Here is a 60,948-nt window from a genome sequence, read left to right as displayed (position 1 = left end):
AATAAAAATAAATTGAAAACTAGACAACGTTCACACGGGTACTCGAAACTTAGCGCCCCCATCCCCCACCCCCACCAAAAAAAGGCCGAACGCAACGTATTTGATTGTGAATTCAAATATTATTATTATTATTATTATTATTATTATTATTATTATTATTATTATATATTTGACTAAAAGCTATTGTAGGAGGCAATAAACTTGAAAACTTGAATCCGCTTATGTGATAAATGACCTCATATATATTGACGCTCATATGCATCTATAATAGGGACAATATGATAAAATTACTATATTAATTATTATTTTCTTAACGAATGTGTCATGTCAAAAAGTGACAAGTAAAAATGAACGGGTGAAGTATATTTTATATAAATATAAATAAAGCATGCTGCCAACTTATGTAGGTTGTCCTCCTGGAATTGTGGTTGCTAATTGTTACACTGCAATTAATTTAAAAAAAATTATTAGCACCAATAATACCATACATGAAGAGCTATTAAAGTGGACTAACATTAAATTAAAGTTGGGATAACATTGCAATCTATAAATTAAGTGTCCATACACCAAAGTAAACATACCAAGTGACATAGTGCAATATTTAGTACAACAAACTTCACATCTCAAAAGGTTCCCAAAATAAATACCATAAATACAATAGACATTTAGAGGCTTCTCTTAATTATTCCCTTCGTTCACTTTTACTTGTCTATTGTTTTAAATACAATAGATTTTTACTTGCTTAATTACAGAAAATTTCAAAATTTTACGTAATTATTAAAAATCTCAATTTTGGGTCTGTCGAGATACATAATTAGCTCTCGTTACATCCAACAAAGATACATTTTTTTCTTTATAAAGATACATAATTAGCTCTCGATACATTTTTTCGATTTTGGGTTTCGACGAAGATACATTTTCCCTTTGTAAAGATACATAATTGGCTTCTGATATATTTTTTTCGATTTCGTATCTGTCGAGATACATAATTAGCTCCCCATACATCTACCGACGATACATAAGTAGTTGGGATTTTTGTAATTACTTTTTTAAGTGTAGAAATTTGTGTAAATATGGTAAGTTAAGGTGTATGTTTATGTTATTTTTTCTATTTTAAATAAGATCCTCACTTACTTGTCACTTTTAACATATCAGGAAAAGATAATTATTATTTTTTATATTTTAACCTTAGAATTAATTACTTATTTTTCTAATCATTCTCGAATATCTGATACTAAACATCAATTAATAAGATAGTGTGAAAAATATCATATCAACTATTATTTTTTTAATGATATGCCAAGTCCAAATATGTGTCAAGTAAACGTGAAGGGAATGAATAACATATTCTCAAAACATAGGTATGAAAACCACTCCCATCAATTTTCTTAGAAAAGAAAATTAGTTAAACTCAACTTAAAAGTCTAAACCAAACTTTACTGAAATAATTCAAATCATCGATAGAAGAACAATCATGTTAATAACGTATTATAAAATGAAGTTAAAAATAATGATATAAAACAACAAGAAGTGCAAATAGACAATAGAGGAGAATTTTTTAATTTTAGTTTCTTATAAATTATCATAAACATGACACTAATCCTTCAGAATGTGAGAACAACTGTGAAGATGTGAGTATTTAACTAGCATCATGATATAGGTTGTGAACTTTCACTCTTAAATATATATATATATATTAGAAAACTATTTTCATGAATATGAAAGATTTTTTTACTTATTTTATATGTTTGGTAAGTAACATAAATTTGGGAGGGGAGGATTTAGGTGGGAGGGAAAGATTGATACAAAATGTCACTTATGAGATTTGTTTTATCAATTCTATCAGAAAAATCACTTTTATCATCTTTAACAATTTTTTTTCTTTAAAAAATTATTTTTTAAAATATTTTGACGAATTAATCATAAAAAAAAAAAAATTGAACAATAAGAAACCCCAAACAACAAACAATTTTACAGCAATTTTTGGAGTGAAGCATTTGTACATTCATTCAAAATCTCAATTTTCAAAAGATAGTGTGAAAAAAGGGAGTTGCTTATTATTATTTTATGAAGTAGGTTGAATAGGTTTTTGATATGTTTATTTAAGTTCTATCGAAAACGATTTTTTTAATCTATTTCACAATGTACGTGTAACGCTATATATACACCACCTCTCATATTCCATTTATGAGATTATAAATCCGAGTGGCGAGTATGTCGTTGTTGTTGTATAAAGTAGGATGAATTGGTTTTTAATATGTTTATTTGAGTTGGGTCTATTGAAACAATCATTCTAATCTATTTCACAAGGTACGTAGATGTAAGGCTGCGTACACATCATCCCACATACGATGAGATTACACAGAGTGGTGAGAATGTAGTCGTTATTGTATAAAGTAGGATGAAAAGTTTTTTGATATGTTTATTGAGTCGAGGGTCTATCGAAACAGTTTTTCTAATCTATTTCGCAAGGTTAGGTGTAAGATTCCGTATACACCACCCCTCAGACCTTATTTATAAGATTATACTGAGTATATTATTGTTGTTGTATAAAGTAGGATGAATTGGCTTTTGATATGAGTTGATTGGTCTATCAAAAACAGTGTCTTTATTTCAAAAGGTTGGAGTCAGATTGTGTATAACATTTATGAGATTACACTGAATATATTATCCTTGTAATGTGTCATGTGAAATTCGCCAGAAAAAGAGACATACCATGAATTTCTCTTCTCGAAATTCGGTACACACACATAAAAGCATACAATCTCATGCGGAAGGTGGCAAATATCTCGTTGATTTAGCTGAAGTGCGATCCAAAGAAAAAATGTTTACAGATTATACATGTTTTCTCTTACAATTTCATGAGTAGATGGCAAACAAACATGTCCCAACAACAACAATAACGAACATATTCCATATATCCCCACAAGTGAGGTTTGGAGATGGTAAAAGTATACACATACGTTATCCCTATCTCGTGGAGATAGAGAGACTGTTTCTGAAAACACTCTCAGCAACAACAACAACGAACATATCCTGTGTATCTCGACAAGTGAGGTTTAGAGAGGGTAGGGTATAGTATACACAGACGTTATCCCTACCTTGTGGAGATAGAGAGACTGTTTCTGAAAACATGTCTGCAGCAACAACAACAACAAAAATATCCTGTGTATCCCCACAGGTGAGGTTTGAAGAGTGTAACACAGACATTATTCCTACCTCGTGGAGATAGAGAGACTGTTTCCGAAAACATGTTTCAGCAACAATAACGACAACAACGTATATATCCTATGTATCTCGACAAGTGAGGGTTGGAGAGGGTAAAGTATACACAAATGTTATCCCTACCTCGATGTAATAAAGAGGTTGTCTCCGAAATGCTAGTAAGACACGGTGGAACTGGCAGTGGCGGAGCCACATACATTTCAAGGGGTTCATCCGAACCCTCTTCATCGGAAAAATATACTATTTTTATATGATCAAAAATATTTTTTATGTATATATAGTAGATGTTGAACCCCCTTCGACTAGTCCGTATATTTACTTCTGAACTCGCTCAGTAAAAATTCTGGCTCCGCCACTGGGAACTGGAGGTAACCATTCTGTGTCTAGGATCAGTGAGAACAGTTTGTAAATTGGGAAAACCAGTTTCCTTCATCACTCTTTCAAAACACAACTCGATTAGTATCTGATGGTGTGATACTTGAATAAGGATGGTTCAAGGTAGTAAAACCTTCGCTTTATGTCCCCAAATTTTTGAGGCCTCAACATTTTTAATAGTAACAACAACAACAACAAACTCAGTGTATTCCCACCTAGTGGGGTCGGGGGTAAGATGTACGCAATCCATACCTCTACTTCTAAAGAAGTAGAAAGACTGTTTCCGATAGACCCCCGGCTCAAGTCACGAGATACTACACAAACTCATAGTAAAGCACAGAACTAGATTACATAACATAAATACGACACCCATAAGTATTAGAAAACAGAGGAAAGCACACAGATTCGTAATAAAACATGGAACACGGAACACAGAATCATAACAAGAATAAAACCCTCACCAAGTAATTCCTTACACTAGCGACCCAAACCGGCCCTAGTCTTCTGCCCTAATTTGCGTCCTCCAGACCTTCCTATCTAGGGTCATGTCCTCGGTGATTAAATTCCTTTTGAAGATTTTATATGAACAATTTAGTTAAATCCTGATTTTTCTTTGTCTGTGTTACTGATATCTGCGTAAAAATGAATTCTGTGAAAAATGACACATCTAACAATGCAGAAGCCTCAATGGTAAACTTGATTAAATTACTTTTGAAGATTTTATCCAATCAATTTAGTTAAATCTTGATTTTTTTTTGTCTACCGATATTTGCAGCTTACTGTTTAGATAAAATTGAATTCTGTGAAAATGACACATCTTGATAAACTTGATTAAATTATTTTATACATAAATTTACTTAAATCTTGATTTTTCTATGTCAGTGTTACTGATACTTGCATCTTACTGATTAGGTAATAATGAATTCTGTGAAAAATGACACATCTAATAGTGCAAAATCCTCAGCAAGGGTAAACTTATTAAATTCTTTTTGAAGATTTAATACATTCAATGAAAATCGAATCAAGAAGAAAAGGAAACGACATACATAATCCTTTTTGTTAATTGATTGAAGAGTTTAGCAGTAGTTTAGACATATTCTAAAGTTTCTAAGTTTCTCGATCAAGAAGAATGTATAGTACTCAAGGTCGATCCACAATGCATCACAACTATGAATTTCAATTATTCTATTTTTTCGAATACGATCTACTACTCTTATTTCCTACTCGACCATTAACTTTCACAACTACGAAAAGAGAATTTCTATATCTTGAATCTACTTAAATTGTGAGAATATTTGAATCTCTTGAATTGAAACAATTTTCTATCAATAAAGTTTGTGGCCTATAACCAAATTTTAATATGAGACCTGCAGTATAACAAAATATTATCAATGATTTAGAGTTAATTTTTTTTTGTTCTTATATACTATCTTTTTAATGTGATATTCTTAGAAAACATTGAGCATTTAACTTCACATACTAATATTATTATTTATAAAAGTAAGGACTAATTTTAGTTAATAAAATGTTAGTCATTTATTTGCAATACATTACCTTGAAAACTTTATTTATTTATATAAAAATTTTGATAAAAACTTCTAAAATATTTTTAATTAAATGTAGATAGTTCTTCTTTCTTTTTTATCTAATTTAATTCTTTTTATCTTTTATATTTTAGAATATTTAGAATGAAAATTAGAGTGGTTGAATTGTTCAAATTTCACAACAGATGTGGTGAGATATGGCTTAACAAATTGTATTAAGTATATATAACAAAAGGAAACATGATCATCTGTTTATTTCTAGGTGGCATCTCAGATTAGCCACCTTTAATGTTTCTTCCTAGGAGTGGTCGGGTTCAAGCCTTAGAAACAGCCTCGCCAAAAATGCAAGGTAAAGCTGCGTATAATACACCCTCGTGGTGGGACCCTCACCCGCACACCGCACAACGGTAGCTTTAATGCACCGGGTTGCCCTTTTTAGTTTTTACTTGCTTCCCTGAGAATCACGGTATGATGTTGAGTTTTCATGAGCACGAAGCATTACATGCTGCATCCGTCAAATTTTCTTACTTTCTTAAACTCTGTGCCAAGTCAAAACCGGACAAACAGATTGAAATCTTTGAATACAGTTCAACTACCTAGTTTAGATAGGCAGTGCTGCATTAGTACAGTGTACACAGACGTTATCCCTACCTCGGTGAGATAGAGAGGTTGTCTCCGAAAATGCTAGTAAGGCACGGTGGCTGTAACGGTTCTATGTCTAGGATCAGTGAGAACAGTTTGTACATTGGCAAAACCAGTATCCTTCATCACTCTTTCAAGATCAGTCAAGTAGTATTCATCCAGAAAAGGTTCAGTACTCTTCATCAATGTAAACAACACTGGTGGTAGTTCCTGTGCATTGAAAGAAACTAGACTCAGTGTCGGAGACACGTTGGCCGAAGGGGGTTCATCTGAATCCTCTTTGACAAAGAATTATATTGATAAGACCCAAAAACACACTTGAAGTATTACGTTTTCCGAGTTTTCTAACTAAATTATAAGGTGTTAGACAACTATCACCAGCTGTTTATCAAAACACAACTCGACTAGTATCTGATGGTGTGATACTTGAAGTGCCACTTTGTTGTAAGTTTCTTACTTGAACGATCACCTTAACAAAACACACCTTAACACTTGGTCTACTCAGCTCGAAGTTGTGTTTTGATAAATAGTTGGTGATAGTTCAGATAGAAAATGCAAATGCCTTATAGGTATGAAACTCACGAAAACATGGAGTTCTTTCAGAGCAGGACAACCAATTCGAAACTTTTATATTGAATCGTTTGTGTTTGAAGATGTGTAACTGAAAGAATGGACGTACCTGAAGAATCTTCGACTTTGGCTGCAGAAGAAATCAAGAAGATGAAATAAGACTCATGTAAAACAGTACTAATAGCTATAGTTATCAGTTAATTAGATCGCGTGATCTGGTAAATTTACCGAGTTATCAGTTATAGCAATAGTTCCTCCAGGCCGAAGCAGCCGGAATGACTCTTTCACTATATTTCGTATTGCTCTTTCAGGACATTCATGAAACTGCACAAACAGTAACAACCATTAGTAGGCGCCTCGACATGAACTGAATGTTCCTCCTGCAATCTATCTTCCTTGGTAGTGCAGAACTTATACCGATGGAGACAAAATTTCAGTTTCAGAACCCATGAGTTATGTCATAACTTCGTTATAGAACTTATGCCGAGCAAGGGTAAAGTTCTCTAAACTTATGCTAGGCAAAACTTGGTCATAGATAAGGGTAACTGAATCTTCCAATTTTCATATTTCATGTTCTAACTTATCGAAAAAATAATGAACCAATGTTGCATTGTGCAGTCACAAAGATCATATATGCTGAAACAAAGTATGTTGCCGTGAATTTTGGTATAGTGTTCATAACGATGTGAGCTAATTTTCTTGTAAAGTATGAGATATATATTTGTAGTTTGCAAGAGGACATACCACATAAGCAATTGAAACGAGGTCAAATGATTCGGAAGGCAAGCCAGTGTCTTCACCGTTTGCGTGTATCCAGCTGATAGGATTCTTTCTCTGGTTTCTCTTCTTTTCTTTATATTGAGCAACCGAAAGAAAATAAGGTGAGAGATCCAAACCCTGCAGAAACCGGAAACTTTAGTTTGGATGCGTTTCAGTTGTTATTACTGCATTTGGTATTATCTTGACTTCTCTTTCTACTAACGACAGCAACATACTCAGTGAAATCCCACGAGTGGGGTCTGGGGAGTGTAGAGTGTACGCAGACTTTACACTTACCTCGTGGAGGTAGAGAGGCTGTTTCTGAAGGACCCTCGGCTAAAGTGCAGCAAATCAAAGTAGGTATAAAAAGGAAAAAAGACAGTGAAGAGAACACAGCAGCTAATAAGGAAAGGCATTCAGAAAAGGAACAGTAACAACGACAATACAGTGTGATAACGGAAACACAATAAACAATGGGTCTTCTCTATCTAGTAAGAAAAAAGATAGGTAAATGTTTGTCTATACTCACGGTAACTTTAGCAGAAGGATATTTGTCTGCAATGTATCCTGTGCTCACACCAGCAGAGCATCCAATGTCAAGAATGTCTCTGATTGAGAAGTCTGCTGAATATTGCTGATGATGTTTTTCGATTGCATCAAGCCAATTTCCGCGTACTATCTGGTTTGCTTCATCAAGTGAGGACGCATAAGGTATTGCTCTTCTCACCATCGACATAGTTGCGGCCTCTACTTCAGCTGCAGCCTAGAGTAGTTGAATTAAGGACTAGTCCTCAAATGTTTTCATCACAGATAGTGAGAACGAGATCTTCCCATGCATCAATGTATTGTAACTTATACTCCTTTCGCCTCAATTTACGTGGAGTGGTTTGAATGGCATGAAATTTAAGAAAGACTTTTGGAACGTGTAATCTTAAACATGACATGAAACTTCTGTCGCAATATAAGTATGTCATTAACTGTAATATGAGAAGTTTAAAGTTAAATCGCTAACACAAATATAGAAAGATGTCATTCTTTTCGGGAGAGACTAATAAAAAAAGTGTCACATAAAATAGAATAGAGAGAGTATATAGTATATATGAAAACCATAGGAAAAACACGTATAGAAAGGATTGGGCGGAAAAGAATGAGGTAAGTCAAACCATGCTATGTTGCTCGAACTCTTCAAAATGCATTATTTTTGGAGGATCTGGCACAGGTGCGGCAACATTTTTGAAGAGTCCGAGCAACATAGGAACCAGGTGATGCTTGAATCAAACAGTTTTTTGTTGGCATATTAGTTCCGTCAATTAAAATGCAAACCAAACGCAGTTGGACAAACTTGAAACGAAATCAACACTAGATCACCAGAAACCAAACAACAAGCCAAGGCACAGATATCCAACGAAATATGAACGAAACCAAAAGCCATTCAACCTATATCACTTGACTTACCAATAGAAACTCAACGTAAAGAAGTTATGGCCTACACTCAAAACAAGTGTTGGATGTTAACTCTTACCAGCCAGGAGAGATTGCCCTCATCATATGCGTGGAAGGGATTGAGATAATCTGGAAAAAGAAATCATTTGTCAGCTGGTTTGTTTTTTTCAGAAGGATGACCGATAATAACAGAAGCTCAAATGAAAAGGTTGTTTCCAGTTCTTAAACACAGATTCTAAGTGTCTATCGGAAACAATCTCTCTACTTCAACCAAGGTAGTAGTATGGCATGCGTACACATTACCCTCCTCAAACCCCACTATGTGGGAATACACGGGGTATGTTGTTGTTGTTGTTGTAAATACAGATTCTAAGAGGAGTTTGTGTTACAAAGGACAATCGTTAGGCCTAAGGTGTTGTTAGAACAATAATGATGAAGTAGAAAAATACTCCACGCATATTGCTATGTTCCGGTGAAAATCAAAATCCTTTGACACCTTACAGCCATGTGTCCCGAATCATTTTAGCTAAGTGCTTTAAGATTTCCCTATTAAAATCTTATTGAAGCGCCCTCCACTTCGCACTTAGTGCGGTGAATTCATCAAGAGTAACTTTGCATACTCCGACTAAGTAGTCTATGAATTTCATTAAGAGAAATTAACCTCATCCTCCTTTACAACAAAGTATCAGTAAATCTATCAAGAGTATTCCTACACACTCCAACCGAAATCGGTGTATAGACTTAATAAGAGAATATAATCTCATTCTTTTCTTTTGTAGGAATACTGTCAAATCTATCAAGAGTGTTATTATTTACTCCAACCGATATCGGTCTTATAGATTTATCAAGAGAAAACATCTCAACTTATGCACATCTACTCACTCTTTAGGGAAAAAGAAAATTTTATTGATGTGCTTCACAATTGTAACTTTACTTGTTTTTTCCTTTGAACTTAAGATTACATCATTAGGTAGGGTTACCATAAAGTACACTCAACCTACAACAGGCTTTATTCCCATCCCATTACAAGTTTGTACCACCAATTTCTTGTCTAATCCTTTAGACAAAGGATCTGCTAAATTGAGTTGAGACTTCACATATTGAAGCGATATTATGCCATCCTCCAATAATATTCTCACATGATTATGTTTGAGACGAACTTGTCTTGACTTGTCATTGTAACAATCACTTGAAGCCCGAAATATAGTAGCTTTATTATCACAATATATAGTCAAAGGTGGTATTGGCTTACCCCATAATGGAATATCTATCAGCATACTCCGCAGCCAATCGGCTTCTTCTTCAGCAGAAGACATAGCTATAAATTCTGACTCCATTGTTGAGTGAGTAATACATGTCTGCTTCTTTGATCTCCAAGATATTGCTGCTCCAGCCAAAGTGAAAATCCAAGCAGTAATAGATTTAGAGTCATTCAGATCAGAATTCCAAGTAGCATCACTATAGCCTTCAAGAACTGCTGGAAAGGTAGCATAATGCAGGCCAACATTAATTGTACCCTTCAGATACCTTAAAACACGAATTAAGGCATTCCAATGCTCAACTCCAGGGCTCCCAGTAAACTTGCTCAAAGTTCCTACTGCATAACCAATATCTGGCCTGGTACAATGCATGGCATACATAGGACTCCCAACAATCTGAGAATATGTCAATTGATCAAGAATATCACCAGAGTTTCGTACTAGTTTGATGCTAGGATCAAATGGTGTAGGAGCAGGCTTGTCGTCAAAATGACCAAACCTCTTTAGAACCTTCTCAATATAACTTGATTGAGTAAGAGTCAAACCACTTGCCGATCTTACAATTTTGATGCCTAAAGTTATATCAGCTTCTCCAAGATCTTTCATTTCAAACTGAGAAGCAAGAAAATATTTTGTTTCTTTGACTCTTTCGATATCAGTTCCAAAGATTAACATGTCATCTACATAAAGACATATTATAACACCAGAATTTTCTTGAAATTTACTAAATATGCATGTACCATTGATTAAGTAGCCATTAGAAATCATAACTTTTCTAAATTTATCATGCCGTTGTTGTGGAGCTTGTTTTAATCCATAAAGAGATTTAAGAAGTTTACAAACTTTACGTTCTTGACCAGGATTGACAAATCCTTCTGGTTGTTTCATGTAGACTTCTTCGTCTAGATCTCCATTCAGGAATGCAGTTTTCACATCCATCTGATGAACCACAAGACCATGAATTGCTGCTAGAGCAATCAAGAGACGAATAGAGGTCATCCGAGCTACAGGTGCAAAAGTATCAAAATAATCAATATCTTGCAATTGAGTAAAGTCTTTAGCTACCAAACGGGCTTTGTACTTATCTAAAGTACCATCGGATTTCATTTTCTTCCTAAAAATCCATCGGCAACCAATTGGTTTACATCCAGGAGGAAGATCTGACAATATCTGTATTATTAGATAATATAGAATGCATTTCATCATCAATGGCTTCACGCCAAAATGGAGCATCATGTGAAGACATAGCTTCAGCATAACTTTCAGGATCTTTTTCAACCAAATAAGCTTGAAAATCAGGTCCAAAGTCTTTTGATTTGGCTGATCTCGAACTACGTCTTGGTTGACTTTTTTCCAATGGCTCAACTATTTTCCTTTTAAGAGGAGAAATAGAAGAACTTGAATCTTGTTCAAAAGAATCTTTTTTCTTGGGATACATATGCTCAAAAAAGTTAGCATGTAAAGATTCAATAATTGTGCGAGGACTTGGGGTCTCAAGATTTAAAAATCTATAAGCCTTACTGGTTTGTGAATAACCAATAAACACACAATCTACTCCTCTATAGCCAATCTTGGTTAAATGTTGATTTGGTAATCGAACATAAGTCAAGCAACCCCATACTTTAAAATAATTTGTATTTGGTTTTCGATTATTCCAAAGTTCATATGGAGATGCATCATAATTTCTGGAAGTAATTCTATTCAAAATGACATGCTGAAAGCAAGGCTTCAGTCCACAAATTTTCAGATATACCTGATCCATAAAGCATAGAATTAACCATTTTTATGAAAGTCCTATTTTTCCTTTCTGCTACACCATTTTGTTGTGGTGTATAGGACATGGTCAATTATTTTTTAATGCCTTCTCTCTTACAAAAATCAATAAAATCTGACTTTAAGTACTCTCATCTCTATCAGACCTAATTAACTTAATTTTCACACTCAATTTATTTTCAACTTCTGCTTTATATGTTTTGAAAGTCTCAAATATTTCATCTTTTGTTTTCAATGGAAAGACATAAGTATATCTTGAGTAGTCATCAATAAAAGTGATAAAATACCTCTTTCCATGACGTGACAAAAAATCCATCTCACAAATACCAGTGTGGATTAATTACAAAAGTGTGGAAGTCCTTTCAACTATCTTAAAGGGCTTCTTCGTAATCTTGCATTTACTACAAGTAAGACACTTAGTAGTATGATTCTTTCCACAATCTTTGATTAATCCATTATTCACCATAAGTTGAATGGATCTAAAATTCACATGTCCCAGACGTTCATGCCATAAGTCCAGAGATTCCGCAAGATAAGCAGAAATATTTTCATTTTCAAAATTGAGTTTAAACATTCCATTTGCAACATAACCTTTTCCAACAAACATGTCATTTTTAGATAAAATAAACTTATCTTCCTCAAAAACCATTTTAAAACCATGCTTCGAAAGAAGCGTACCTGACACCAAGTTCTTTCGAATATCAGGAACATGCAATACATTCATCAATGTAACTATCTTTCCGGAAGTAAATTCAGTTCAACAGTTCCTTTTCCCACAATTTTAGTAGAGGAGGAGTTTCCCATATATACAATTTTACCGTCCCCCACTAATTCATAAGTCTTGAAAGAATTTCGGTTACCTGATATGTGACGAGTTGCGCCGGTATCTATCCACCATTCCACTTGATCTTCCGCTACAAATGCTTCTATGACCATTGCCACAAGATCATCTTTTTTATTTTTATTTGTTTTTTCTTTCTTCTTTTCGGTTTTGAGAATTCTACAATCACGCGCATAGTTACCAACTTTGTGACAATGATAGCATTCACCAGATTTAAAATTGGCACCATTACACTTGAAATTTGTAGTCTTCTTTGCCTTTAAAAAATTCTTATTTTCTGGTTCCTTCTTGTTTGATTTTTCTTCAACCATATGAGCTTTCATGACAGGTTCCTTCAAACTATTATTATCGCGCCATCGTGTCTTTTGTTCAATTTGCAAGTGTTCCAACAATTATTCAAGAGTCAAATCTTCCTTTTTGTGTGAGAGTTTGCTTCGGTGCTCTTTCCAAGATGGAGGAAGTTTTGATACAATAGCACCAACATAAAAGTTTTCATCAAGAGCAATTTCAGATATAGCAATTTTATTAGCTATAAGTTGGAATTCTTGTACTTGTTCAGTGATTGACTTGTCATCAACTATTTTGAGCTCCATATATTTTGAAACGAGAAATTTCTTAGAACTCGCCTCTTCTGCTAAATAAATAGCTTGAAGAGTGTCCCATATCTCTTTAGCATATTTGCATTTAACATAATATTGATCATAATATTTGTTGAACATTCCTCCAAGAATATAATTCTTGCACAAATAATCATCATATTGTCATTTGGCAATTTGTTATTTAATCAAAGTAGCCTCGTCAGATGTTGCTACCTCAGAACCAGGAGCATTAGGACAAGGCTCTTCAAGAACATATGCCAACTTTAATTGTCTTAAAAAGAATTCCATCTTTCCACGCCATCTAGGAAAGTCTTTGCCATCAAATATTTCAAAATTAGGATTAGGCAAAGATGGAATACTATTTGATATTGATGTAGAAGCCATAGAGACAACTATCTTCAAATTGTTAGAACAATAATGATAATTGTACAAGAAATTCAAAATAAAACTTGCTTGGCTTAGAGGCACGATAATACGCTTCTTGAAGATAGTTGGAGTCTCTCCCACGAGCAAACAGAAGAACTAGTGACAACTCTATCTTCAGGATTCGACTAAGCCAAAAAATAAGTAGCATTCAAGAATGTTGCTCTTCTATTCTTGAATTGGTGATTTCATCATTTGATCAATGTCTCTCAAGTGTTTTTCAAGGGGAAAGTAGTTTTGAGAGCTTGTTTTTTCTAAACAAAAGAAACACTATTTATAGGGTAAAATTTTCATGCAAGTGAAAAGTATTAATTAAGCAATAGTTAATAAGTTCATGAACAAAAATTATCTTTCTTTCAAGTTTCAAGAACCTAAAATGTAAATGAATTTACAATTGTTAATGCATTTGTAACTCAAGATGCATTTGTTTCAATTGTAATTTCACATTCATTTTCTTTGTAACTCAAAATGCATTAATTGAAACATAAAAAGCTTTTAACCGATGCACTTGTTCCAAAAAATTGATTGAAACATAAACTTCTAATAACAGGTGTTACGGAGGTCTAATGGCTAGAGCTCACAGTTCGGAATAAGGTGATTCCTACAGGAAAAAGTGAACCTGCAATTGCTAAAAGTGTCATTCCTTGATCAATTGATAGGGCACATCCACCTCGAATCATCGGTTAGGCTTTTGACTAACAACGCTAAGTCAAACCACTTGGAACAACTCAACGAATTTAGTACATCGTTTTAGGAAGACCTAATAAGTAATAACTATAGATTGAAGTCATCCAACTTTAACAATATGATGATTGATTTTTCAAAGCGTATACTGAATAGACATACATGTCTTTCATGTTCGAATGGTTATGACCGTTATCAGCAAGAGTGAAAAAGGAAAGAGATGTTAAAAGTTTACATGAGAAACTCACAATCAGGGTATACAATAGCAGGATTCTCAATGCTCTCCAGCTCTTTGTAAACATCCGAATCGAGTATCTCCTTTGTCATCTCTCTCCATGGAATGCTTGTTTTCTCAGCTGTACTGTTCAAACAACACTAAATAAGATCAATTCACTTTCATTTCAACTACTCCTCAAAGAAAATAGAAATAACATCAGAATACCAAAATTGTCGCGTTTTTAAGTTGTCTGAGCTAACGCGAACATTTCAATATTGAATAGTAGACAAAGTTCTAAGTTCAGTATGTCCCTACATATCAACAAACAAAGCGGATTCATTCAAGAAAAATAATCCAACCGCACATGAGTACCAAACTACAAACTTAAATATTAAAGGAAAAAAAAGGCAAAACGAAGAGAAAATTGCAGGTCAATACCTTTGGGTCATCTATCTTACAAAATATGTACGCACTGTATAGAGCAGCCCGGTGCATTAAAGCTACCGCTATGCGTGGTGTCCGGGGAAGGGCCCCACCACAAGGATATATTGTACGCAACCTTACCTTGCATTTCTGCAAGAGGCTGTTTCTAAGGCTAGGTAACATGGCAGCAACTTTTCCAGTTACTCCAAGTGTATAGCTAGTGTATAGTTTAAACTAATATACATATACTATACATACTTATACATATAATCCACATATCTATATATACGTATACACAACATATACATACCATATACACCAGATAGTGGGAAGGCTAGCCAAGAGACCATGATTATAAAAAGGCATAATACATAAAATATATTATTTAACATGGCGCATCTATTCCCTCAAACTTTAGGTGTGCACAAGTAGACACTTAAAATTAGTATAAAGTTGAACCAGTTGGCACACTCATCCTACATGGCAATTCGCGTGACACACACTTGAACTGTTTGTTTGTACTATGCCATGTATGACGTGTGTGTCTATGTGCTCAATTTTATACAAGTTTAAGTTCCTATTGATGCACACCTGAAGTTGAAGGGTGTATAGATGCCAACTGAGGGCAAGTTAAACGGCACGTTTATGTAGAAGTTTTGATCAAAATAAGCCATTTTTTAAATCAATTCACCAAAGTAATATGTTTTTTTGAAAACTTTACAAAACTGAAATAGTAACTAGTTCATTTTGTAACTGAGATAAGTCTATTAATAGTTGATACAATTCATGAAAAATAGTAACTAGGTAGAGATGACCTTATAAAAACCTGTCTAGCACCAAGTTTAAGCACAGAAAACAATGGCTTAATGGAAATGAGAGCTCCAACGAGACGCGAAAGCGGTGTTTCTCCTGCCCATTTTGGCCTTTCAAGTTCTCCTTCTTCAAATGCCTCTGCAGCAGTACTTCCACTACTCGTCGTTGAAGCAGAAAATCTGAAACTCAAAAATCCACTTCTTCTTGCATTCTTCAGTAATGGGTCGTAGCTTGAAGTGTTGGTTATGGTGAAGAAAATTGGATTACATGTGTTGAGCTTGAAGGTGAAGGCCATTTTTGTTGATGTTCTTGAAAGAGAGCAGTTATTTTTTACTATACTAACTGATTATGTTTTCTTGTGGTTTGAATTGAAGGACCAACAAAATCTCTGAAATCATAATGGACCAATGAGAAGGGAACACGTGTACTTTCTATACTTACTAAATGATAAAAGAGTTTTTATTTTGTGTTTTTTAAGGTTATGTCATTCTGAAAATAGTGACCAACATAATTATGTATAAATTAAATAAAAAAATAAAAAAAACTCTACAAAATCTTGTATGGGTAACAACCCTATGCCTATGTTTATGCTACAAAAAAACATTGAAGAGTTCACGGGTTCAAGTTTTGAAAACAGCCTCTGACAGAAAAGCAGCGTACAATACCACCCTGTGGTGAGACATATTCGCGGACCCTACGCATAACGAAAGCTTTAGTACACCGAGTTGTCATTTTTATGGTACAAGTGTTTCGAAACTTCGTATAAATCAATAATATTCCGCATTCGAGGTCTATCGGAAACAACCTTTTTACTTCACTTGAGATAGCGGTATGAATTGCGTACGCTTTACCCTTCCCGAACCTTACTTTGTGTGAATACACTTGATATGTGGTATAAATCAATAATATCATTACAAGCCTTGTTGATGTGGTTTGAATTGTGATCTGAAAAGCTTGAGTGAATCTAACACTGTTGCACCAAAGTTGTAGCTGGAGAATTAGTTGATGCTCCAGTGGGTCACAGGGTACAGTCTTTTTTAAAATGAAGAAAAATTAACATAAACATACACTTACCTTATTTATACAAAATCCCACGGATACAAAATAATTACAAAAATCCCAACTAATTGAGCTAAAAAAATTTTAAAAAAAAATATATCAAGAGTTAATTATGTATCTTTATAAAGAAAAAAAATATATCGAGAACTAATTATGTTATCTTAACAGACCCGATATCAAAATTTCAATAATTATGATAAATGTCGAGATTTTCTTTAATTAAATTCTAAACTGTCGGAATTTACGATGTTTTTCCAAAAAGAAAATGTGCACCTGTTCAAGCTTTGTATACTAGCAATATGCACTACAGTTTACAAAATTTAACCCGGAGTGAGACGGTGACTCACCATTTACTACTCTCTGCAGATACAAGTTGAGGTTGATGTTGTATTTTGCAAAATGCTCAAAACCATATAAAGAGGCAAACAACCCCTAAGAGGTCGTTTGGTAGGAGAGATAAGGATAAATAATTCGGAGATTAATTTAATAGAGAAACTTATCCCATGTTTTGTTGGGACAAAATACATGAGATAACTAATTCTGGGATCAGTTATTCCGAGATTGTAGTGTTTTTCTTATGTGGGATAACTCATAACGAGATTAGTTACCCGGAATAACTTGTTTTCCAACCAAATGACCCCTAGTATTAATTGTAAGCAGCACAAAGAAGGCAAGAAATATATTAAAATTTGGTAAAATTTAGATCATAAAGGTTGAGAGGACGAACAAACTGATATCCTCCCATTTGGCTGCAGCAGTCATGTGAAAACTAAAAGCTACCTCTGTAGAACAGACCAATCAACTAAAACAGGACTGAACAACAACTCACTGTGTTAGGGAGGGAAATAGCACTGGGATGCAAAATCGAACAATACACGCACATCCAACTGATAATCGAACAAACTATGACACAACAGGACTATAAAATAAGCATATATTATAGGACCCTAAAGAACAAGCACCCTCAGTGTTTCATCCTCCTCCCTTGTACAAATACAGATGATAGATTCTAATTGTTTGGCCCCTCACTGCAAAAATAGAATAAAAGATATGGTTCAGAATAGGTTGGAAGGTAAAGGAATCGAGTGTTGGTGAAAAATTAATAATTGTTTGAATAAAGGACCAGAAAGATGTACAAAGATCTCACCTCGGCGCCCTCAGGTCCAGTTTTGCTTGTGGTAGCATCTCCCTTTTGGGCATCTTCTGTTGAGAAGGCCAAAGAGTTAATGTAATGGCTTTACAATGTTGGCGAAGGCATCATGTTTTTTCTAGACCTACAACTCTTGTTTTTTCTATACTTATTTTTCCAGCAATACACTACACTCCAAAGTTCACAAATGCCATGTAGAATGTTGTAAAAAAGATATAATTTTCCTGAAGATATCTGATATCTTGATTGACAAGTTACAATTCATAATACTCAAAAACTACGGTCAACTATACTAGAGAAGGACAGTCAGAAAGTTCAAATAAAGCCCAAACGAAAGTGGTCTCAGCCTTCCAACAGAAAAATAAAAATAAAAGAGAGAAAAGTGCACTATCCTAGCAACCATAACAAGCTAACTGAATCCGTAATCGCTAATCATAGATTATACACACATCAAGGCAATTGAGAATATGACTCGAAGTATACCTGGATCCTCTGGAATATCAGAAGTCCACAAGGTGAGATTGTCCCTCAGAAGCTGCATAATCAAGGTGCTATCTTTGTAGGACTCCTCATTCAGGGTATCCAACTCTGATATTGCTTCATCAAAAGCCTGCTTTGCAAGGTGGCATGCCCTGGAGAAGATAGATTATAATCAATTTGAGATTATATACTGGTCACGAGCAGACTTCAAGAAAATGATAATCCAAAAAATAACAGACCTTTCAGGAGAGTTCAGGATCTCATAGTAGAAAACAGAGAAATTCAAAGCCAAACCCAACCTAATGGGGTGGGTAGGTGGTAATTCAGCCTCAGCGGTAGTTGTAGCTGACTGCACATGAGGTTTAGAAGGAAAAATAAGCAGAACGAGATAAATATAGATTCACATGTTGTATAATCAAACACAACTACATTCAAACATGACAATAGAGTTTATGCATAACGTTTCTTATACTGAAAAGTTGAAATAAGATTAGATGAACTCCCATAAGGACATCATATTTTTATGGAAAAGGTCATTGCTTTCCAATGGCCAAGTACCAAAACTTGGACTAAAAAAATGTAATGGTTTGCAAAAGTTCAAAAGATAATAAAACATTAAAAGAAAAATGACAAAGCACTTGAGTATCACCTTTTGTTGTGCGGTGCATCATGAAATTGAAAGAACCGAGAATATATAAAGGAGTCTAGTTAACATGGCAAAAACTGAACCCCACACTTGTAGGCTGCAACCAATATATCAGAGTCTAGATTCTCATAGATTGTATAGAATTGTTATCTGTTAACTTCCCAGCTAGCATTTATACATTACCAAAGGGAAAAAACAGATTTTTAACCTAAGGGAAAAAAGTAACCTTCTCATCCGGGATCCTTTCGAACCTTCACGAATCAGAAATGAAAGGGATTTTCATGTGTAGTGCAGTCTAACTGAAGAAGAATTCTATTCAAAAAGACTGTCCATCCTAAAATTGACATCCACGACGTTAGCACTCAAAAAGAGTCTCTCTGGCATTAAGGAGTTTAATCTTCAATCAGATACAGACATATATGTGTGCACACAGACACAGACACAGGCACACACAAACGTACATGTGCATGTGCACCCGCAATGTATAGCAAAGCTGCTTTAAGAGATCAAAATCTTGAATTGAAGTCTTTCAACACGGAGTAATCAAATGGTAGACCTTTCAGTTCTTGCATAAAAAGTCTGAACCAAGTAAAAGGGGGTGACCACTTATAAATGTACCTCTATTTTTTGCTAGAAGAAGCTAGGTACAAGCAACCATTACCTGATATGCCTTCAATGAAAGATCAGAAACTTCTTTCTTATCATCACTGCTTTTGAACTCTGCAAGATAGCGATAATAATCCCCTTTCCTGTACACAAAGATAAACCCAACATAAATGAACAACCACTGAAGTTTAGAACTTCCTAAACCACCAAATACAATATTTCCTACTCAAGCTGATTTAATGTAAAAGCCCTCACATCTTATAGTAAAATACAGACGATTCGCCAGCAGGACACGAGGGAATAAGATGCTCATCAATCACAGTCATGATATCATTGCAAATGTTGGTAAGCTCTGTTTCAACCTTATGACGGTACTCCTTGATCCGTTTTGCATTATGCTCATTTCCTCTCGACTCCTCCTTCTGCTCAATAGAGGATAAGATCCTCCATGATGCTCTCCTCGCACCTACGACATTCTTATACCCAACAGAAAGCAAATTCCTCTCCTCCACAGTCAATTCAACGTCCATATTTGCGACCTTCTTCATTGCATCAACCATCTCTGTAAAATAGTGTCCAAATATAAATTCTAACTACTGACAACAAAAACACCTAAATCAGTTTTAACCAAAGGGGGAGAAGAAACACATCAAACAAAATCAATCCACGGCGAAGTACTCAAATTTTACTGGAGTAATCTTATTGGTTTAATCTATAGTTTCACCTTATATACACTATAAAGTAATACACATTTTAGGAAGAACCAAAACGTCAAAAACCATGTTACAATTTAATATATTTTTTTTATCCATTTCCATCCAATCAAAGAAGTCTCTTTGAATTCTTTTTATTGCTCTCCCAACGATGATGCATAGTGAGACAAGAATGCACCACTCTTGATTTTTATGTATTATTAATAGTATTTGGACCATTGCACGTATGATCTTACTACTGTCTTCAACCATAGCCTTTTTGTCTGGCTTCAATGAAGTTTCAACTTTTATCATAAAGTTTGTTGAATATCAAATAAGGATATTACCCCAATGAAGCAGACAGATCAAAGAACAAAAACATTAATCAAGTAGATACTAATAAATTCGAAGAAATGAAGTTCGATATTCAATTTTGAAGGCTTGCTAAGTAATCAGCTATAAAATCAGTCCAACTTAACATATAAATCAAACCAAAAATAATAATAATAATAGTAATTTCCGATCAAAAAGTCTATGCAAACAAACATTTATCTCTATCTGTTGTGGGAATACACTGGGTATGGGTATGTTGTTGTACAGAGAGGAAAAAAAACTAACCATCGTAGCAATAGCATTCAGCTAGCTTTGTGAGCTTAGCAACGTAACCATAAGCTACCACTACAGTATGATTTTACTATATCATCTTAATAAATGAAGTTTGATAGCCAATTTTGAAAAGTAATCGGAGCAATCAGATTTCAAAATCAGTAAAATAACATATAAATCAAAAAAAAATCAATTTGAGCTCAATACGAACAAAATATTATATCTATAGACAGAACCAAAAACCTAAACCTAACTATTGTAGCATTCAGCTTAATTAAATCATATGAAGTTTGATATTCGCTTTTAATTAAGCAATCAGTTATCAAAATCAGTCAAATTAAGCACACAAATAACAAAGAATCATTAATTTAAACTCACAAAAATCAATACAAAAAAAATGACAATCGAATTTGAAGGTTTTCCGAGTAATCAGATGTCAAAATTAGTCAAATAAAACATATATATCAAATCAATCATCAATTTGAGCTCATGAAAAATTGATAGAAACAAAAAATTATATGTATACAGAGAGAAAAGAGATCCCTAACCATAATAGCTTTCAGCTTGCTCGGCCACCTTAGAGACCAGTACAAGTTTGATATTCAATTGTGAAGGTTTTTTCGACTAAGCATCGATCAAATTAAACATATAAATCACAAAATCATCAATTTGAGTTCAAAACATCATCAATTTGAGCTCAAAAAATAATCAATTTCAGTTTTTAAAATATCATGAATTTGAGCTCACAAAATCATCAATTTGAGCTCCAAAATATCGATAAAAACAAAATTATACGTGTGGAGAGAGGGAAAAAAAAGCGCTAACCATCATAGCGTTCAGCTTGTTCAGCGAGGTATACAAAATTTCCGCGTTCTTTGAGTGATTAATAATATTAATAAATGAGGTTTGATAGTCGATTTGGAAGGTAATCGGAGTTATCAAAACATATAAATCACAAAATCATAAATTTTAGTGCCGAAAATAATTAATTTCAGCTCAAAAAATCATCAATTTGAGCTCAAACAATTACCGATTTGAGGTCCGAAAATCACCAATTTGAGTTCAAAAAAATCATCAATTCGAGCTCAAAAATCACCCATAAAAATCACCAATTTGAGCTCGAAAACCACCAATTTGAGCTCAAAAAATCGATAAAAACAAAAAAATACATCAATCTATAGAGAAAAAGAAGCGCTAACCATCACATCGTTCAGCGAGTTTAGCGAGGTAGACGAAGTTTTCACGTTCTTTGAGTGATCAATAATATTAATAAATGAAGTTTGATAAATATAACCGGAGTAATTAGATAGCAAAATCAGTCAAATTAAACATACAAACCACAAAATCATCAATTTGTGTCCCCGAAAAAAATCAATTTCAGCTCAAAAAATCATCAATTTGAGTTCAAAATTAACAAATTGAGGTAAAAAAATCATCAATTTGAGCTACAAAGATCACCAATTTGAGTTCAAAAAAATCATCAAGTTGAGATCAAAAGATAACCAATTTGAGCTCAAACAAATCATCAACTTGAGGTCCAGATATCACCAATTTGAGCTCAAAAAATCACCAACTTGAGCTCCAAAAAAAAAAATCACCAATTTGAGTTAAAAAAAATCCTCAATTTGAGCTCCAAAAATCACCAATTTGAGGTCCAAAAATCATCAATTTGAGTTTTAAAAAAAAAATCAACTTGAGGTCCAAAAATCATCAATGTGAGTTTTAAAAAAAAAAACAAATCATCAATCTGAGTTCAAAAAAATAAACTTTGGGTCAAAATCATCAATTTGAGCTCAAAAAAATGATAAAAACAAAAATATACGTCAATCTATAGAGAAAAAGAAGCGCTAACCATCATATCGTTCAGCTTGTTTCGAGAGGTAGACGAAGTTTTCCCGTTCTTTGAGTGATTAATCATATTAATAAATGAAGTTTGATAATCAATTGCGAGGTAATCGGAGTGACCAGTCAAATTAAACATATAAATCATAAACTTATCAAATTGAGCTCAAAAAATACCAATTTGATCTCAAAAAATAATCAATTTGAGCTCAGAAAATCATCAATTTGAGTTCAACAAATTATCAATTCGAGTTCAAAAATCACCAATTTGAGTTTTTAAAAATCACCAATTTGAGGTCAAATAATCATCGACTTGAGTTCAAAAAACAAATCATCAATTCGAGCTCAAAAAATCACCAATTTGAGCTCAAAAAAATCATCGATTTAAGCTCAAAAATCACCAATTTGAGCACAAAAAATTACCAATTTGAACTACATCGTTTGAGCTCAAAGAAAAAATCACCAATTTGAGCTCAAAAAATCACCAATTTAAGTTCAAAAAACCACCAATTTGAGCTCAAAAAATCGATAAAAACAAAAAAAATACATCAATAGATAGAGAAAAAAGAAGCGCTAACCATCATATCGTTCAGCTTGTTCAGCAAGTTTAGCGAGGTAGACGAAGTTCTCACGTTCTTTAGATGCAGCCGCCGCCATTTTCCGATTTTTTTGGTTCCGACGAACGAAGGGTTTTTCAGTGACGGGATTTTTGATTCCTCTTTCACTTTCCTCTTTTTTCGTTTTTCTTTGCCTCTGACCATTTTGTTCTGTGTATGAAAAATTACAAACAAAGGGCTTTGATAAATGGGTAATTCCACTCTTAGTCCTTTAGAGTTTTTGATTTGTACGAAATGACCCCTAATGAAGCTTGTTCCTTTCAAGTTTCATGTAAGTTATAAATAATTTCCCTATAAAATGCAAGATTAGTTTATTCCGTATTTGATTAGAGGTATAAGTTAGTTTCGTGATTACTTATCTCGTTATAGTGATTGGATAAGTTACTCCATATATATGATGGGATAAATAATCCTAAAATTAATTATTCCGAGATGATTCTTTCCCAACCAAATGACCCTCTTCGTTCTATTTTATGTGTCGGCATTTTCTTTTTTATCTGTCCCAAAAAGAATGTCTTAATGGCACCATTTCCATTTTATTTTTAATGGGTCCCACTTATTAAGAAAAGACAATAAAAATTAAACATTAAAATAACTTTAAATGAAACAATTTTGTAAACTTTACAAAATCATCACTTATTTCTTAAATTTCGTGTCTGATCAAATAACGACACATAAAATAGAATGGAGATAATAATAATAATGACATATTTAGTATTTAGTTCATTTAAAAAGGAATGATCATTTCCTTTTTTGTCAATATTTTAATTTCAATTTTTCACATAATATATTTAAGATGACAATAAGATTAAAAAGTATTTTGATACATGAACTTTAATTTAAGATCGTAAAATTAAAAGTTACTTAAATTATTTGTCCCGGAATAAATAATTCTGTATCAACTAATATATACAGCAAACATGAGATAAAAATCAAAGAATGCTCATGCTCTCGTTGAGAGTCGAACTCAAGACCTCCCGCTTACTAAACGGGTGCTCTAACCAACTGAGCTACGAGAGCTACTTGTTGCTGGGTTCTTATTATTTTATATTTTAATCGTTTACTTTTTTATGTTTATGTTCATCCACTTAACAACCAAGTGATGTAAAGGACATATCCATTACCAATTTAAAATACTGATAGAAGACACTTGTGAAGTCATACACACGTACAAGCTCTTGTAATGCACGAGGTTCGAAAAAAGACTAAACCACAACAATCATTTGTATTTGGTCTTACCTTGTAGGGTCCAGAAACTGGAAGAGCACCACATGTCACGTTGTGTTCGGTGTACTCCCAACGACCTTTAAAAATCTGGAGAACCAAATGTCATCAACGCTCAATAGTACTCATAACCGCATCAAATCTCCAAAATGAACCATCTATCTCTAATAGATGGAACAATGCACACACTAGAAAAACTCTTTTCGCTCCAAAGAGAGGAAGTTTATATTCAAACCTCTGCCTCTCAAATAACTTTCTTTTCCAAACAGGGAATTTATTATATTGACATAGTGATGTTAATTGTTGTAGTTCCCCTTCTAACCTACTTTGACATATTATACTTGAACGAAATCTATTAAAAATCACCTCTCTACCTTCACAATTAGACTTCACAATAAGTTCAAGTCCCATCTCAAGTATCAAGGCATTTCAATTTTCCTGTCTCCTTTTGCAGTCTATTTCAAACACAGAAAAGGGGTTCAAACAATATAAATTCCAATAATTTGAAACTTAATTATAAAAAATTCTAATATTTTACAAAATTACTGAAAATCTCAATTTTTAGATCTATCGAAACACATGATTAACTCCCAATACATTCAACGAATACACATTTTTTCCTTTATAAAGATTCATAATTAGTTCCAATACATTTTTTCTGATTCTAGATTTGTCAAAATACAGAATACATCCATCGAAAATACATGTTTTCCTTTGTAAAGATACATAATTACCTTCCGATACATTTTTTCTGACTTTGAGTGTGTTCGGATACATAATTAACTCCGATACATCCAACAAAGATACATAATTAGCTGAAATAATTATAATTACTTTGTAAGGATGAAATTTGTGTAAATATGATAAGTTAAAGGTGTGTGTTTGTTATTTTTCCAAAATTATATTAATTTTTTGGGGCAAAAGAAAAGATGGGAACAACCATAACTCTTCTAAGTTTTAATAAAAGGTCAAACTGTTGGAAAGAAAAATCAACAGGATCCTCATATAGCTGACCCATAATCAAACTGTCACAAAGAAAAAGCAACAAAGCAAAGTTCACAAGATTTTCAGATGGTTGTGCCATATCAAACTCCAGAGTGTGCTTCTTTCCTGATAACTAAATTTCGTCGACATTAGATAAGAAGAGTCTATTCCACTTCTTGTAGGTAATCGTCGATTTCAGCTGGTGTTAGAACTCTGCAAAGAAATGAACTAGTAGAGTTTAATAACCAGTTCAAAAAAAGACATCAGCTTATGAATTAGGGACAAAGAGAACACTTGCCTGAATACTTTGTCATTACCAATGATGCCAATCTCGATGTTTTTTCCGGAGATCTGCCCCTCAAATCTGGATGGACACAGAAAGTACGATTATCGTTAAGGATCTACTCAGAGGCTCATGAAGCAAAACATTCTGTGGCAATGCAGTGTGCGAGTACTGAGTGCATGACAATTTCGGTGTAGCCTACTTCTGAGATGACAAACAAGGTAACTTCTGTTCTAATTCTGATGTTAACCGATGAATCAAAGATAACAGAGGGGGATCAGAATCACAACCTTTTCCAAGAAAAGTACAGGGACGTGTAGAAACACAATGTACCAAGGGGAGATACTCACGACTACAACAACAATGGATACGTGAAAAAAGTTAAGATGCTTACCCCTCTTTCAGGGTAAGTATAGCAGTGTGTACGGCATCATCAAGTTCCAATTCCTCAGTGTACCTGCGAGAAGCATGAATATCAGTTTTAGAAGCAAATAGAAGTTCAGCAGTAATCATCAAAACCACTTCAGATTGGCTGTTAGCTGGCAAATAGCATGATGGTCCATTTTTGATGTCACAATGTGGAAAACGTTTTACAATTGGAAAAGGAAAAATACTTTACATCCTTCTGGGGTTACAAGAGTTTCAACAATTCCAACCGCAAGTTGCTGCTACTATCAGTCAGCAATAGGCAAATGTTCACTGGTGGATGTTTGCTTCAAACTTGATCAGTTAATTATCACCTATTTCATTTATGACTTAACCCTCTGCGTTAGTAGAAGTCTGTCCATTCATGTGAAACTTGCAGAGTTGATGATTTCGTGAACTAACAATCAGTAGAGACTACCCTAGACAGCAATCCCTTCTCCTTTTCACCACCCTCCGACCCACCTCTCGTCATGATGGTTGGCTTGATAATTATACTTACTGAATTGTAATTTAGAGATGGCACATCCAAGCGTAATAAGAATCCTAATGGGTGATGACTGATGAGACTAAGATGATTCAAATTTCTTGACAAAGGCACACGGGATCTTACACATACACTTGCAAGAATACAAAGAGAAGATCTAACAATTGACGCACTAGCTCTGCTGGCTGTCTTCTACTCCGAAATTCTACCTAACTTGATAGTTGCAAAATGACGCAGGTTCCTTGCCCACCACAAAGTTATACTTGCACTATAATATATACACAAATAGGTGTTACCTATCGAGAATGTTTCTACGGGAAATCATAGTCTCTACCACTTCCCTGCTTTTGGTAAAAGAAGAAACAGGGAGGATATAATGTGATACTAAGAACTTGAACTGTTAAAGATGGAGAAAGCTCGTCGTCCAAAAGGCATTGGGTGGAATTGGATGTTTGCGGGAATTATCAGAAGGTAGTATAGTGTCATGGGATAAACCAAGGGTTTTTAGAGTTCAGTTCACAAGGTAGTGTCCAAGAAGGACCTTTTAAAACTTCTAGTGGTATTTTCTATTAATTGATCTGTGCTTGAAGTGTGCCTTTGAATAGAGTAACTGTGATTGGACTACCAGTATGACAAAAGTCTGATCAACTTGGAAAGCTAAAGCTCAAACGTGAGGGGTACAAAAGTCCATAATAACTTACCTCTTCTCTAGAAACGTCTTCGCATTAGACACATTCTTCCCCATGGCTGAGGCCTTCCAAGAAAAGTAAGAACCTGATGGATCCACCTAAATGAGAAAAATAAACTGAATATTTAGACAATTCATGGATCATAAACCAGGAGCCTTTATGGGTTAAACAGGTCATACAAAGAGGCGTTCTACAATAATCAGGTGAGAGAAGTTACAGGTGAAGTATGGGAATGAATGATAGACCAACCAAGAATAGGCAAGTAGCTCATATGCACCTTAATAACAGTAAACCCCATAAAGAAACAAGTGAACACACCAGAACAAAGAGGTAGATGATATACCTGATATAGCTGAGGACCCTTGTCATCATACCCCGCAACCAAGAGTGAAACACCGAATGGCCTTACACCACTGCATAAAGCACAAAAGGGAATGGACAGAATTAAGAGATTGCTCAAGAAGACTACACAAAATGACTCCCCACTGTGTATCTGACATTAAAAATCATAAACTGATAAAGACCAAGAAAATCTAGTTTAGCATAACATAAGCAGCATTTTTTCCAACTGATACTTTGAACCCAAGCAAAAAAGAGCATGGAGAAGAGGAATAAATAAAAGGAAGAACATAGAGAACCGAAATCACAAGAACATCAAAATTGTAGCAGTATTTTCACTGTCTTCCCTTCTCACATGATATTCACATACAAGGTAAAAACTGCTGCTTCTTTTCCAAATTCCCTACTTCCAAAACCAACATACAAATTTGTCAACAAGGTTCCACTAGAAAATGAGGGCAAGGATGCTTTCAATATATGGATATGTCAAGGAGTTGGTTTATTACGCACACTACAGACCACTTTCTCTACCATTCATTAATACCATTTGAGGCAAAAATGTATCATCATCTGTGTCACAAGCTACACATTTAGCAAATGTTCGCCAAGTAATGTGCTTCAAGAATTTTAACAGTGTCGAATCAATTAAGAACAGGCTGACCTCCTTAAACTTTTCCCTGTAAATACATCATCGTGATGATTACTAAATTAACAGGACAAGAGAGGTCAACCACATCACTTAATAAGAAAATTATCAAAGTTAATCTTTGAAGCGTCATAAAATGTGTCAATAAGCCTCATAAGATAAAAACAACAGATATAAATGACTTAAAAAGAATAAACAAGTAAAAGACGCAAATTGCTAATATAGGACAAATGTTCAGTGAATTATGATATAAAACAGCAGTTACCCTGATTGGGTGAATTCCTGCATGACAGCAGCAGTTTCCCTCACCAGTTGTGTGACTGGTATTGGTTCCTATATAGACAACACATTAGGCAAAAACATTATACATAAGTTATGCTTAAAAATTCAGCATCGCTCAATAGTTGAAAAGGACACAACAACAACTGCTATGCTCTGATTCCAAACAAGTTGGGATCGGCTACATGAATCTTCACTGACCATAATGCTCCTAGTTGAAAAGGGACAAAGGAGGAAAAAAAACACATCTGCTCCCAGAAAGCAAGGAAAAAATGTACTCTTGACAGAAACAATATCAAGAAATCATACTCTCAAGAACTCCTTCAATGTCCTAATTATGTTTAATGTTAATTTTTAAGATAATTGTATCAAATGCCAGCATATTGGACCCGCAAAATGGTATTATATCACATAGTAACTCCAAACACCACATAAATCAATCTTGAGAATGGTAAAAACTAATCCATACTTTATAGAGTCTATAATATTGCTCAGCCTGCTTTCTACTTTTTCGCACCAAAACTCGAGAATCAGGGCCCATGCCGCTGCAACAAAGATCAGAGGTGTCAGTCAGGAATATGCCTTGACCACTAGAAAAATTGAGGAAGAAAAGTTAAATATGTTCAAGCTGGGTCCATCAAACTAAGGAGATCAGACGGGGAAAATAAGCACTAAGTCACAAACTCATTCCCTCGCATCTTATGAAGTATGTTAACCTGACTCCATCAAACTGCCAATGTGAAGATACTTGAGATGTGCCTATTACTAAACCTGACGCTGCTTGTTATAAATACTACTGGAGTTGGGATAGTTAACCGAACTTGCACATTCTTTTTCGTGGAAATTCTGGTACCGAATTCCATAATCTATCAATTGCAAGTGTGATTCACTGGGACAAATGTGAATAAACATCCAAGAGCCAGCTCAATTTTATGTATAGTCGGAAAAAAAATCCCATTGTGTTGAACTCATTTCATGGTTGACCTTAAACATGTGAGAAAAGAATCCATGACCCAGGTCAATTTTTTCTTTTTCTTTTTCTTTTGGTAAATAACCTAAGTCAAGAAACAAAACTAATAAAAGAGCTCACCCACCACAAAGGATTATACAGTTTTACATACAACACTAGCCATGTTCACCACACATCCTCTTATCCTGGAATCTGAAAAGGATAACTGGAGCCGATAAAGATAAAGGATCTCACCTGTAAACTACTCCAATATTTGGTGTCAAAGTTTGAATCTTTTGCACCTGAATTGTACATATAAATGAGGGGGAATGAAGATGTTAGTATGGAAAATGTTAAGGGATATACGGCAAAAAGGTGAGAAATCTATTGAAATTGCCACTTATTCCAAAACACACCAGTAGTCAGGAAGCATACAACTAATACAGAAACAAGAAAACAGGATGAACCAGATCCAGAGTGCTACAGTACAGAGGAGAAGCATTTAAGACCAACAACCATGACCTTGAATGCACTTGTTGATACGTTGTAACCTTATGACAGTATTTTGAGATATTTGGAGACTTACTCTTGATAGCAGTAAACCGAACACCACTATCATTTTCGTACAATCTTAACATCTAAGCAAATACCTACCTAGTGATTACTGGAAATAAGCACAAAACTATAAATTCTTGCAATCTAGGTGAAGCTATAAAGATGCCACACCAGGAATTTGTCAACAAGTAGTACAATCAGTCAAGACTCATGAGTAGACTCTGAAGGATGATCCTAAAGAGCAATACTTACAGATGTTTCATCAACCAGGATAGAGGGTAGTTTCTTCTCAGTTGCAATTACAACACCATTAGCAGCTGCAAACATCCATAACAAATGTAAAAATCACTATGAAAGAACTAGAAAATTTATTATCAGATAAAAAGGAAAACACAATTATCCAACTTAATCATAAGGAATCCTTTTTACGATATAAGGCTGCATACAACAGATCCTTGTGGTCAGGCCCTTCCCCGGACCCTGCGCATAGCGGGAGCTTTAGTGCACCAAGCTGCCTTTTTTTTTTTAATAGAACGATTATAGTAAAATACATCTATCACATTGCAAATACATTCTTGACTAAATGAAAGGCGTAAGCACAAGATCTAACATCGGCTCTATTGCAAAAAGCCATTGAGATCCAAATCAATTATGATAAGTAAAACGGACAAGATCTAATTCGAAATAATCAAGAGCTTCTATCTGCGGCATGCTCTAAATAAAATTTATTTATGGATTCGTGATTCAATACTAACCAACATAATGACAGGCAGAATCTTTGGTTTTATGCAATAGTCAATACTGCCAAGATGTCAGTAATTGGACATTAATAGTTAACCATACACTCAAGTACCTATAGACATAAAAGATGCACTTATTATAACTTGAGTTACCTTTAATCCCCAGTGACGTTTGACCAGATCCAACTGCAGTCAAGGCATGTTCAATCTGAACCAGCTTTCCAGATGGACTATGTCACAACAAACCATGATAAGAGAAACTGCAGTCAAAAGAAGAAAAGGTATATATAGATCGATATACATACAGTGCTTCCATAAATCCCTACCTGAAAGTGGTAAGTGAGAAAGAATACTGACTATCACCCATTGGATTAAATGCTAGTCTTCAGTAGAGACCCTGAAAAATAACGAGCCAAGGGAAGGCGCAATTAGGGATTTGGAATCATTGACTTAATTGTGAGTGTGTCCTATTTACTTTAGTTGTTGAAGATCATGTTGAAGTTAGAACCACAAACACAAAACTTACCAAAACACCCAGGACAAGAATCAATGGCCAAAAATCTTTCTTGGCAGTTTAACATTTTGTTTTTTCTATATCTCGCTCTATGATTTGGTTTTTTCCGATTAGACGGCATCTGTTAACTCAACCTCAAAATCTAGCTCATAAGGGGAGTATTGCCCAAGACTATATAAGGTCTTCCCATTCCTAACAGAATGATGTGGAACTTAACACTCCCCACATGCCCACGACTGGACACCTGGAGCTATAAGATGGGATCCCAACATCTATAAATGAAATGGGATAGGCTGGTCTCTAATACCATGTTAAATAGACCATGGGCCTAACTCAACCACAAAAGCTAGCTCATGAAGGAAGGATCGTCCTAGACCACATCTGGGCTAGCTTGCGCAGTCCTGGACATATCACTGGGCCACCTGCTATAACCTTCCGGAGATCTTTATACAATAACGGAACTGATTTTTCTCTTTTCTTTTTTATTTATTAAAAACCACTAAGGGAGTTGACAGCCAAATGCCAGCAACAAAACAATGTTCTGATACCTAATTCACTGTCTACTACAGTGTGGTGGACTTAGATGAGATCTACAATGAAAAACGTCAAACACACAACGCTTAAGTCATAGCAACAGCATCAGATTCATAATCTTAGCCAAAAGTAGGATAAAAATATGATTAGACTCCAGCTCAAATTAACTTTAAAAGAGCTGCAGAAATTAAAAGATATGGGTATAGGAGTAGGGAGCAAGAATCCCCATAGTGCTTCCTTTTTCTCCTTCTACTCACCATTTTATGGGGGAATGGAGAACCCTAGGAAACAAAGGATCCCAGCTTTCCTAGTTCCTCACAGTATATCAACAGTAAAAAACCCACAAACACACAACGTTACGTTCATAACAATAGCATAATTTTAGCCAAAGAAAGATAAAATATCATTAAACTTCAGCTCAAATTAATTTTACATAAATCCCAATAAGTTTCCTCTATTCTCTTTCAATTTTACCATTTTGTGGAGGAAATGGAGAACCCTAGAAATAATTATTTGTGTTTCTTGTAGAAATGCAGAGTAAAGCTGCCGTAGAATAAAACCTTGTGGTTCGGCCCTTCCCTAGACCCCAAAGATAACTGGAGGTTTTAGTTCACCAGACTGCTTTTTAACAACCCTTTTAACAGATCAGGAAAAATCTAAGTATTCTCTTTTTTTTTCCTTCTATTCTTTCTATTTTACCATTTTATGGGGACAATAGAAAAAAACTAGAAATAATTTGCCCCCAAAGTTCCTAGTTCACAAGTTCAAGCCATAGAAACAACCTCTCAGAAATACAAGATAAAGTTGCATACAATAGACACTTGTGCACCTAAAGGTGTGACCTAGTGGTTCAATCTTAGGTTCAATTCAATTACCAATGGGGACAACACACCAGCTGATTTCTTCCCATCTGTTTCAACCTTGGTGGACAGAGTTACCTAGCACCTGTTGCTGGTAGACGGTTGCAAGGTTGCAGGCTATGTTGCTCAAACTCTTCAAAAATATCATGGGTGTGCGTGTCAGATCCTTCAAAAGTAGTGCATTTTTGGAGGATCCAACACGGATGCGGAAACATTTTTATTAGAGTCCGAGAAACTTAGGTTGCAGGTATCCCGTGGAATTAGTCCAGCTTGACACCATGGTTATCAAAAAATAATTTTTAATGCACCAAACTGCCCTGCCATTTTAACAAATCATGAAATCTAAGTATTCTCTTCTTTTTTTTTTCTATTCTTTCTATTTTACCATTTTATAGGGACAATTGTGGAAACCTAGAAACATTTTTCCCCCAACGTTCCTAGTTCATAGGTCCAAGCCATAGAAACAACCTCTTAGAAATACAAGATAAAGTTGCATACAATAGACACTTGGGCACCTAAAGGGGTGACCTAGTGGTTCCCAACAGAGACAACACACTAGGTGATTTCTTTGATTCTTTCCATCTGTTCTAATCTTGATGGACAGAGTTACCTAGGTAACCTAGCACCTGTTGCGAGTGGACGGCTGCACAGTTGCAGGCTATGCTACTCGAACTTCAAAACTATCATGGGGTGTGTGTCGGATCCTTCAAAAGTAGTGCATTTTTGGAGGATCCAACACGGATACGGCAACATTTTTAGAGTCTCCGAACAACTTAGGTTGCAGTATCCCGTGGAATTAGTAAAGCTTGACACCATTGTTATTAACAAATATTTTTTAACGCACCAGACTTCCCTTTTAACAGATCATGAAATCTAAGTATTCTCTTCTTTTTTGTCCTTCTATTCTTTCTATTTTACCATTTTATGTGGACAATTGAAAAAACCTAAAAAACAACTTTTTTATCCAACTTTCCTAGTTCACAGTTCAAGCTGCAGAAACAGCCTCTTAGAAATATAACCTTGAAAGACAGAGTTACCTAATAGCTGACGCTGATAGGAGTTTGCACGTATCCCGTGGAATTAATCCAAATAACATAAAAAAAAAAAAAGGGACACTTGTGGTCCCGCCCTTCCATGGACCTCACACATAGCAGAGGCTATAGTACATCAACCTTCCCTTTTTAACAAAATCATCAAATCTAACTATGTAAACCACCAAAACCCCATAAATATACATTTTCTAAGTTGCTAACAATAATATTAGATTCACAATTTTAGCTCAAATTTAACTTCAAAAGACTATAGAGAGAGAGAGATTTTTAACGGCGAGGAAGAGAGGGGGAATTACCGGATTCCGGCAGTGAACTAATCGGAGCTCCGACGAACGAGCTGAAAAAAGGAACAATAGGGAGGGCAAGTGTGGGAGCGGAAGTAACTAAGCTTTGGGCCACAATGGTTCGGAGTCGGGTCTTTCTACTTTTTTTTTATATATATTTTTTTCTTGGGGAAAAAGAAATTTGATTTTGGCCTTTTGTTTAATGGAAAAATTAATTAAGGCCGACAATTTTTTTTGAAAAAAAAAATAATAAAATATTAATTATTGAGTAGAGGTAACAATTTTAAAATTAGTATTAATGACATTTAAAACCTTTAATTTTTATTATTTACACAAAAAATTCTCCATACCGGTGTACCGCCACTCCTCCTCTAACACCAATCCACCCATTCTTCCACATCCTTTTATTGTTGTCGTCGTTGTTATCATCACTACGCCATCATTAATACCTCTTCCTAATTCACCATCATTATCATTATTTCCTCCTCTTACATTACCACTGTCTGTTCTTCTTCTTTCCCCTCCACTTTCACTACTAGCAACATCGTAATAATCACTGCCTTTTCATTTAAGGATTGTTTGATAGAATGTATTAGAAAGTTAATGTATGCATTGGTTTAATATGTACGACTAGTACATTATTTGCTATATTTTTACACCTTATGTTTAACTAATGTTTGCATTAGTTATACACTCTATTGTGTATTGAGGTGTGTATGATTAATATCCCAAAATTCATAGTATTAGTAATGCAATGGATCCAATGTATGTATTAACGTAATTAAAGACACTATTATCCCTAAATAAAAAAAATCGCATCCTTTCCAACATATATATGGATGGTATTTTGTAAAAAAAAATAATGTAATTCATGTTATTTTTAATACATCAAACCAAATACTGCATAAGAAAAATACAAGCATAACTAATGCAAATATTACTAATACACCCTATTTTGCATTATTCTTATACACTATACCAAACAACCCCTTAGTGTCGCCACCAGTAGCACCATATTTTCCTTCACCATAACTATCACCTTTTGTTGGCTCCTCCTCCACCACATTTTTTTTCTTCGAAATTAAGCAACTAGTAAAATTGTTGCACCAACAGTCTTAATTGCTTTAGCAATTATTGTAGTTCGATAATTATTGTAGCACATCAACTAATAGTAGTTGTTATAAATTTTACTGCTGGAGAGAAGTGTATTAATTTTATTGATATGTATGTGTATATATGCAAGAGAACACAAACCAAATAAGTAAAGAATCAACTAATAAAAAATTATAATCTTTTCCTAAATAGAAAATAAATCACTTATAAGATATTGAAATATGGATGATCAATCATTAGATATCTTAGTATAAATCAAGAGATATCGCTAATATATCTCCGCAGGATGGTAGATCGGTCTGATATACCTATTGTAACAACCTGAAAATTTGATGAAATATGTGGAATTTGTGATTTTGTATGATTTGACTATTTTATCCCTCCCCGTTGTTGCATTATGGTATTTCTGGGGTGTGGAGTGATTGACATGATTTTTGACGCATTTTGGTATCATTTATGTAATATTGTGGCTTTTTATGGCTTTAAGAGTCTTATTTGAACTTATATGGATATCGTTTGATCCGTGCAACGGATTATCGAATAGACTGTGCCAGCAGCTTCGGAATATTGATTTTAGGCTAGGTAGACCTTTGATTCGGGTCCCGGTGCACTCGAGCTCATTTCGTCCTATCGATCGAAAAGTTGAAAAATTGAAAATCTGGGTGTGGGACCCACATTTGATTGAAATGATCTCGGATGGAAAATCTGACTTGGCCAACAGATTTGAAATATCGATTTTAAGGTGTTAGCATATTTTGTATGATTTTACGGCTTTTAAATCTCATTTCGACCCTCGGTTTGAAAAGTTGTGATTTCGAGTTTCGGGGGTCAATTTTGTGAAAATGATATTTTCTGAAAAATCTGATATCGTCGTCGCGTCCGGAATATCGAATTTAGTGTGGTTGCATAGTTCGTTTGCTTAAATCGGACTCCGAACGAATCCCGGACACCCCGTTGAAGTCTGGATTGAGTTTAAAACAACTTTTTCTTTTGACAGCAGTGCAGAAAAATCTGATAAATAACTTTTTTGACCTATTTTGCTTATTTTTTATCTTGTCTCTTGGGAGTTAAACTCTAAATAGTTTGGGAGTTTAAAGTGAAGTTTGTGGGGGCTTGGAAAGCTAGATTAACATCTTTTTCTTGGTTTTATTATGGATTAAAGGTAAGAACTCACCCTTTTCTTAGTAATTCCTTCATTAATTTCTCAAAACCCCAAAAATTTTAAACCTAAATTTAACTCATTTTCACTTGAATAATATTTTTATCTTATAATTACTAATTTTTCATCAATTTAACCTTTAAAACAACTCTGATTCTTGATTTTATCCCGTATTTCAAATATTTTACCCGGTAAAGCTCAAAAATGATTTTCCTTCGATTTGAACCTCGTTTTTTACTCAATTTAACTTGGGTTTTCAGATGTAGGCTCCTAAAAATATGGGGAACATATTTTTGAAGTAAAGTTTTGATTCTGCCTTTCTTTTTTGGAAACCCATTTTGGGGGTCCATTTTGACCCCAGATCAAAATTAGTCAATATGGGTGTCGTTTTTTTTTTACACGTAGATTTCATATTTGATATTTTTAGTGGAGTTTGAAATTGTTCGCGAAAAGTAAGATCACGGGTTCAAGTGTAGCAAACCGGTTTCGGCTTTCGAGGTAGGTTATGACTTAACTCTTTCAGACTTGAGTAGTAAATAATGATACAAAATGTATGTTAAGGGTGGAAACTAATCATGAAAAATGGTTATTTATGTGTTGTGCCCGTGTTGGGCCTATATGTGATGTAATTGTCGAAATTGAGTTATTATGAGATATGTGTGACCATGTGGGGTCCTATATGATATTAATAGCCTTGAATACATGTGAATAATTGTATTGTGTTGTTAAAATGCTTAATGTGGTACCATTGGTGTATTGTGATTATATTCATACCTTATGGACATATGAGATATGTGGAAATTCATGGATGAAACGAAAATAATGAGTGGACATTGGCTCGTGTGGTTATGGAAATGTATCATTATGATTGGTTGTGGAAATATATCATGTGGTTGGTTGTGAAAATACTTATTGTGATTGGTTATAAACATTGCATCTTCATATCATACTCATTCATGAAACATTGGTACCACCGTGGCAACATCTGAGAAACACTGGCAACACCTTTTTACAAATATTGTAACACTTTATAAAACCTTTTCCGAGGGATGTGCCAAAAAAGAGATATGAGATATGTGGATTGTATATAGGTTGACGAACCCCCCATGGGTCCTACGTCTGGAGGCTTTAGCTCCGTAGGTGTATATGGGGATTGTGCGACGATCCCGGAGGTTGTGCAATGACCTCGTGCATCATCATCATCATTATATACATTGCACTTACTTGGTTGTGTTTATGTTTTGTTGTATTGCCTTATTGACTTGTCATCTATGTATTTGTCTTACTTTTCTTTATTTGTATTTGATGATCTTGTATCTACATGTTCTCTCTTGTTCTATTTATACTATCATGGTGTGTTTTTATAATATGTGTGAGATATATTAGAATTGTTAGTGCAAGCGGTGTGAGCTATCGTTGTGGGACATTTTCTGATTGCAAGTGACGTGCCCTTACTGTATATTTTGTATGGTTTATTTATTACTTTGCTTGGTCGGTCTATGATACCTACTGAGTACAAGTGAACCGTACTCATGCCTACTGCGTCTTTTCGGTGCAGGTCCTAGCTCGAGTGCGCCTCAACTTGCTTGACTCGGGTGACTGTTGAAGCTTCCAAGGTAGCGGCTGGACATTTATGCGTTCGAAGTTCACCTCTATCTCTCTATACTAGTTGTGTCTTTATTAGTATTCGGAGACAGTTATTATTCCTTTGTGGTTATTTTTTTGATGTATTTGACTCTTGGATTATATTAGTAGTTCTTACACTATTGACACCTGGTTTTGGGTATGATTGGTAGTTTGGATAAGTTCTTTCCGCATTGTTATGATTACTTATATAGTTCGGCTTCATTCTAGAAGCCTTACCATGGGATATTTCTGTCTTTTATTCTTTTCGTATTAGTTTAGGTGATAGGCTTACTTGTCAAGGTAAGCTGCAACAAGTGTCATCATGACCCTTATTTTTGGGTCGTGACACCTATCTTAGATCTTAGTTCTTTGAATGGAGCTCTGATACCATGATAAAGAATGAATTTTGTGTCTAATTCAACCTCAAAAGTTAGCTCATGGGGAGGATTGTCCAAGTCCATATAAAGAGACCAATTTACCCATCCCTTTTTTGATATGGGATACTTAATACTCTCCCACACGTCCAGATCTTGTTAACTGAAAAGTGGATAATATAATATGGGGGGGGCCAATATCGGTGAACAAAAATTTGGGATAGGCTTGGCTCTGATACCATATAAACTTTACTGCTGGAGAGAAATGTATTAATTTTATTGATATGTATGTGTATATATTTACAAGAGAACACAAACCAAATAAGTAAAGACCAACTAATAAAGAATTGTAATCTTCTCCTAAATAAAAACTAAATCACTGATGAGATATTGAGATACGAAAGATCAATCATGAGATATCTTAGTATCAATCAAGAGATATCGTTAATATGCTCCCGCAAGATAGTAGATCGGTCCGATATACCAATCTTGGACCTTAGTGCTTCGAATAGAGCTCTGGTACTATGATAAAGAATGAATCTTGGGTCTAACTCAACCTCAAATGTTAGCTCATGAGGAAAGATTATCCAAGTCCATATAAGGAGACCAATTTACCTATTATTTTTTTGATGTGGGATACTTAATACTCTCCCACACGCCCAGGCCCCGTTAACTGAAGTGTGAACAATAGAATATGGGGGCCCAACATTAGTGAACAAAGATTTAGGATGGGCCTAGCTCTGATACCATATAAACTTTACTGCTGGAGAGAAATGTATTAATTTTATTGATATGTATGTGTATATATACAAAAAAACCTGTAATCTTGTGCTAAATAGAAACTAAATAACTGATGAGATATTGAGATATGGAAAATCAATCATGAGATATCATAGCATCAATCAAGAGATATCGTTAATATGCTCCCGCAAGATGGTAAATCGGTCCGATATATCTATCTTGGACCTTAGTGCTTCGAATGGAGCTCTGATACCATGATAAGGAATGGATTTTTGGCCTAACTCAACCTCAAAAGCTAGCTCATGAGGGAGGATTGTCCAAGTCCATATAAAGAGATCAATTTACCCATTTCTTTTTCGATGTGGGATACTTAACACCCTCCCGCATGCCCATGCCTCGTTATTTGGAGCATAGACAATATAATATGGGGACCCAACATCGGTGAACAAAAATTTAGGATGGGCCTAGCTCTAATACCATATAAACTTTACTACTTTAGAGAAGTGTATTAATTTTATTGATATGTATGTATTTATATACAAGAGAACACAAATCAAATAAATAAAGAATCAACTAATAAAGAATTGTAATCTTTTCCTAAGTAGAAACTAAATCATCGATGAAATATAGAATATGAAAGATCAACCATGAGATATCTTAGTATCAATTTAGAGGTATCACTAATATGCCCCCGCAGGATGGTAGATCGATTCGATATACCAATCTTGGACCTTGGTGCTTCAAATGAAGCTCTGATACCATGATAAAGAATGGATCTTGAGTCTAACTCAACCTCATAAGCTAGCTCATGAGGGAGGATTGTCCAAGTACATATAAGGAGACTAATATATTCATTCCTTTTTCGATGTGGGATACTTAATACTCTTCCGTATGCTCAGGTCTCGTTAATTGGAGTGTGGACAATATAATATGAGGCCCCAACATTGGTGAGCAAAGATTTGGGATGGACTTGACTCTGATACCATTTAAACTTTACTGCTGGGGAGAAGTGTATTAATTTTATTGATATGTATTTGCTTATATACAAGAGAACACAAACCAAATAAGTAAAGAACCAACTAATAAAGAATTGTAATCTTCTCCTAAATAGAAACTAAATTACTGATGAGATATTGAGATATGGAAGATCAATCATGAGATATCTTAGTATCAATCAAGAGATATCTCTAATGGTTGTTGTAGCAATTATTATAGTTGTTGCAATAATTATCATAATTACTGAAGTGACTATTTTAGCTATTGAAGCAACTATTATAGTTGCTTAATTTTATACATAATTTTTTCAATCATGTTTAAAAAAAAAAAACTTTTAAAACTTTTTTTAAAAAATAGTTCATAAAAAAGAAGAAAAAGAAGAAGAATGACAACGAAAGGGGGAAGAAAAAGAAGTATAAAAGACCGAGAAAGGAAAAAATATATAGAGAGAAAGAAAATACTATGAGAGAAATAAAGAAAAAGAAGGAAAGATTGAAAAGATAAGTAACGGAAAATTTTAGATTTTGAAATTTGGAATGGGAGAGAACTATTTTTAAAAATTATCTCCATACCCAAATTAACTTAGTTATAATTTAAGTAAAGTTTTGACTTTAGCTGAGTAAAGTTATCATTATTTTTAATTTAAAGATTTTTTTTTATCACCGTCCACTCATTTTTTTTCACTAAGAAAAATAATTGTAATCATAATGCTCGAATTAGTTCGTTTGTATATCGATTATTTTATGTGTTTATTTATTTGTATTTTTGGTAGTAAATATATAGGATAATTTTGTACATTAAGATTTAAATAAATGAAAAAATAAGTTACTTAATATTTTTTTTATTCTGAAATTTAAACTTGAGATGTTATGATTTTCATTTTTTTTTCCTTTGAAGTATAGTATGGAGAAGATAATTTTTTTTCATTGAAAGAAAACGATTGATTACATATGGAGACAATTAAAGTTAATACGATTATTCGTTTACACACTTAAATTCGAAGGTGTGTTCATATTGAGCAACAAACCTACATGAAATTTATTAATATTGGTAAATATGTTTGAATTGATTGATAATGCCCAAATGAAATTATATATAAAATTTGAATAAGAATGAAGGGAAAAGGTGCGAAAAATTGAATAAAAATGAAGGGGAAAAGGTGCGAAAAATATCTATACTTTGGCAAAATTTGTAGTTATGCATCCTAAACTTTGTAGGGTCCTATGACCCTCCTAGACTATTTTTTATCGTATTTAACTGGCATATATTTGACTCTTGGACCACTGCGTGTATTTCACGCACATTGAGCGCGTAAGAAAAAAATATTTGATAAGGGGCAAATATACGCCAGTAAAATACGGTAAAAAATAGTCTAGGGGGGTCATAGGACCCCCACAAAGTTCAGGGTGCGTACCTACAAATCTCGCCTAAATACAGATATTTTTCGCACATTTTTTCCTAAGAATAAAGGTGATTATACTTATTTTGAGTCAAAATTTAAATATGAAAAACGTCAATGTGGCGTGTATATCATATTGGATATTATGTAAATTTTCGTGAATATATTTAAACATATAAAATATATATGAGATAAATGATACACAAAGAAACGGAGATTGGGAGGAGTTGGCTGGTATGGCGCTTTCGCACCCGAAATCTGCAATGCGCTCCTTTGATAGTCTAATCAGGGAAAATTAAAAGATCGGCCCATTTAGTGACTTTTGCGATCGTCTTCACTAAACCAACTTGACTCTGAACTACGATCCGGGAATGCACGAATGAAGTTGCCCCCAATCTCAAGTATTGAATTTGAAAATCGATTTAAATTTACATCAAATATCATCCAAACATCATTGAAATTGATATTCAAGGCGCTTTTAATTAGTTAAAATAATATACATTTAGTGGACTGTTCAATACTCATATGTCAAATTCTTTTAATTTGCTATGTCCTCTTTATTTCTACATATAATTTTCTTTTCAAACTGTTTTGATATGTATTAGTCAAGTTGAGGATAATTTTAGTATAAACCACATAAATCCCGCATAAAATGAAACTATTTACGTAATCTCCCTTGAGATTTTCTCTCTCCCTATTTTAAAAAATATTGTCATACATTTGGATGTTTGTTATACATTGGTCGAATGTATGACAAAACTGATTTACCTACAATTATGGGATTGGAAATCAGTAAATATCTTCCTACTCCTTAAATTACGTCATTTAATAACTTTTAATTAATTATTGTACGTGTTAAAATAGTAACTGAAATTTGAATTTAAAAAAAAACTCTTAAACATTACTTCTAATTGTCGTCGTTTTGATATACGTTCCTGAAAAAAAAATCTTTGTTCGTGATTTCTGGTGAAAAAAAAAATGAACATTCTAATATTGTTGTGTCATTCTGGTGTTTGGGAGACGAAAATCAGTTTTAAAGCATACAAAAGTGATGCCATTATTATTTCAGAAAGTATTAACTTTTTGAAATTGATTGCAACAATAGCGATGGAATTGGGGATTGACGATGTTTGAAAAAAATTGAAGTTAATTCATCGTTGATGGTAATTCTTCTCCAATTATCATAAGAAATGATAATGGAGTGAAGGTTTACATTGAGTTGAAGAAACAATGTACTGGGCTTGTAAATTTTCTGCTCTGTATAACAATTACCGAGAAATCAAATAAGGATATCGAGTTTGATAGCGAAACTGGGGCAGTGATATGTATTGAAGGTACTAAATTTGATTCAATTGCTTTAACTGTTGTTGAAACGCAGAATCAATATTCATTATACATTTCAGAATTTAAAGTTAATAATTTTATTACTGATTGCAAGAACAATGAAATAAAGGATGACAAGCTTTATAAGGATAAGCAAACTTTGGTATCAGTTATGGCCAAATATGCGATATCGAATGGCTTCAACACCTTTATTAAACATTCTGACAAACAAAGGTATGGAATAAATCATTATTTTTTATTTGTTGATGCTGTAAAGGATGTTTTTATTTTGTAATAGCCTTTTTTAATGGATTTTCATTGTTGATGAAATTTTTGATTTTTGCTGTTTGTACATAATGGAGTTGCATTAACAATATATAATATGCCATTATACATTCATTCGAATGTATAAGTAAATTGTAACAGTTTAATTGTAGTATTTTTATTCAAATTATTAATTTTATATGTATGTTAATACATTAACAATATGTTTAAAAATGTAACTGCAACTTGTGTTACACTGCCGTGTCAAAAATTGAAAATGGGTCCTCAAGACGTATTCGATGAATCATTCAAAAATCTTTGTGATAAAGATATTTGATTCGGAACATACTTGCAGCCTGAGTGATAGAGTACTGAATAATTTGGTTGCGACAACAACTTTTATCAGTGAATTTACTGCACCATAATTAATTAATTACAAGAAAATACACACAATGACAGACATAATTGCAGAGATGAAGGCTGTTTACGGTGTTGACATTAACTACATGATGGCTTGACAGGCAAAAAAAAAGGCAATTGCGATGCTTAGAGGTGGACCAGCTGATGAATATCGAAAAATGCCTCGTTATATATATGTTGAACCAGGTATATCCTGGATCATACATTCGGATGCATAAGGCATTAGATAACAAGTTTAAATACTTATTTATTATCTTACATCCCATGATAAGGGGGTTCGAATTTTGCCGTTTAGTAGTAGTTGTAGCTGGTGCACATTTAAGCGGGTCATACCAAGGAACGTTTGTATTGGTGAGTACTCTTGATGGTGCAGGTATTGTACAATACTTTGAAATATTTATCTTTGGTCATTGATCATTTTGCATGTATTCTAACTGATTATACGTTACTCTTGGATCTATAATAAATTTTGGACTTGTTAAATCAGTACATATATTATTGACGTACTCCTTTTATTTTGTATTATTCATTTTTTCTATATAGGACGTGCTAGTTTCTGTTTAAACAACGTTATAAAGTGCATATTCATTTTAAAATAAATTGAGTAAAATTTAAGTAGGTTTTACTTTGTGTTTTATGTGTATCATTAGGGATTATACGTTATGGTGTTTGTATGACGTTGTAAAATACCTATATTTTCTTATCAATTTTATGTTTAATGTATGATACATTTGATAATAATTAAAAGTATAATTCCCTAACAGCTTGTTTACAATGTATGATGTATTGTTATACGTTATAAAATTGTATAATGGTATATATTTTAGTTGTTTTCAATTAAGTCATAAAGGTGGGACAACATGTATAATGTGATGTAATGCATAATTCTAAAATAATTAGAGACATGTTCAATGGTGTACATATATATTATAGACCTGCACATATTATTATTTTTTTGTTTGGAATGTATTCTTCCATTAGCTTACGATGTTGTGGATTTGGAAAATGACAATTCGTGGACTTAGTTTTTTCATCAATTTAGAGAAGCATTTGAAGAACGGGACAACATGTGTGTTGTATCGGATCGAAACGAGAGTATCATAAAAGGTGTGAGCATTATTTATCCTAATGTCCCCCATCTAGCATGTATTTGGCATTTATGGAAAAATGTTTGTAAATATTTTAGAAAAAGCAAAGATAGACTTAGTGACCTTTATTATTCAATGGCTAAAGCTTATAGAAAAGAAGATTTTGATTAAATTATGTCAAAGGTTGGTAAGGTTGGTCCAAGGGTTAAAGAATATCTGGAAGAAGCTAGATATGAAAAATGGTCTCGATGTCACTCCCCTGTTAATAGAGGTAGAATGATGACCACTAACATAGCCGAATGTATTAACGATTGTTTGGTAGAGGCTAGAGTACTTCCTATTTTAGGTTTCCTTGAAGAAGTTAGATTCTATTTGCTGCATGGAATTGTAAGAACAGTGAAATTATCTTATACAAACAAAACGCTCGGGAGAAGATTTTAAGAAATACTGACTGATAATGGGGTTAAATCACTGTGGATGGCGGTATGTATTAGAATAATAGAACGTCCTTTCTATTTGTTATTAATTTGTATGTTTTTAACTGTATAAAATTATTCGTTACTAACAGGTTAAGACAGTTGGTAGTTAACTGTACTGTGTGTATGAATCGGGAAGGAGGTACATTATTGATATTGATCGCGACACGTGTAACTGTTGCCGGTATCAAATTGATGAAATACCATGTGCACGCGCAGTTGCCGTTTTGAAGAGTATAAATGTTGATGTAAAAGAGTATGGATGTTACTGCTCAGAATTGTACAGGCCAAACACCATTGTCAAGATGTATGAAGTATGAAATCCCCGTAGTTCCTATAAAGATTGAAATATTTCAAAATTTGTTGATGTCGAAGAAGTTTTGCCACCCAAATACAAAAGACCTCCAGGGAGGTCAAAGAAAGGAAGACATTTGAAATATAGTGAATCATTTACTGTAAGTTCAAACCATTGCGGTAAATGCGGGCGTGCAGGCCACAACCGTAGGACGTGTGGTTTCTTTCCAAAAGAATGTTGAAGATATTAATTTGTTGTTCTAAATGATTATGCTTAGTTTGGTTATAATGAAATAATTATTTTATTTCATTTTTGTTGATTTGATGGTTGAAGTTTAATTTATATTTTTAATTGTTATCTGATGTTTAGTTATTAATGAATGTTTGACATTTTCGCAAACAATTAATACAGTTTTTAAATATCATATTTTGTTACTTTATCGCTTATTATTGTAACATAGTAATATGCAGTTATAGGTGTTTATATACTATGTATAAGACAGTTACACTATAACCTGTCTTATATATATTATGTATGATAAACTATTATACCTTAATAACATGTATGATATTAAAGTATAAGAATTGACTATTAACAGTTTTTGATTAAAAAACATGAGAACTGACAAAATTAAAGTAACCAATTTTGTGTATGAGTATGGATTATACATTAAGATAAATGTATGATATTACAAAATATTCTTATTTTCTTATCATTAATACGTCTAATGACTGATACATTAAGTATGTTTACAATGTACGATCTAGTGTTATTCTTCTTAAATATTTTTAAATATTGTAGTTGTTTTCAATTAAGAAATTAAAGTGTGTAAACATGTATGATGTTATCTAATAAATTTATCAAAAATAATTTGATACCTGCTCAATGTATAATTAACTGATAATATAATTTTCATACTGAAAATAAACACAATGTTTTACATATAAATAAAACATTAATATGTAATTTCTTGTTAGACATTGTTAGTAATATTAGGTTAGGCAAAATGATTAATTAGTAAACAATATTGAATCAACACAATATAGTGTATGTAAATGAAAAACAGTATTCAAAGCATGAATTGTATTAGAACAAAAAATGACATCCATATAATGTAAACTAAAATCCAACATTTTAAAAATATTTCTGTATATAACTGTTTACCAGCAACTACTTAAAAGTCAATTAGAATGTTATAAGAAGGTGCTACTCTAAAGTAACAATTGCACTTTCATCAGGTGATTGGAGAAAAGTATTCCTTGGCCGAGAAGGATCGTCATTATCACTCGAATAATCTTTCTTTGTCTTTGTCACTCCATAATGCAATAGTAGCGAAGCATACCGTGCACGTTAACTTGCAGCTTCAAACTCAAATAAATGCACTTGTTGCCCTTCACTCAATATTTCTGCATATGCAAACACAAAGACCCCGCAGTCCCTGAATTGATAATAAAATGAAAGACCAATACGTTTACTAATTTACCATATTATACATGTTTAAATAAAAAAAATAAGAGTCACTTACAAACTATCAGATGCTTGTTGTGGAATATTTTGAACGTATTCAACATCAAATGGGTTGTGACTGATCTCATCAGTTTGCAGACCAAGCTTCCCTTCGTACACTTTAAGTGTTGACCAGTCAATTCTTTCACTCTTTTCAAAGAAATCATTGTCCGATAAGTAAGTAGGCAAGATGGCTGCTAACTTTCGTATTTCATTTGGTGGTTCACTTTTTCTCTTACTTGACAATGAGTCATACACACGTACCACTCTCCTTCAACATAATTACAGCCAACACCCAGTGATATTTTTTGCCACGGTTAACAGGAACATATACCTCATCAACCATATGTCATGGTAATCCCGCAGGAATATAAAATTCATTAATATATTTGTTATAGCAATTTCATTCGTAGCCACAACAATAGATTCTGCATAGTCTTCTTGCGTGGATATCTGATCTGCTTCAATCGCTGGAAAATATCGTTCGTATGTCTTATCGATATATATTTTGAAGAAGCACCTGATTGTTGTATAGCTATAAGTATCACACTGCTGCAACTTCGATTTTTTTCTCAAGTGGTAGAATATCACATCTAAGTACTATATGTTAAAAATGATAAGAATATGTTAAACACTGAAAGAAAACAACATATGTTTTAGTTTTTATTATGTATTGGTCAAGAACAAGAATGTATTATCCGTTACCATTACATATATAAATGTGATTATACATCACACCACATGTATGATATTTAATCATACAACAGGTTCGATGTATGATGTAATAATGAGTACATTTTTAATAAAAGTTTAAACATGCATGATATCGTTTAGTTTAATTTACCTCATCATTCCAACATGTGTTGCGTTGCGACATCAAGTAGAACTAATTCTTTGAGAGTGCCTGTGCAACGAAAAAGTCCGACTGGAGCATTTTTTAGATAGTGATTGTCTGTTTGTTTCCTGCAACATAAACAAAGATTATACTTCACCAAGATTTATTCTTTTCTAGTATTTTCAATAATTTAGAAATGTTTCAAAATAAATTACTTGGAAGTATGATATTTGAGTAACCCAATTTCAAGACACTATGAGTAATCGTTGATCAATTGATTAGGCAACTCTTCGTAATTGATACAACCATCAAAAGCATACATCTGCTTCTCTTCATTAATGGAATTGCCCTCATCTTTAGAGATATATCCAAATTTTGTGATGTATGGTGACCTGAAAACCTTTGACTTTTTTTTATCTCTTTTTACAGGTGGTTTTGTGACTTCACGTGCATTTGCTGCTTCATGTTCCCTAACTTGAGCATCCAAAAAATCAGGTGGAAACTGACTATCTGGAAGTGACCACTAGCTTTCCGTCATTATATTTGATGTAACAACATCCTATGTCTTTGTATCGGAAGGTGTTGACAACCCAAATAATAGTACATCTACAACGTTTTGAACAGACTCCATTATTGTGGTATCGACATCATCCTACAGACAAATAGATTGATGTGTTATGTGTAAAAAAAACATATTAATGTATAACGTTAATTATACCTAAACAACAGCTACATTTATGTTGATAGGTTTTGAGTTAAAAAATAACATGAACAATAAAAAAAATACCTGCAAATCTTTCACATCAGGATTATGTTGTATGTTCAATTCTTCAGCACAACGTGCTTCTTTTTCGGCAATATGCTCATCCTATATTAAATAACAATCATCATGTAAGAAACAAAAATATGTACCGGTGATTTCTAATTTCTATACATAAAAAATGAATATTAATGTATAATATTCTGAATGATGTATAACATACTGTTATACATTCAAATGAATGTATAATGAAGTTGAAACAACCCCAAATTCATATTATACTTAGTCCACTATACTTGGGTAGAATGAGTTCATATACTGTCAAATAGTTATCATGAGCTAAAATTCATAAAGACCAATATTACTAGTGCATAATACGAAATAGCAGCACAAAAATAAATCATAGTAGAAAGAAAATTCAAAAATTTAGATATGCAGATAGGAATATTATGATTCTTTTTTAACAGTAATAGCTGATAAGTTTATGTAGTTAGATTTAAAGTGTTAAACTAGCAGGAGTAAAACATTAAATAACAACAAGTGTACCATCACAGGACTGTGCACTTTTTCCAAATCTTCAAGACTAGCTACCTCTTTATTGGGCATAAGCTGATCCTAAATTAAGTGATAATTAGAATGTCCAAACATTTAATCAAAGTAAGAAATAGTTAAATGAAAAAAAAAATTCTAACAGTGATTTGCAAAGTCATACTATAGTGAGTGAAAAGTTTTTTAATAATTTGATATCTATTAGGCATGGGTGTGAATGTATAAGCATATAGTGTTTAAGTTAAAAACAACATGAACAACTACAAAAATACCTGCAAATCTGTCATATCAAGACTATGTTGTATGTTCAATTCTTCTGTACAACCTGCTTCTTTTGCGACATTATGCTCACCCTATATTGAATAACAATCATCATGTATGAAAGTTTATTCAAAATGATATGTAGTTGAATGAAATAAAAAATTGTACCGGTGATTTGAAATTGCTATCTATAAAAAATGCATATGAATTTATAATATTCTAAGAATGTATAACATAATGTTATACATTCAAATAAATGTATAATAAAACTGAAACAACCCCAAATTAATATAGTATTACGATGCAAATTATACATAATCCACTATACTTTAGTAGAATGAATTCATATCCTGTCAAATAGTCATCATTAGCCAAAATTCATAAAGATCAATTTTATTAGTGTAGAATACGTAATAACAACACAAACATAAATCATGGTAGAATGAAAATCCAAAAATTTAGCTATGCAACTAGGAATATTATGATCATTTTTAAACAGTAATAGCTGGTAAGTTTATTTAGATAGTTTTGAAGTATTAAACCAGCAAAAGTTACAAAAAAATAACAACAAATCTACCATCACAGTACTGTGTTCTTTTCCCAAATCTTTAATATCAGCTTCCTCTTTATCAGGCATAAGCTCATCCTAAATTAAGTGATAATTAGAAGGTCTGAACATTTAATCAAAGTAAGACATAGTTGTAATACCTCATATTTTTTCTAGCTAATTTCGTCTCAAGAATGCCTAGTATTAGCTTCTAAATTAAATGATGATTATTACATGAGGAATTTTTAAGATTTTCATATTCTATCATGTGAAAAATTCAATAACCTTTCCATCGATATAAGATTCGCCCAAATTCGATAACCGGGTAAGAATTTATGACTATTTCAAGTTCCCACTGTAAAACAGTGCCATATTGGTCAGTGGTGCGCCGCACCACAAGCTAAAATGATAATTGTCCAATTCTAGTGTATTAGCGCGATTTCCCCCATGACGCGCCAAACTTCCAAGTCACAAAAGAATAGGTAACGCGATGGCTCCGTGTCACGCCATTGTTCATTTTCTCAATTGTCAAACTCCAGTGATACGGCGCGATAGCGCCGCATCGCGCCAAGGGCCCAGTTCGGGAAAATTTTACTGAAATTAAAATTACGCATCCAGGGTTAAAAGGGTCAACTTTTTACCCCTATTTAAGCCCTTTAACACGTGATTTAGCCATTTTTTACCCAAAATATACTAGTTTCTCTTAAATTTCTCTCAAGAACAAGCTAGGGTTTACATAGGGAATTCAAATTCAAGAAAGTTTTATCGTCAATCTTCACGAAATCACGAACTAAGGTATGCAATGTGTTCATTCATGGATTCCTTCCATCCATGGAGCTCAAGAACTTTGTTTTATCTATAAATCATGGTATTTGTGTTGTGGGTTATTTGTAATCATGTTGTTGACGTTGATTGACTTCAAAGTTGGAATCTTGGTGTGTTTATCATGATATTATGTTAACATACAAGATAAAATCCATGAATTTAGTTTCTTATGATGTGTAATTTGATTAATTCACTTATGCCCTAAGTTATGCATGCAAGGTGGTTGATAAAATGTTTGAAAGAAAAGAAATCATGTTTTATAGCTCAAGATAAGGACCCGACCGTTCTCTTTTGGGGACACTATCAGATGAGGGTCACCCATAGTTTATCCTTAACTGTGGCGCGGTATTGACACCCTTCCAATTAGGGTTACAGATTAGACTCCAACTCAGCTATGATGGCGTATTAGGGGTATGTTGGTTAGATAACTACCTCCTACAGTTTCAGTATTAGTATCAATAAAAGAACTCATATAGTTCTTCAGATTTTAGGACTGCCAGATATAGTCAACTCAGATACAGTATGAAACTCAGCTAGTTCCATCAGATTTAGGACTGTCAAATACAATCATTCATGCATCAGTTATAAGTATGTCCTGTTATTAGTATTCGGATTTAGCAATCATGTCATCACAATATCAGTGTCAGTTATTATGTCTCATGCATGTATTCTCACACTCATGATAGTTAGTCAGTTATTATTTTTGTTCATACATATGAACCCCATGTATTTAGCCTACCTCACATGCATACCAGTACATTCAGTCGTACTGATGCATTTGCTCTGTGGTGTCTTATACCATAGGTTCAGAGACACGAGCTCCAGATCAACAGTAGATTTTAGTCTTAGCAGTCAGAGTTAGAAGTAAGTCCTCATCCTTTGAGGGCATGATTATTTTTCTATTATCTCATTGATTAGCTTATTAGTTGGAGTTAGTTCGGGACATGTCCCATCAACTTCTTACTCAGACAGTTCAGTCATGTTTAGAGGCTTTTTAGACTATTATGTTTCGGAATTCAGTATTTCCAATTTTATTTTGGGTATTCTATTACCCCACACAGATGTTATATTATTAAGCTTATGTTCAGTATTGAACCTTATGGCCTTTCAGTTCATGTTTCCACATTTATTCAGTCTTCTATGCAGTATACATGTACAAATATCAGTCATGGGTTAACTTGTGGTCCTTCGGGGTCATGAGCACCGTGTAGCATTTTGGGTACCAGATTTGGGGTGTTACAAACTTGGTATCAGAGCCTAAGGTTCAATAGAGTCCTAGGAAGTCTGAAAGCCGCATCTAGTAGAGTCTTGTAAATGGGTGTGTTGCATGCTACATTTATGTGCATGAGGCTATAAGATGTTTAGGAACAATTTCCCCTCTGTCAATATTTATGTCGTGCTAGTGAGCATAACCTCGAGTCAATCTCTCAGTCTAATCCATCTCTTCTCTTTATTTCAGAATATGCCTCGCAAGAGAAGAACTCAGGCTGTCCAAGAAGATCCCTTGGACGAACATGTTTCTCATGTAGAGTTCAGGGCCGCATTCACTTCTCTTGCTCAGTCAGTTAATACCCAGAATGAATGACCAGCTGTCGTTCCTGGCCAACCCAGTGGCTAATTTAGCCGCAGCCAGGATTCAGGACTTCACCCGAATGGATTCTCCAACCTTTCTCGGGTTTAGGACAGATGAGGACCCTCAGAAATTCCTAGATCAGGTGCAGAAGGTGACAGACATCATGGGAGTGATTACTGTTGATAGTGCTGAGCTATCTGCATATCAGTTGCAGGATATTACTCATACTTGGTTTAGACAGTGGAAGTCAGAAAGGGCACACGATGCAGGGTCAGTTGAGTGGGAGGAGTTTGCTTCAGCTTTCCTTGATAGATTCTTTCCCCTAGAGCTTGGCAGTTGCAGGATATTGCTCATACTTGGTTCAGACAGTGGAAGTCAGAAAGGGCAGACGATGCAGGGTCAGTTGAGTGGGAGGAGTTTGCTTCAGCTTTCCTTGATAGATTTTTTCCCTTAGAGCTTAGAGAATCCAAGGTGCTAGAATTTATCAACCTTAGGCAGGGCAATATGACAGTGAAAGAGTATTCTCTTAAGTATACTTAATTATCCAGATATGCCTCTCATGTGGTTGTAGACAGCTAGGATGAGTAAGTTCGTTTTAGGGGTAAGCGATGGCGTGGTTAATGAGTGCAGATCCTCCATGATCAATAATGACATGAATTTAGCCTGGCTTATGATTCATGCTCAACAGATAGATGAGCAAAATATTAAGATGAGGGAGAAACAGAATAAGAGAGCGAAGACAGGTAGTTTCAACTTCGCTCAGCCTAAGTCAGATGGAGGAAACCGTTCTCATTTTTGTCCTAAGTCATTAGTTTCATCTTTTTCTTCAGCCAGTGCTCCAGTTTCTAAGTTCAGAGAGGGTAACAAAGATAGAGCACCAGGCTCTAAGACTCAGGGCAATGTTATTAGTTTCCGAACTAATTCTCTTTGTTAGACTTATGTAAGAAACACAAGGGTGTGTGCAGAGCTGGCAACGATGTCTATTTTGATTGTGGAAATCTAGTCCACATCAGAGACTGCTCTCAATTAGGTTACCAGAGTCATCTCCGCTCCTCAGCTCAGTCCGATCAGCCCAATTAGTAGGGTGCCACCTTCAGTGCTGCTAGTGGGCAACCCCCAAATCATCTCTGTGCTCTCCAGTCCCAATAGGATCAGGAAAATTCTCCTGATATGATTACTGGTACGTTGTAGATCTTTCATGTTTATGCTTTGCTAGATCCAGGAGCTTCTTTTTCACTTGTTACTCTTTATATAGCAGTTGATTTTAGAGCCAGTCCCAAAATTCTAGCAGAGCCCTTTTTAGTCTCTACCCAGTGGGTAAAACTATCATAGCTCGTTGGGTATACGGGAATTGTCCGGTTATGATATTTTAGAAAGTTACTTCAACAGACTTAGTCGAATTAGAGATGACTGATTTTGATGTCATTCTTGGCATGGATTGGCTTCATTCCTGCTATGCCATAGTCGACTGTAGAAATAGAATAGTCCAGTTTCAGTTTCCAAATAAACCCCTGCTTGAGTGAAAGAGTAGTGTATCCGTTTTTAGAGGTCAGCTTATTTTCTACCTTCGGGCAAGAAAAATAATATCTAAAGGATGTGTCTATCATCTTGTTCATGTTAAGGATTCCAGTTTCGAGACTCCCAGTCTTGAGTCAACTCCAGTTGTAAATAAATATTTAGATGTCTTTCCTGAAGATCTTCTAGAAATTCCTCTCGAAAGGGAAATAGACTTCGGTATTTATCTTCTTCCAAATACTCAGACCATATCTATTCTGCCATACAGAATGGCACCAGCAGAGCTCAAAGAATTGAAAGAACAGTTGAAGGATCTATTAGATAAGGGATTCATCAGACCCAACGTGTCCCCATGGGGCACAGCAGTCTTATTCGTGTGCAAAAAAGATGGTTCTCTCAGAATGTGCATTGATTATCATCAAATTAGTAAGGTCACAATTAAAAACAAGTATCCTCTTCCCAGAATTGATGACTTGTTTGACCAACTTTAGGGTGCCAGCTATTTTTCTAAGATAGACCTCAGATTCGGCTATCATCAGCTCAGAGTCAGAGAATGTGACATTCTAAAAATAGCTTTCCGTACTCGGTATGGTCACTTCAAATTTCTAGTCATGTCATTTGGTATTACCAATGCCCCAACCGCTTTCATGGATTTGATGAACCGCGTGTTCAAGTAGTACTTGGATATGTTCATCATAGTTTTCATAGATGATATTCTGGTCTATTCGCGCAGTGAGCGAGATCATGCAGACCATCTCAGAACAGTACTTCAGACTCTCAGAGATCATCAGTTATTCGCTAAATTCAGTAAGTGCGAGTTTTGACTAAGGTCAGTAGCATTCATTGGCCATATTATTTCCGGTGATGGCATTAGAGTAGATCCTCAAAAGACCAAAGTAGTAAGAAACTGACCTCGCTCTATCTCTCCATCAGATATCAGGAGTTTCTTGGGTTTGGATGGCTATTATAGATGGTTTTTTGAGGGATTTTCTTCTATTGCATCCCCTGTGTCCAGATTGACTCAGAAGAAAGTCAAGTTTCCGTGGTCAAGTTCTTGCGAGAAGAGTTTTCAGGAATTGAAGACTCTACTCACCTCAGCTCCAGTCTTAGCTCTTCCAGATGGTTCAGATGGGTTCATAGTGTATTGTGATGCTTCCAGAGTGGGTTTAGATTGTGTCCTCATGCAACCTGGTAAGGTCATAGCCTACGCCTCCAGACAGCTTAAACCCCATGAGAAGAATTATCCTACTCATGATCTTGAGTTAGCAGCCATAGTTTTTGCCTTAAAGATTTAGAGGCAGTACCTATACGGTGTTCATGTAGATGTCTTCACAGACCATAAGAGCCTTCAGTATGTCTTTTCTCAGAAAGATCTCAATATTCATCAGAGAAGGAGGTTAGAGATCTTGAAAGAGTATGATCTCAGTATACTATCCATAGGTAGTGTTTCTCATGTTGAGATTAGTAAGAAGAAGTTAGCCCAGGAAGTCCATCAGCTTACCAGACTAGGCGTCCGTTTAGTCGATTCTTTAGAGGGTGGTGTATGTGTTCAGAGTAGTTCAAAATTATCTCTAGTTTTCGAGGTGAAAGAAAATTAAGATAGAGATCCCAGCCTTGTCAAGTTGAAAGAGTCAGCCTAGAATCAAAAAGTAGAGTTTTTCTCCCAAGAGAGAGATAATGTTCTTCGTTGTCAAGGTCGTCTCTATGTTCCAGATGTAGATAACTTAAGTCAGTGAATTCTGGCAGAAGCGCATAGTGCGCGCTACTCTATTCATCCAGTGGTCACAAAGATGTACCGCGACTTGTGGGAGGTCTATTGGTGGAGTGGGATGAAGAGAGATATTGCAGAATTTGTGGCTAAGTGCTCTACATGTCAGTAGGTTAAGATAGAGCACCAGAAGCCTAGTGGTCCTATACAAGAGTTCATTATTCCTACTTGGAAGTGGGAAAAAGTAAACATGGACTTCGTGACGGGTTTGCCTCGAACTCGTCGCTGGCATGATTCAGTCTAGGTCATTATAGACAGAATGACCAAATCAGCTCATTTTCTTCTAGTTCATACCTCTTATTCATCCGAGGATTACGCCAAACTCTACATCAAAGAGTTGGTCATATTGCACGGTGTTTCATTGGCTATCATCTCAGAAAGAGATACCCAATTCACCTCTCATTTCTAGAAAGTGTTCCAAAAGGGTCTTGGTACCCAAGTCCATCTTAGTACAACCTTTCATCCTCAGATAGATGGTCAATCAGAGAGGACCATTCAGACTTTAGAAGATATGCTAAGAGCGTATGCAATTGATTTCAAGGGTAGTTGGGATGACCACTTGCCTTTGATTGAGGTTGCATACTACAATAGCTATCATTCCAGTATTCAGATGGCTCCATTTAAAGCTCTCTATGGTAGGAGATGTAGATCTCCAATTGGTTGGTTCGAAGTTAGTGAGGCCTCAGTCATAGGGCCTGACTTAGTATTCGATGCCTTTGAAAAAGTCCAGTTGATCAAAGAAAGACTCCGGTCTGATCAGAGCCGACAAAAGTCTTATGCAGATGTCCATAGAAAGGATAACGAGTTCGAGATTAGTGACTATGTCTACCTCAATATCTCTCCCATGAAGGGAGTGAAGAGATTCAGCAAGAATGGATTGCTCAGTCATCGATATGTCGGTCCCTTCAATATTCTCAGTCACTTCGACAAGGTAGCTCATGAGCTCGAATTGCCTTCAGATCTAGCTTTAGTCCATCCGGTCTTCCGTGTATCTTTTCTCAAGAAGTGAAAAGGTTACCCAGTAGTTGTAGTCCCTATCTAGATCATAGATGTTTAAAACAACCTCTCGTATGAAGAGATTCCAGTCAAAATCCTAGACTATCAAACTCGTAGATTGAGAAACAAAGAAGTCCCTCTAGTTAAAGTTCTTTGGCGAAACCAGTCTATCGAGGGAGCTACTTGGGAAGCATAAGAAGACATGTGTACCAAGTATCCCCACCTACTCCGAGCAAACTCAAGGTAACAGTTCTCCTTAAGTTTACTCAGTTTCATGTTTCGTGTTTATCACAAACTTGGTATCAAGTACCATTGCATGTTCAGTCATGCATTTATGTATCAGTTCAATTATATAATTATGTATCAGACATGCATTCTCATTGCGAGAAAACTTAGTTCCTCAGAATACTCAGTCATGCATTCATGAATCAGTTATGCAAGCATCAGATATGCATGTTCGGTATTATATGTTCAGCTTGTCAGTCATGTTAGTCATGAGATCATTTTCTAATTATTCATGTTCAGTTCATGTTCAGCTTATTATTTCCCCTCTCAGTTATTCTCATTCGAGGATGAATGTTCTCAAGGGGGAGATATTGTAATTCCCCATATTTTTCCAAGCTAATTTCATCTCAAGAATGCCTAGTGTTAGCTTTTAAATTGAATGATGATTATTCCATGAGGAATTTTTAATATTTTCACTTTCTATCATGTGGGAAATTTAATAAGCTTTCCATCGATATAAGATTCGCCCAAATCCGATAACCGGGTAAGAAGTTATGACTATTTCAAGTTCCCACCGTAAAACAGCGTCATATTGGTTAGTGGCGCGCCCTGCCAGAAGCTAAAATGGCACTTGTCCAATTCCAGTGTCTTAGCGCGATTTTCCCCGCGACGTGCCAAACTTCCAGATCACAAAAAAAGGGGTAACACGATGGCTCCGCATCGCGTTATTGTTCATTTTCCCAATTTTCAAATTCCAGTGACACAACGCGATAGCACCGCGTCGCTCCAAGGGCCCAGTTTGAGAAAATTTTACTGAAATTAAAATTACATGTTCAGGGTTAAAAGGGTCAACTTACCACCCCTATTTAAGCCCTTTAACACGTGATTTAGCCATTCTTCACCCAAAATATACTAGTTTCTCCCAAGAACAAGCTAGGGTTTCCATTGGAAATTCAAATTCAAGAAAGTTTCACCGTCAATCTTCACGAAATCATGAACTAAGGTATGCGATGTGTTCATTCATGGATTCCTTCCATCCATGGAGCTTAAGAACCTTTTTTTATCTATAAATCATGGCATTTATGTTGTGGGTTATTTTTAATCATGTTATTGACGTTGATTGACTTCAAAGTTGGAATCTTGGTGTGTTTATCATGATATTATGTTAACATGCAAGATAAAATTCATAAATTTAGTTGCTTATGATGTGTAATTTGATGAATTCACTTATACCCTAAGTTATGCATGCAAGGTGGTTGATAAAATGCTTGAAAGAGTAGAAATCATGCTTTATAGCTCAAGACATAAGCTAAATGTGACATGCTTGTCATCCTCTTATGTTTAAATAGTTTCCATGCTATCATTGTGAAATGTGTATGTTGTCGGATTGCCCATGATATTAGAATATGAGATTATGATATGATTATCAGCATTCTCGTCCATGTTAGATAGTATGATAACCCTGTACTTTGTGAAATCCACAACTTATTAAATTATGTATTGTTGATGTGGGTCTTGTACTCAATAAAGTCATGCTTCGTCAGTTTCCGTCTATAAAGTCCTGGGGGTACTTGTACCCGAAATATTAGTTGTGTGCTTAGAGTTATGTCATTTTTTACGATACTCTCAGTCAAGCTATGAATCCTTAAACTTCAGATAGTCGTATGACTCAGGAAATCTCCATGGTCTCATGAACTCAGTCAGTTATCAGATATCAGTAGTATTTCGTCAGTCAACGAAATTCAGTAACTCAATTCGTGTACAGTTCAGTTAATTGTGATCAGAGTCTAATCAGATGGGAGTAGGAATTAGTACCGAGTGAACCCAAGGATGGGGACACACACTGTCAGATAAAGGTGTGATCCTTAGAAGTCATCCTTGTATTCCAGAACTATGTAACCAACATAGGTTGAGACATCAACACTTTCTGATAAGGGTTGATGAGGTGGATAAGCACTGTCAGATAAGGGCCTTACCGTTCTCTTTTAAGGACACTATCAAATGAGGGTCACCCACAGCTTGTCCTTACCGGTGGCACGGTATTGACACCCTTTCAATTGGGGTTAAAGATTGGACCCCAACTCAGACATAATGGTGTATTAGGGGTATGCCGATTATATGACTACCTCCCACAGTTTCAATATCAGTATCAGTAAAAGAACTTAGATAATTCTTCAGATTTTAGGACTGTCAGATACAGTCAACTTAGATACAGTACGGAACTCATCTAGTTCCATCAGATTTAGGACTATCAGATACAATCATTCATGCATCAGTTATCAGTATGTCCTGTTATCAGTATTCATATTTAGTAATCATGTCATCACGATATCAGTGTCAGCTATTATGTCTCATGCATTTATTCTCACGCTCATGATAGTTAGTCAGTTATTATTATTGTTCATGCATATGAACCCCATGTATTTAGCCTACCTCACATGCATACCAGTACATTCAGTCGTACTAACGCATTCGCGCTATGGTGTCTTATACCATAGGTTCAGAGACACGAGCTTCCAGTCTCAGCAGTCAGAGTTAGAAGTGAGTCCTCATCCTTTGAGGACATGATTATTTTTCTATTATCTCATTGATTAGCTTATTAGTTGGAGTTAGTTGGGGACATGTCCCATCAACTCCTTACTCAGACAGTTCAGTCATGTTTAAAAGTTTTTCAGACTTCAGTAGTTCAAGTTTTGTTTTGGGTATTCTATTACCCACACAGATGTTATATTATTCAGCTTATGTTTAGTATTGAACCTTATGGCCTTTCAGTTCATGTTTCTACATTTATTCAGTCTTCTATGCAGTATACAGGTACAAATATTAGTCATGGGTTAGCTTGTGGTCCTTCGGGGTCATGAGTACCGTGTAGCATTCCGAGTACCAGAGTCGGGGCGTTACAATAGTTGAACGGAAAAAACTTATAACAGTGATTTGCAATTGTTGTCTGTAAGGAGTACATATGAATGTATTCAGATTTTTTTGATTTGTTAGGTGATTGAGAAATGTTACTACATAAAAAATAATTATAAATAACATAGATATGTATGACGATGTTCATAAAGAACATTCATTTTCTCGAATAGACTATTAGTCTTAATAGTGTATAACATATCATTATATATTTAAATGAATGTATAATAATTCTGTAACAGCTCTAATTAAAGTGTTTTAACATATTGATATTCATCTGAGACCATTATTACTCTTATTCAAAAAATAACATGTGGTGTATTTGCATAGACAGAATTGGAGTAACAAACCAACATGAGTGACAAAAATGTACTGATAAATCTTCCATATCATTACTGCGTGTGTTTTTCGATTCTTCTTCATGTCTGTCTTCTTTATCAGTCATGTTCTCATCCTATAAAAAATGACAAGTGCACGTGTGTACATTTAATCAAAGTCATGTAATGGGGAATGAAAATCTTTTTTATAATTTGATATCTATTAAGCATGGATGTGAATGTATAAGAAAATTTATACATATTATATATATACCTTCTGTTTGCTTTGAACCTCAGTTGTTGTTGGACTTTCAGTACGGATGTGGACACAATCTTGTATCTCTGTTTCCAAAGGTTCAAGTACGGATGGTTCATCATTTGTGATTTCAATTACTAGTTCCTTATCCTCATCTTTATGCTGTATAACAACCAAACAAAAATAGGTTAAGATATTGGAGTTATGCATATTTATGGTAACACACTAATATAATCTAGATAAAAATTATAGGCAAATCGTTATTATATACACTGTCATTTATATTTTAACCTTCTTCTGCACCTTCTTATTAATCAATAATTTTCTCCTCCTATATGTCATGAATAATACTAATGTATGAGTATTTTTTCAAAGTATAAAAAATTTGAATGAAATAATATTTTTTATCGGTGATTCTTTATTCTCTTATTTCTTCAAGGTTTTAACGACCTCAGCAGGTATATTGGAGATTAGTATTTTCAGCTCAGCAATTTGCTTATCAACCTTATAACGTACGGATAAAAAATAAGATATTAGAAACAAGTAATACTTTTCAAAAATAAAATTTTGTGAATAAGAAAATTAACTTACATATGTTTTGACATAATTCTTTATCTACTCCATATCTACATTAGACTTAGAAGTCCCTTCAGGCGTTGTGGAAAATGGAGGAACAAACTTGAGTTTTTCACGCTCAG

At 34.4% G+C, this 60,948-nt stretch overlaps 3 protein-coding genes and 1 non-coding gene across 8 annotated transcripts; all 4 read right to left on the bottom strand.

Annotated features, from left to right (window-relative positions):
- Positions 1-5,654: 5,654 nt before the first annotated feature.
- Positions 5,655-15,966, bottom strand: LOC107845278. 2 transcript variants are annotated; one of them, XM_047398454.1, is made up of 9 exons: positions 15,593-15,950; positions 14,386-14,498; positions 8,638-8,687; positions 7,645-7,878; positions 7,101-7,253; positions 6,585-6,680; positions 6,466-6,486; positions 5,795-5,996; positions 5,655-5,684 (listed from the first exon to the last, which is right to left on the bottom strand). In XM_047398454.1, exons 1-8 carry the CDS (start codon positions 15,883-15,885, stop codon positions 5,829-5,831), a joined length of 1,128 nt encoding a protein of 375 aa, XP_047254410.1. In that variant the 5' UTR covers positions 15,886-15,950; the 3' UTR covers positions 5,655-5,684; positions 5,795-5,828. The 2 variants fall into 2 exon arrangements, with proteins under 2 accessions (XP_047254410.1, XP_016544993.2); XM_016689507.2 differs by having other exon boundaries at positions 5,655-5,996; positions 15,593-15,966.
- Positions 15,967-17,329: 1,363 nt separating this feature from the next.
- LOC107845276 (14-3-3 protein 9) lies at positions 17,330-23,434 on the bottom strand. 4 transcript variants are annotated; one of them, XM_016689504.2, is made up of 7 exons: positions 23,250-23,434; positions 19,787-20,093; positions 19,587-19,674; positions 18,519-18,628; positions 18,283-18,431; positions 17,797-17,852; positions 17,330-17,677 (listed from the first exon to the last, which is right to left on the bottom strand). In XM_016689504.2, the coding sequence occupies exons 1-7, from the start codon at positions 23,326-23,328 to the stop codon at positions 17,675-17,677; spliced, it is 792 nt and encodes a 263-aa protein (XP_016544990.1). In that variant the 5' UTR covers positions 23,329-23,434; the 3' UTR covers positions 17,330-17,674. The 4 variants fall into 4 exon arrangements, with proteins under 4 accessions (XP_016544990.1, XP_016544991.1, XP_016544992.1 ...); XM_016689505.2 differs by having other exon boundaries at positions 17,797-17,849; positions 23,250-23,429; XM_016689506.2 differs by lacking the exon at positions 23,250-23,434 and adding an exon at positions 22,682-22,728.
- Positions 23,435-24,234: 800 nt separating this feature from the next.
- Positions 24,235-24,308, bottom strand: TRNAT-AGU. Its single transcript has one exon. It is a non-coding gene; the product is annotated as a tRNA-Thr (tRNA).
- Positions 24,309-25,442: 1,134 nt separating this feature from the next.
- On the bottom strand, positions 25,443-34,400 carry LOC107845275 (proteasome subunit alpha type-2-A). The gene is made up of 12 exons (XM_016689503.2): positions 34,143-34,400; positions 31,213-31,283; positions 31,040-31,116; positions 30,399-30,463; positions 29,847-29,893; positions 29,112-29,187; positions 28,629-28,696; positions 27,722-27,791; positions 27,391-27,476; positions 26,174-26,236; positions 25,795-25,860; positions 25,443-25,709 (listed from the first exon to the last, which is right to left on the bottom strand). The coding sequence occupies exons 2-12, from the start codon at positions 31,251-31,253 to the stop codon at positions 25,661-25,663; spliced, it is 708 nt and encodes a 235-aa protein (XP_016544989.1). The 5' UTR covers positions 31,254-31,283; positions 34,143-34,400; the 3' UTR covers positions 25,443-25,660.
- Positions 34,401-60,948: the final 26,548 nt, after the last annotated feature.

Source organism: Capsicum annuum, chromosome 10 (genome assembly GCF_002878395.1).
Source record: "Capsicum annuum cultivar UCD-10X-F1 chromosome 10, UCD10Xv1.1, whole genome shotgun sequence".
Taxonomy (NCBI): domain Eukaryota; kingdom Viridiplantae; phylum Streptophyta; class Magnoliopsida; order Solanales; family Solanaceae; genus Capsicum; species Capsicum annuum.
The sequence above is the reverse complement of the archived record's forward strand: the minus strand, read 5'-3'. Positions and strand labels throughout refer to the sequence as shown.

Coding starts and splice junctions, on each gene's coding strand:
- LOC107845278 (XM_016689507.2), bottom strand. CDS start 15,885: ATGGCCTTCACCTTCAAGCTCAACACATGTAATCCAATTTTCTTCACC. Junction 8,688..14,385: donor TGCTATTGTATACCCTGATT/GTGAGTTTCTCA, acceptor TTCTTTTTCCAG/ATTATCTCAATCCCTTCCAC. Junction 5,997..6,465: donor CAAAGTCGAAGATTCTTCAG/GTACGTCCATTC, acceptor TTCAATGCACAG/GAACTACCACCAGTGTTGTT.
- LOC107845276 (XM_016689504.2), bottom strand. CDS start 23,328: ATGGCGGCGGCTGCATCTAAAGAACGTGAGAACTTCGTCTACCTCGCT. Junction 18,629..19,586: donor TTTCATTGAAGGCATATCAG/GTAATGGTTGCT, acceptor CCTCATGTGCAG/TCAGCTACAACTACCGCTGA. Junction 17,853..18,282: donor TGATATTCCAGAGGATCCAG/GTATACTTCGAG, acceptor CCTTCTCAACAG/AAGATGCCCAAAAGGGAGAT.
- LOC107845275 (XM_016689503.2), bottom strand. CDS start 31,253: ATGGGTGATAGTCAGTATTCTTTCTCACTTACCACTTTCAG. Junction 28,697..29,111: donor AATATTATAGACTCTATAAA/GTATGGATTAGT, acceptor TTGTCTATATAG/GAACCAATACCAGTCACACA. Junction 25,861..26,173: donor ATACTTACCCTGAAAGAGGG/GTAAGCATCTTA, acceptor GTGTCCATCCAG/ATTTGAGGGGCAGATCTCCG.